The sequence below is a fragment of the Callithrix jacchus genome, chromosome 13 (assembly GCF_049354715.1).
Source record: "Callithrix jacchus isolate 240 chromosome 13, calJac240_pri, whole genome shotgun sequence".
Lineage (NCBI taxonomy): Eukaryota > Metazoa > Chordata > Mammalia > Primates > Cebidae > Callithrix > Callithrix jacchus.
Window position 1 is genome coordinate 121,001,127 of NC_133514.1, and position 71,614 is coordinate 121,072,740.

Consider the following 71,614-nt stretch of genomic DNA (forward strand, 5'->3'; position numbering starts at 1 on the left):
TAAAGCTATAATGCCTGGCTGAGAAGGAGGCATTAGGTCAACGGCTCGGACTATGTTTAATAAAATAGGAATTGGCCTGGCACGGTGGCTCAAGCCTGTAATCCCAGCACTTTGGGAGGCCGAGGCGGGTGGATCACAAGGTCAAAAGATGGAGACCATCCTGGTCAACATGGTGAAACCCCGTCTCTACTAAAAATACAAAAAATTAGCTGGGCACGGTGGCGCGTGCCTGTAGTCCCAGCTACTCAGGAGGCTGAGGCAGGAGAATTGCCTGAACCCAGGAGGCGGAGGTTGCGGTGAGCCGAGGTTGTGCCATTGCACTCCAGCCTGGGTAACAAGAGTGAAACTCCGTCTCAATAAATAAATAAATTAATTAATTAATTAATTAATTTAAAAAATAGGAATTAACAACATGTTTTTTAAAAATTATTTGTCTGAACAACCCAAATCAACAGAGCAAGTGTTTCACCTCAATCCCAGCTGCGCCTGCCGGCCCCAGCTCTAAACACCCTCACACACAAGGGACAGCATGAGGCTTCCTTATTTGGAATAACTTGTTCTGAACTTATCCTTTTATTATCCTTTTAAATTGCTTATTTAACTTTTAAAATAATAACTCACATACTTCAAAATTCAAGAGGCAGGAAAAGGCAACAGGTGAAGTCTCCCTCACACCTTCCTCTGGCCTCGCCCTTGCCCTCCCAGAGGCACCCAGGGTAAAGTCGTCTTGTGCACATGTCTAGAACATTCTAGGACTGCAGGAACAGACATGTGCGGGAGTCCTCGCTGAGTTTTCCTCAGGTTTCAGGTAAGGGCAGCAGCACTGTTCTGAACCTTGCTTTCCATCTGCATTGTTTATTCGTTTTGCTCGGGAGCATTTAAGGGGTCACCACGTGGCAATTATAAAGACCCTTCTCACGTGGATGAAGATGTGTACTGCTCCTTGTGTAGACCCTGAAATAATTAAATAAGAATGACAGACCACGGTTGGTACCAAAGAGTATTTATGGGTCTGCCGTGGAAAGGCGTCAATTTCTTTCCTACCCATTGCTTTAAAAAATACAAAAGTGTCTCTTCACCTACAAGTAGGTATGCCTACAGGATAAACTTCTAAAGGCAAGATTACTGAGCCAGAGGGCACAGGTGTGGTGTTGACACTTCCTGCCCAGAGTCTTCCTTAGAGATTTTGCCAAGTGACACTCCCATCAACTGTTTCAAAGACCTGTTGTCTCTTCAGCAGAGTGTCACCAAACTTTTAGACCTTTGCCCATCTCATGAGTACAAAGCGATAACTCAGTGTTGCTTGCATGTGACTTTCTCTTTTTTTTTTTTAATTTTTTATTGCATTTTAGGTTTTGGGGTACATGAGCTGAACATGCAAGAGAGTTGCGTAGGTACACACATGGCAGTATGTTTTGCTCCCTTTCTCCCCTTCACCCACATTTGGCATTTCTCCCCAGGCTATCCCTCCCCACCTCTCCTCCCACTGGCCCTCCCCTTTTCCCCCCAATAGACCCCAGTGTTTAGTGCTCCCCTCCCTGTGTCCATGTGCTCTCATTTTTCATCACCCACCTATGAGTGAGAATATGCGGTGTTTCATTTTCTGTTCTTGTGTCAGTTTGCTGAGGATGATGTTCTCCAGATTCATCCATGTCTCTTTTCATCTGTCGGAGAGCCATTTGTATATTTTTAAGACGGTTTATGCCTTATGTCCTTATTCCATTGCATTGTAGGTCTTTTCTTCTTATTTTGTAAGAGCACTTTATGTATTAAGGAAATTAGCTCTTTTCCTATGATATGAATTACAAACATTCTTGCCAGTCTGCCGTTTGTTTTTTGGCTAAGAAGAAAAGTTATGTAGCTGAATTTACCAATTAGGTTCTAAATTTGTGTGTGATAATTTAAGATCTTTCTGTATCTAAGAATATTTTTAAATATCCCCTATGGTCTCTTCTAGTACTTTCATTGTCCATTTTTTACACTTAATTTTTGTGTCCATCTGGAATTTATTTTGGTACAAATGTGAATTATGGATCCGTATTATTTTCTAGTTCCATACATAATTGGCCCAATCAACCTCAGCATTACATGTATTATGTTTAACCTATGAGAAGCAGATATCATCACTCCCCTTGCACATGGAGAACTGGCCGAGAGGAACGAAGACTCATTCCAGGCCAGGTATCGTGGCTCACATCTATGATTCCAACACTCTGGGAGACCAAGATGGGAGGATTCTTGAGCCCAGGAGCCTGGCAACATGGCGAGACAAAAAAATCAAAAAATTAGAGGGGTGTAACGACATGTGCCTGTGGTCCCATCTACTGGGGAGGCTGAGGATGGCTTGAGCCCTGGAAGTTAAGGCTGCTGTGAGCCGAGGTTGCATCACTGCACTCCAGAAAAAAAGAATCATTCCAAAGCCAGAATGCCAGGACTTGACTCATTAACTCCGAGCCATGCTTTAAACTTCACTGGTCACCCTCACCCTGTGCAGGTTGAGCTTCCTCACCAGAAGAGACTTTGAGCATATGCATGCAATATTTAAATGCATATCCAAAGGGACAGATCAGGAAATCAGTGGCAAATAGATAGATAGATAGATAGATAGATAGATAGATAGATAGATAGATAGACTGACAAGGGTGAAGGATCATTTGATCAGCAGACAGAGGAAAGGGGTCTTGAAAGGAGCATGAAGCCAATGGCTCCAGGGAAGACAGGTCCATTTGAACCAGGCATGGGAAGTAGGCACCCTCCAGAGCCAGGCACCAACCACTGAGCTTCATCAGGACCCACACCAAGCATGTCCACACCCCAGCACACCCCAGCACAAAGCCATGGGGAGAACCCCCATACGGAGCCCCCAGGGAGCCCCCAGTGACACTGGGTGACCGGACCAGCAAGCATTGTCCCCACATGAAACAGCCCACAGCAGTCACTGTGGATGCTTAAGAACAAGGCTGCTGGTCCCACCCGGGTCTCCTGAATTGATGCTAGGATGAGCCTGGGACTTAGTCTGATTTGTGTCACTGAGTTTTTGATATTCCACCGTGTGTTGATATTCCAGATACCCTAAAGCGTCTCCCTCAAGTTCAAAGTCCCACAAGTCTCTAGGTCAGAGGTAAAATGCCACCAGTCTCTTTGCTAAAACATAACAAGAGGCATCTTTATTCCAGTTCCCAGCAAGTTCCTCATCTCCACCTGAGACCCTTCAGCCTGGACCTCGTTTTCCACATCACTATCAGCATGTGGTCAAAGCCATCCACGAGGTCTCTAGGAAGTTGCAAACTTTCCCCCGTTTTCCTGTCTTCTTCCAAGCCCTCCAAACTATTCCAACCTCTGCCTGCTACCCAGTCCCGAAGTCACTTCCACATTTCCAGTCGTCTTTGCTGCACACCCCCTACCAGTACCCGTTTACTTTATCACGCTGCTGATAAAGACATACCCAGGACTGTGTAATTTATAAAGGAAAGAGGTTTCATGGACTCACAGCTTCACACGCCTGGGGAGGCCTCATAATCATAGCGGAAGGTGAAAGGCACATCTTACATGGCAGCAGACAAGAGAGAATGAGAGCCAAGTGGGAGGGAAATCCCCTCTTAAAACTCAGATCTCACAAGACTTAGTCACTACCACGAGAACAGTGTGGGGGAACCACCCCCATGATTCAATTACCTCCCATCAGGTCCCTCCCATGACACGTGGGGATTATGGGAGCTACAATTCAAGATGAGATTTGGCTCTGGCCACTCTTCCAGGACAGCTGCCCGTGGGGAACACGCCCAGCCACACACTGCAGGCAGCTCAGGAGCCCAGTCCTTCGTTGGCCTTGTCCGCCGTCCCCAGAGGGCTCAGCTTCACAATCGTCCTGCACACCCCAGAGCTGGCCCTCTGCAAGCTGTGTTTGTGCCCTATTCAGATCTGCAGGCTTGGGTGAAAAACCCCAAGTTGTGTGAATGTGGGCAAAGTATTTAACTTCAAGTCTCCATTTTCACACCTGAAAGATTAAGATAACATGATCTGTCTTAATTGTGTCACAAAGATGAAATGCTCTAGGGACAATCCTGGTCATTCTTTCACACACGCAGCGCTCGGCAATGCTGTTGGTGGTGGCTGTGGATGCTGTGCTCCCCCTGCCCGCCCGGACCTTAGCCGTCTGATTTCCAGGTTCTCCTTCCTCTCTCCTGTGTGGTGAGCTCGCCTGGGTCTGCGTCTGGGCCTTCACCCCTCGCTCTGAGTCTGACAGTGACAAAGCCTCTATCCTGAGCCCCTCCTGTCCAGCAGACACTTCTCCACCGATGTCCTTGATAGTCAAACTGGTTTCTCCCCATTTAAAAACTTTTTAACATCCATCGAGGCCTACCTGACCAGCCCTAACATCAGCCCCTTCGGTGCGCTCCTGCCCTCCAGGCTCTGGAGATTCCCTTCTGCCCCCAGCACAGCTTTGACCGTGAAGCCAGTGCTGTGGTTCTCTGGTTCCACTGGTTCCAGTTGTCCCAGTTTCTCCTCGCCTGGCAGACCCTGAGCTTGGAGAACAGGGGCTCTTCCCAGCCCTTGTCACCATCGCGGGCTGCTCTGCAGTCACGCTGCTGACCTCAGGTATCGGCAGACGCTGTGGCAATCACGCTTAGCCTGGTAAACTGCGCTGCTGGGAAATTTTCAGTGTACTTTTTCTTGCTAAAATTTAAGTCACATTTTTCCTATTCTGTCGTAGAGGGATATCTACAAAAATGTTCACAGTTGATGAGAGACTACCATTGAACCATGTTAGCTTCTTCAGCTTTCTCTTCTCTGGGGCGGATGATCCCGATTGTTTTATTTCTATCAATCAGCCCACCTGTGGTCGTGACTTCATCTTGCAGATATGGTCCTCATCCCAGCTACCTGGCTGGCCACAAGCAGGGTCAAAGCGTCACGATTCTCACAGTCGCTGAACAGACAACAACTTTGCCATCCAAATGCAGCTAATTTAATCTGAGCTGTGCTGCCCTTCTTGGAGGGGTTTGAGGGTGATGCTTGCCTCATACTGAATTTCTTTGAATACTTTGTGATGTCCACTGTGGCCAACCGGGTTTCCCTGTCCAGAGTCTCTTCTGACCACCCGGCACCCAGCCTCTGCCGGAGAAGGGAAGCTTTGTGAACAGTGATGCTACCGACAGCATCCCAGGAGCCCACCACGGTCCCGACTGGCACTGGCAGTGAACGGGTTTCCATTATCCTCAGGAATGAGTGCAGGTGACCCCATGCTCCCCACCTCCCATGACCATCCAGAAAACCCAAGCTCTTCCAGCCTCACCTCTCAACCCCTAGCTCGTGCGACTAAAAGCAGAACAACACCAGCTCATCTCTAAAGGAGTGCAGCGATTTGATCGCACTGTTTAAAAAGCCTTGTGAGGGGATACGGGTGTCATCGTCTGTGGGGATTGCTCCCGTGTGAGGCCCGTAGGAAATGGGCCTCGCCATACGGTGAGCTTGAGCCCAGACACAGATCCCCGGTTGGGGGAGTCGAGCTGAGGGAAAGCAGGAACTGAGAGAGGGACTATGTTATTCTAAATAATTAACAGACATTACTTTATGGATATGAGGACTTGGGAGGCATTGTGTCCACTTTTGGCTTGTTATGGTTTATTGCTTGATTGTGTTCATTTTGGACCCTTGTTACCTTCACTGTAAAATATTAACTTAAGTATTTACACTTGGTAACTTACTTACCGTAACTTACTGGGTGTAACTGTAACTTACTTACCGTAACTTACTGGGTGTAACTGTAACTTACTTACCATGGCTTACAGGGCGTGACTGTAATCTACTTACCTTGACCTATTGGGCGTAACCTACTTACTGGAAGTAACCTACTTACTGGGCGTAGCCTACTTACTGCGCTTAACTTACTTACTGGGTGTAACTTGCTTACTGTAACTTAAGTACATTAATCTGGTGTAAACAACTTTAACTTCAGAAAAGTATATAATGAAACACATTGCAGAAATAAAATTGCTGCATGAGCATAGCACATGTAGCCCTCCAGACCTCGCCTTTTCTATCTCCTTTTTTTCCAGCTCTTCCAGGTTTGGGACCCTCTCGCTGGACGAGATTCCCAGGCTTGTGTTCAGTTCACAACAATCTTCTACCTCGTTCTCTCTGAGAAGATGATGGACTGCTTGTTAGATCCTCCCAGGATGCTCCCCAAGACGGGCCTGTGTTCAGTCGTGCGTCTCAGCCAGTGGTAGCCTCTCCCGTCTTTGGCCATCTCTCCTAGAATGCGCTGAAAACATCTCCTTGTTTTTGAGACCCTCTCACGCAGCACCATCATCCCTGGGGTCCTGCATGCACAAGGCTGCCAATGCCCCATGAGGCTTTTGTTTTTGATGAAAATTAGAGTTTTGTGTTGTTGCTCTTTTTAATTTGGTCACCAGGGCGCTGTTTTTCATTAAGGAACTTTCACTTTGGGAAAACAAGCAGCCTTCCAAACTCTGAGGAGACTAGACGTGGATGAAATGAAGACACAGAGGCAGGAGAACGTGAGGATGCTCCTTGAATAACCACAGGTACAAAGAAAAAAAATAAAGAAGAAGGCCAGAATCCTTGTGACGTGTGCAGAGACATGCCTAAGGAGAAATCTGAGCATTACATGCAAGGACGATGTCTCTCTGATCTTGACCCTGAAACAGGGATCCACGGGGCCCCTGCACCCATCCAAGTCAGTATTTCTCTAATCATGATCCTGAAACAGGGATCCACGGGGCCCCTGCACCCATCCAAGTCAGTATTTCTCTAATCATGATCCTGAAACAGGGATCCACGGGGCCCCTGCACCCATCCAAGTCAGTATTTCTCTAATCATGATCCTGAAACGGGGATCCACGGGGCCCCTGCACCCATCCAAGTCAGTATTTCTCTAATCATGATCCTGAAATGGGATGGAGGTGGCCACAGTGTCCCACTGCCCATCTCCGTTCTTCGTTAGGGACACTCTGCAGGAAAACACAGTCCAATCCCCAGTGCCTGCTCGCTTCCCATTCCAACTCCCCGGGACTCCCATGCCGCTGTTGGCATCAGCCTCTGCTATAGCTCTCATCCAGGCCCCTGACGGTGCCACCATCTGAAACCGCATACCTCTGCTGACACCTGTGCCCATGGAACAACAAAGGCACCCCCATAAATGTCAGCTCCACCATGAACATTTTCATTAATAAAACAGAAGCAAGGAGAGAGTGTGTCTGCCTCCCAGTTCTGTAGAAAATTAATATTGAAGCAGTAATTCACTCTTGCAATTGGAGAGACAGTCCAAGAGACTCAGATACCTACCAAGAGTGAATAATCCACACGTGTTAATGTGTATGTGAGCCACGTGGAGAGCAGATAATCCACACGTGTTAATATGGACATGAGCCACGTGGAGAGCAGATGATCCACATGTGTTAATGTCTGAGTCATGTGGAGAACAGATGATCCACGTGTTAATGTGTATGTGAGCCACATGGAGAGCAGATGATCCACACGTGTTAATGTGTATGTGAGCCACATGGAGAGCAGATGATCTGCACATGTTAATGTGTATGTGAGCCATGTGGGGAGCAGATGATCCACATGTGTTAACATGTATGAAAGGCACCTGGACAGTAATGGAATTCAGACTTCTGTGGTCTGCCCTAAATTCTCTGATTCTGTAAACATGGTGAGGGATCCATGAAATTGAGCTTATTTACACTTATTTCTGTATTTAGAGAGAGAGTCTTGCTCTGTTGCCCAGGCTGGAGTGCAATGGCTTGAAGACAGCTCACTGCAGCCTTCAACACCTGGCCTCAAGTGACCCTCCTGCTGCAGCCTCCCAAAGCACTAGAATTACAAGAGTAAGCCACCACACCCGGCCAGAGAAACAGCATTTAAACAAATTTCGTTGGCAATCTGAATCCAGCTGGTGCTGGAACTCCGCTTTCAGAAACCCTCAGCAGACCCCAAGCCCTACCATGACCACCTTTGCTTTCCCCAGGACTCCAACCCCAGGATCAAGCATGGCGCCTTAGATACTGGACAATACCCACACTTTAAAAGAATGAGTGGGTGGGAGGGATGGAGGAAGGAATGAGTAGTGGGGTGGGGGGTGAAGGAATGAGTGGGTGGGAGTGAGGGAGTGAAGGAATGAGTGGGTGGGAGTGGAGGATGAAGAAATGAGTGGGGAGAGTGGGGGATGGAGGAATGAGTGGGGGGAATGGGGAGTGAAGGAATGAGTGGGTGAGAGTGGGGGGTGAAGGAATGAGTGGTGGGAGTGGGGGGTGAAGGAATGAGTGGTGGGAGTGGGGGGTGAAGGAATGAGTAGGGGGAGTGGGGGTGAAGGAATGAGTGGGGGGAGTGGAGGTGAAGGAATGAGGGGGGAGTGGGGAGTGAAGGAATGAGTGGGGGGAATGGGGAGTGAAGGAATGAGTGGGTGAAAGTGGGGGGTGAAGGAATGAGTGGGTGGGAATGGGGGTTGAAGGAATGAGTGGATGGGAGCGGGGGGTGAAGGAATGAGTGGGTGAGAGTGGGGGGGTGAAGGAATGAGTGGGTGGGAGTGGGGGTGAAGGAATGAGTGGGTGAGAGTGGGGGATGAAGGATTCAGTTGGTGGGAGTGGGGGATGAAGGAATGAGTGGGGGGGAGTGGGGGGTGAAGGAATGAGTGGGTGGGATGGAGGCTGATGGAATGAGTGGGTGGGAGTGGGGGGTGAAGGAATCAGTTGGTGGGAGTGGGGGTGAAGGAATGAGTGGGTGGGAGTGGGGGGTGAAGGAATCAGTTGGTGGGAGTGGGGGGTGAAGAAATGAGTTGGTGGGAGTAGGGGGGTGAAAGAAAGAGTGGGTGGGAGTTGGGGGGTTGAAGGAATGAGTGGGTTGGAGTGGGGGTGAAGGAATGAGTGGGTGGGAGTGGGGGGTGAAGGAATGAGTGGGTGGGAGTGGGGGGGTGAAGGAATGAGTGGGTGGGAGTGGGGGGTGAAGGAATGAGTGGGTGGGAGTGGGGGGTGAAGGAATGAGTGGGTTGGAGTGGGGGGTGAAGGAATGAGTGGGTTGGAGTGGGGGTGAAGGAATGAGTGGGTGGGAGTGGGGGGGTGAAGGAATGAGTGGGTGGGAGTGGGGGGGTGAAGGAATGAGTGGGTGGGAGTGGGTGTGAAGGAGAATGAGTGGGTGGGAGTGGGGGGTGAAGGAATGAGTGGGTGGGAGTGGGTGTGAAGGAATGAGTGGGTGGGAGTGGGGGGTGAAGGAATCAGTTGGTGGGAGTGGGGGGTGAAGGAATGAGTGTGTGGGAGTGGGGGGGTGAAGAAATGAGTGGGTGGGAGTGGGGGGTGAAGGAATGAGTGGGTGGGAGTGGGGGGTGAAGGAATCAGTTGGTGGGAGTGGGGGGTGAAGAAATGAGTTGGTGGGAGTAGGGGGGTGAAAGAAAGAGTGGGTGGGAGTTGGGGGGTTGAAGGAATGAGTGGGTTGGAGTGGGGGTGAAGGAATGAGTGGGTGGGAGTGGGGGGTGAAGGAATGAGTGGGCGGGAGTGGGAGGTGAAGGAATGAGTGGGCAGGAGTGGAGGTGAAGGAATGAGTGGGCGGAAGTGGGAGGTGAAGGAATGAGTGGGCGGGAAGTGGGAGGTGAAGGAATGAGTGGGTGGGAGTGGGTGTGAAGGAATGAGTGGGTGGGAGTGGGGGGTGAAGGAATCAGTTGGTGGGAGTGGGGGGTGAAGGAATGAGTGTGTGGGAGTGGGGGGTGAAGAAATGAGTGGGTGGGAGTGGGGGGTGAAGGAATGAGTGGGTGGAAGTGGGAGGTGAAGGAATGAGTGGGCGGGAGTGGAGGTGAAGGAATGAATGAAAGTTAAGGAAAGGGGATGGATGGATATGGCCGGGGTGCAGAAATCTAAGTTTTCAGGTGCACCGACTCCTCCTCCTCCTGGGCATTATACTAAATCCTTCCTCACAGCAGCGTGAGGGGTGGTGATCCCAATTGTCTCTTTAGAGATGAGAGAGGGGCTCACGGAACTGGAAACCTTGCCCGCCGTTCACAGATTGGCAAGAGTCCGAGGACTGAGGTGGGGACCAGGTCTCTGCTACACCAACACCAAGCAGGCCCACCCTGCAGAAGAAGAGTCAATAAGCTGCAGCCTAAACAGGCCATTATCCTGACGTCTAATGTGGAAAATACTCTCAACCCAGTTTGCCGGTCAGCCTGGACAAATGATCCATGCAGGCCGTATTTGGGGGGTTTGGTCTAAGGTGCTCTTCGAGTCTTCTGCAAATGCTCTTTAAGCCCACAGCATTTGATCCCGACGGAAGGGAAGAGAGAGGATCTGTGAAGGAGCCTTTGGTGTCGAGCAGATAGAACAGAGCAGCAGGTGAACAGGAGATGAAGCAAGAGAAGACCCGCGTTCTGTGCAGCCACGCCGGCGCCATTTTGGCCTTAATACTTGAGTTTCCGGCATTGAATTGCATCCTCTTGGAAGAACAGTTCGAGCCGCAGTCAAAGCCCCAGATTAATGGAGCTTCAACAACTTCAAAAGCCACGGAACAAGTTCCGAGTGTGCCTTATGAAGTTTCTTCTCTGCAGGCTGGGTAAACAGCACACTGTCTCTTTAACTGATTTATTTTATTTCCTTTCTTTTCTTTTTTTTTTTTAGTTTAAAGATTACATTTAATATCTATTTCCCAGCAGTGTACAAACTGACATCATCTACTCATAAAAGCGGAATGCTTTGCTTTCTCAAGCTTCAAGCTGAATAACAAATTACCACAGATGACAGCATAAAAGAATAACAGAATGGAATCAAAAGAAAATTCATTGTCAACAGAAACCCCCTGCTGAGGAATTTCAATTTCATATATCTAATTATCCCTGTCAGTTGGAAGAACTGACAAAAAGCATTCTTTGTTCTCTCCTTCTGCCTCCCGCATCTCACTCTCAATTAATTCCGGCATACAAATATGACTAATTGTCTTTGCAGTGCTCAAGAGCGCTGTATATAAATGTTCACGAACTGAAAATGATTTGGAGGGTATTCATGCACCGATTTATGATATTTGAACACAATAGACATGCATAATTCAGGTGACCACGTTAGCACCCTCCCTAGCCCGCATTACAGAGATTAGGCAAGATTCCCTTTCACGGCCTTTTTTCATATCTGCTTTGTGACAATAACTCACTTTGCACCTATTAAAAGAGGGAGCATTATATGTCTGCAGCGGCGCATCAAAATTACCGTGAACAAGATCATCAGCATTTAAATAACATGTGGGCAGTGAAGAGATGGGGTGGAGGGGGGCATAAAAATATCAGGGACTTTTTAAAAGCACAACAAGATCTCTCGGAAGATTAAAGTTTGAGCTTTGATTTGGGGTTGCTGGTGTTTGGGAGACTTGCTTTGTTTTGCTTATTCTGAATCTCTGTCTCTTTCTTTCTTTTTCTTCTTTTCCTTCTTTTTTTGCCCCTTGGGCTTGGTCAATATTTTCAAAATGCATTTCGATCAATATAACTCACCATCTCCTTCCTTCTTGTCATCAAAATAAGTAAAGGTTCGTCTCCATTTAACTTTAGCGACTTTCCTTTCGCTATTTGTAGCTGCATTTAAAGAAAATGTAAATAGGTTTCAACACACGATTAAGAGGAAATAGTGTTTAAAAGGACAAAAGCCTTTGTCACTAGAAAATAAATGTTTCTAAAAATCACATTTTCTCTATATTTTAACAAAATTTTTTTTATGATTATAAAGTTAACTCTAATCCAGAAAATGAAAGTTAAGAGTTCTGTCCAAATTATGGCATCCAAATGGTTTGTTAAAATAAATGTACATGACTGCCACATTGATTTAACTGGTACCAGGTAAGTTTAATTAACTGCTTGACCTAAACATATATTTTACTATCATCTGTGCTTTTCTGTTGCAAAAAATTAAAAACTGAAGCCTGAGTTGGTCATAGCTGAGTAGCCTCTTTAAAGTTTAGAGAATGAAAGCTATTCACTAACAAGTAGACATTTTTTGGAGCCTAATCATATTGTCAAGGTTACTAATAAAAGACCAATATGACATTCTGAAGGGCTTAGTATAAATTACCAAAAAAAAGTGCTTTTGAGCAGTGAAAGAGATTTTTTTTGTAAATTGTGGCTCCTGAATATTTTTAGTGTGGGAACTTTAAGAAGCGTGCTTTCGGGGTTGTTTTCACAGAGAAAGCAAAACTCGGGGTGCGTGATCTCTGCCGAGACGTGTGCCAGCAGCTGCCCACCTGCAGGAGACAGCCGGGTGACTGCCTAGGGGGCATCTCCTCCAAGGCCTGGGACCCGCAGTCCGCAGGGCGCTCTCAAGTCTCAGCCCTCCCCGGCCCTGACGAAGGCCCACACTGGTCCGAGGCTCCAGCCCATTGTCGTCTCTTTGTATCTGTTGTGTGTTCACAGAAGTACTCAGGCACTCGGGCAGCCTTCCGCATCCAGGGAATGAGGACAAAATTAATTCGTTAAAAACTGCACAGTGGCGGAGGTGAAACATGGCTTTGGTCACTGAGGCTTCATGCACTCACCCTTTGCTTGGACACTGCGGAGGCAGGACGGGGACATGGTGGCCACGAGTGTGTCGTGTGTGTATGTGTTGGGGGTATGTGGCGTGTGTGTGTTGGGAGTGTGTGGTGTGTGTGTGGGGATGTGGGGTGTGTGTGTTTTGGGGGTGTGTGATATGTGTGTCAGGGTGTGTGCTATGTAGTGTGTGGTGTGTGTGTTTGTGTTGGAGTGTGTGGTGTGTGTTGGGGGTGTGTGGTGTGTATGTGTGTTGGGAATGTGGGGTGTGTGTGTTTTGGGGGTGTGTGATGTGTGTGTTGGGGTGTGTGCTATGTAGCGTGTGGTGTGTGTGTTTGTGTTGGAGTGTGTGGTGTGTGTGTGTTGGGGATGTGTGGTATGTGTGTGTTGGGATGTGTGGTGTGTGCGTGTTGGGTATGTGAGGTGTGTGTGTTTTGGGGGTATGTGATGTGTGTGTTGGGGTGTGTGCTATGTAGTGTGTGGTGTGTGTGTTTGTGTTGGAGTGTGTGGTGTGTGTGTTGGGGGTGTGTGGTGTGTATGTGTGTTGGGGGTGTGTGATGTGTATGTGTGTTGGGTATGTGGTGTGTGTTTTTGTGTTGGGCTGTGTTGAGTGTGCGTGTTGGAGGTGTGTGATGTGTATGTGTGTTGGGTATGTGGTGTGTGTGTGTTTTGGGTGTACAATGTGTGTGTTGGGGTGTGTGCTATGTAGTGTGTGGTGTGTGTGTTCAGGGTGTGTAGTGTGTGTGTATGTTGGGTATGTGTGGTGTGTGTGCTGGGGTGTGTGCTGTGGGGTATGCACGTGTGTGTGCTGGGGTGTGTGATGGGGGTGTGTGATGGGGGTGTGTGTGCTGTGTGTGTGTTGGGGTGGTGTGTGTGCTGTGTGTGTGTTGAGGAGGTGTGCTGTGTGGTGTGTGTGGTATGTATGAGTGTGTGTTGGGCATGTGTGTGGTACGTGTGTTGGGTAAGTGTGTAGTGTGAGTGTTGGGTGTGTGCTGTGTATGTGTCTGAGTGGTGTGTGCTTCATTAACTGCAGAAGATCTGAGATACAATGAGAACTTTCTTCCAGTTCACCATTGAATCCAAAAAGCCCATCCCCATGAAGAAGAACTAGGTCCTGGCTGTAAAGGTGAAGCTCGGGCTGAGGACGGCTCCAGACAGGTCCACGCAGAAGCTGGGGCAGCTGCGTGACTGCACACCGGAGTTCGCGTGACATCTGATAGAATGTTCTCGCGGGAGACCTCAAGCGAAGAGGGACACCGCCAACCTTCCATGAGAGCATCATTCACACCTTGGTCGAGCTGACTCGTCTTCGAAATAATGACAAAAATCCATCAATTGCAGGAAAACGTTCTGCTATTCCTTGTAAACTATCAGAACCAACAATAAAACAACAGCATACATTAAAGTTCAATCAAGAGAAAATAGGTTTGTTTGTTCTCAAAAGATATTTAAAGTTACCAGACTGAGAAGGGAATTTGAGAGAGAGAACAAACATCTAAGGAAGCATCACAGAAGGACTTTTCCAGACGAGACCGAGCTCAGGGGAGAGCGTGCAGGTGGTGGAGCTGGGCATCTGTGGAATTCTGAGTCCATTGCATTCTGCCCCGAGCACGTCGCCATCTGCCACCTCCACACCTGAGCTGGCTGATGGCGCAGCATCCACGTGTCTCTGTGACCAGCCAGCAACGCGAGCTGGGCCAGGAAGGACTCGGGGCCTCATTCGGTCCTGTGGGTGAGGAACCAAGGATCCAGCAAAGCCAGGAAAGGTAAAGGGAAGCAGGGCAGTGGCCGTCAGCCGTGGGCAGGAAGGACCTCCCAGGGGGACTGCCACGGAGCCCACCAGGGAGGCCAGTGGACAGCCACAACTGCAGAGCCCGGGCCTCCCTGGAGGGAAACCGAAATTTCCAAGGCTGAGAAATGAGAGGAGGCTCAGAAGAAAGGCAGGGGGTGACGGGAAAGGGATCATCCTCAGCATTTACAAGACGCAGGTCCCATTGGGCTCTCTGTGGAGACCCGGGATTGCTGGGAGGCCCCAGCTGATGCCAGCACCTGGCGTGGCTCAGGAGCCCAGCAGGGCTGTGGGTGAAGTGAGCTGCTGAGGTCCCTCAGGAATTCTGCCTCCATTCACGTTCTCTGCTCATATTTCATCTACTGATACGCAGAATTTTCAAACTTGTACTTTGCCTAGCTCCAGAGTTTCGGGGAAACGGAAGTGTGTGGAGGGCTTGTGTGATTGGCAACCGCTTGCCTGGCCAGTCAAATGCCCCCTGTTTTGGTTCAGGTGTTTTCTAAAGACTACGCATTTTCAACTCGAAGCACCTAGAAGGAAAGCAGACTCTTAGAGACAGAGGCTACGGAGCCCACGGCATGAGGGCTGACCCACTGTGAAATGCAGGCACGTGGCCGGTTTCACGACATCCAAAAACACGATGATGCTGATGATTGGGCCCAAAGTGACTACACCTGGGCCGGCGTTTGCAATTCCTGGGAAGTGCCTGTTGTCCTTGGGTCAACAACAGGGCTTGGTAGAAGTGAGACTATATCCCTCAGAAAAACTCTCAAGGATTTTCAGAATCGTAGACCGCTTTCTTCTAAGGGGACTGAGGAGCTGGCTCCTGGGGTTCGGCTGTTTCCTTTACAGCCCAGAGAGGTGAGGGGTGTACCCAGGGGCACCCAGCCAGTGGCCGACCACAACTGGATCCCACGATTCTTCAGTTGTAGTAAAATCCCCACAGTGACATCCTGCCCCATAGTGGGCGGACAGGGGCTTTAAATCAAGCTACACCTACTGTCGAAGTGAAACCCTCTGCAGGCTTTGCACCGTGATGCTGCTTCCACACTTTCTCTACACAGGCGAGGCTGTGACTGAACAAGGGTTGCCGGACACCCCAGCACATCTGGTGCTGTGCTGTGGCAAATCCTAGCCACACAGCCCGCAGCCGGAGAGAGCCCAGGTTGGCGCTGGAAGCAGGGACGGGCCAGCGACTGTAACCACAGCAGTTTCTACAGCCCAGAAACTACAAAAATAAAAACTGTGCTCTTTTTATAGTTCTTCACATTTTTAATGTTAAGATTACTATAGATTCACAAGCAGTTGTAGAAGAGAACAGAGAGATTCTGAGTCATACCTTCGCCCGGTTTCTCCCAGTGACCCCCTCCAGCATCACCACACAACATTATCACACTAAATTAACGTCAACAAAACCCACTGACCTTTTTAAAGGTTTCACCCTTTTGCCTGCGCTCATGTCTGCGCGTGCTGTTTTATCTGAGGGGTACGTTCGTGTGATCACCAGCGCAGTGGTCTGAGTCCTACCAAGGTTTGTGTTTTTAGCAGGCTGGCCACACGCTGAGATGCAGCACAGGGACTGGGTGGGGCCGTGTGTCTGTCTCCCACATGGAGCCCCCGCACCCCTCACCTTGCTGTGGGTGAACAGGGAAGAAGTTCACTCCCCATCAGCATCACTGCCCCGACCCAGGAAAACCAGTGTGCTGAACCCATTGCTGGCTTGCTTTCAAGTGGAGCATGAGCCCAGCTGCCTGGTGGGTCCTGCTGAGCCAGGACTTGGGAAGTCCCTGTGCCTCGAAGGTGCTGCCTAGCACAACCAGAGCACTCAGCCACCTGCTGAACTCTCAAGGAGGAAAGAGGGGGTTCCGCCTTTCAATTTGTGTGTGGCCGGAGGCTGGAGGGTGATTTCCTGTTGCTAGATCCCCCCCATGCCACCCTTGACTTAGGGAAGCTGCTTTTCTTGGAGATTCCTTGTCTGTACCTGTCAGCAGTTCTGGGCTAAGGGGTGTCTGCAGCACCGTTCCCGGTCCCAGGTGTGAGGGAGGCAGCAGGGATGCCAGGGGACTCACTGCCGTGTCACTCCTCAAGTCCCAAGGCTCTGGCCTGGCCCCTCTGTGTTCAGGGCAATCCTCGGGGGCTCATGCTTGCCTGCGGTGTGACGGCTGGGATCGTTCACCTGTAAGAGGGGGAAGTGGGGTGAGTGGAACGATTCCATCTTAGCCAAGAGAAGAACACATCATTATCACTTGTAATTGACTAAATGAAAAGAAAAGGAAAAAAAGAGATGTCATTGATGAGTTAAAACGATATAGACAAGACCCTCTCTGTCTCAGTGCGGAGATGACTGATTCTCTGCTGTGGGGGCTCCCTGCGCCGTGGGGTGACCAGCAGAACCAGGCCGCCACCCACTCAATGCCAGTAGGGACCCTCTGACCCTCCCCAGGTGGAACCACCAAATGTCTCCAAGCACCACTACAGCTTCCAGGCGGCAAATCACTCTTTGTTGAGAACCCCGGGTCTAGAGCAACTGAAAACACTTCATCTACATCCAGACTTACAGGTATCTAGAGTATCTTATGGCTTACTTTTGGAAAAAATTAATGAATTATAGCAAGTTTCTCAATATTACTAAAAATACGTGACAAAAAAAAACTTGGCAGAGCACGACAGGCCAACATGGCATCCAAAAAAAAGATGATTTACTGATTTCAGTGACGTCACCAAAAGTACATTTTCAATTCAAATGCATACACGTTATGCCAAGAAACACACAGGTGTGAGGAGGCGGCGTTACTATCACACAAGAGACTGCTCACTGTTTTCAAGGAGTGTATCAGCGTTTGCTCGTGTCCTCAAACTGGTAATCACTGATCACTTATCAGTGACTACACCTTAGTTACACCTCTCAAGTGCTATCCTGGGGACGGGGATAGCAGTGATCAAGACCTGTCCTCCCTTCATAGAGTTCATAGTACAGTGGGGACTCAGGTGGAGCACAGCCCAGCACCAGGGAAAGGGCCATGCCCTCACCCCAGGCAGTCAGGGAGGGCTTCCTGTAAGAAGCAAGACTCCAGATAGAGTTTAACCAGGTAATTATAGGGGAGAGAGAACCTGGATAAGTGAAAAAACAATAAAATATGTAAACACAGAAGGCACTCAGCCAACATGCAGTCATTAACTAATTTGATTGATTAACTCATAATCAGATGAACTTTCTTTGCAGAAGCCAGAGGGGAGCAGGGTGAAGAGGGAATGTGACCAGTCCAGGGTCTCACCTGCTATTGAAAACAGAAAAGACCAGACAGATTATAATCTTCCATTCCTGGGCAATCAAAACATGGCACCGAGGATCACAGGGCTTGAGCACCTCCCCTAAAGAGAAACAGAGCTCGCTGAAGAGTCCTAATTTCCCTCTTTTTCCCATCCCCAGAGCAGAAGGTGAGAGTTAGCCTAGAGCAGACGGGCACTGGGTTTGGAGCTGAAGAAGACATTCTTCCCAGAGAAAACACAAGGTGTTAAAAGCCAGCAGAGACGGTGTTCTTAGAAGCCTGAAATAGAGTATCAGTGACACGGAATCCTGGTGGAAATTCTGGAGTCAGCGGCAGGAATTCAGCTAAGAGAAACGGGCCTAAGAATGCGGCACCAGAATGCAAGCGTAAAGAATCACTTGGAAGCTGAGCACAGTGGCTCGCACCTGTAGTTCCAGCCACTCGGGAGGCTGAGGCAAGAGGATCCCCTGAGCCCAGGAGGTTGAGGCTGCAGTGAGTGATGATCATGCCATTGCACTCCAGCCTCGGCAAAAGAGCAAGACCCTGTCTCTTAAAAAAGTTTTTTAATTAAAACTCATTTAAAAGAAGAAAGGGTTCAGAGTAATTGCCCTAACTCCCATGCAGTCTTCTTAGCTGCCTTTAGGGGTGACCAGGGCACCCTGTGCATATTAACAAGCCAGGGCCACTGTGACCCCTCAGACGTATGAGACCCTAAATGCCCTGCTGGACACAGTGGCTCAACCGTGGCTCCAGGAAGACCCTCAGCCTTACCAATTTGAAGCGTCAATCCTTCCAAGTTCACTTCTCTTCATTCTGTCGCATGCTGCTGGGATGGAGCTGAGTTGCGTTAACGGAATAAATGTTACCTGTTGAGTGCCCAAGGTCCTGGAAACTATCATGGTGTAGACTGCAACTCCTGAGTGGAAGCCCTAATCCCCACTCTGATGGAGTCTGGAGACAGGCACTTTGGGAGGTGATTAAGTCACAGGGGAGGAGCCCGTGCGAATGGGATCAGTGACCTTATGAGAACAGACAGGAGACCTCTTCCCACTGCCCACCCTTTACCATGTGAGACTCAGCGGGAGGACGGCAGCTGCCCCCAGGAGAAGTCCTCCCTAGACCCCGACCCGCTGGCACCTGTGCTTGGACTTCCAGCCTCCAGTGCGGTGAGAAAAGAGACTTCCACTGTGTAAGCCACAGGCTATGGTATTTTGTTATGGCGACCCAAGCTGACCAGCACATAGCAATTGATAGAATACCAGAAATTTTAAAACCTTTAAAACACTCTTTTTAAAAAATTCTCTCAAGGCTCTTGAAGAGACAAAATGTACATATTAAGCCAGTACTTAACGAAGCAATGATAGTATTTAAATACTCCTAATCTATTGGAAAGTGTTCGGGTTCTGAACACCTTTACAAATGCAGGTTTACTGGTCCTTTCTGAATGATACTACAAGAGTTGAGCCTTTTATTAGATCATATAACAAAAGTATGTGAACTCTGGCCCTGGGAATGGGAGAATGAGATGGAGAGTTGCTCTGAGCTCTTGTTCTGCATTTGTGCAGGCTGTGTTACTCCCCATGCAAAGGTGAAGACACAGGGTGCCTGCTCTCTGGCAGGGCAACTGAGTTCCGTGCTAATCCTTGTCCAGTAAGCGTCCTCATTCACAAATCAGTGGAGTGTCCTTGTATGCACATGGAACAGAGAAAGATCAACCATCATCTCAAAGAACCATATGCACCTAAAGGCCATGCTAAATGTGTGGTGGAACAAGACAGGAGCCAAAGCACACAAGACATGATCAGAATAGCAATCTATACTAATGGAGCACTTACTGTATACCAGGCACTTGTCAAAGTGTGTTCGTGAATCATCCCAGTGTCATCATACACTAATAGAATATTATTATTCTCATTTTACAGACCAAAAAGATAAATGTCAAGTCATTTTTCCAATTTCACAGAGAAGTGGTTGGTGGAGCAGGGACTTCTCTCCAAAAAATTGACATTTGTACATAAATTGAAACACAAAAACACATGTACGGGCACAGTAAGCACATATAAAGAGAAAAGAAAACCAAAACGTCCCAGCAGCCATAGCCAGGGGTGGGTAGACCTGAAGACGCAGAGTGATTGCTGTGGATGAGTTTGTGGCAGGGTCCTGACCCCAGCGGTGCTGCTGTCCGTGGTCCTGGAGAATTGTCGCATAACACGGCGTGGCTGTTTCTTCTCATGCCGGGAAACTGGGGACCCTTCCTGGCTCTCCACGGAGTGCTGAGCTGCGTATGAGAAGATTCCTCGGTGAGAAAAGTGGGAAGCAGAGAGAGAAAGTCCTGGACTCACAAACACTGTCAGATTCCAAAGGAGAAGGCAAGAATTTGTTTTCAAATAACTGCATGCAATATTTATTTCAGATAATTGGAAAGAATATGGTTTTGCTTTTCAATTTACTCTCAAAAAACAGTAATTCACCCAACACTGTCACAGCTGTGTTTGTGGGGGTTTTGCGGCTTCTCACTTGAGTCCTGGTTTCTGAACCACGTATTGCCTCGGATGCCGCGGCTTCTGGGTAAATAAACAGCCGCAATGCCCCGACACTGGATTTGTGCAAATGGCTGGTGGCAGCTTCTCTGCCTGCATCGCTGCTCCCACCCCATCTTTAGTCACTCGTAAGGTCAACGTTCCTTGTCTGCGTCCTTGAAACTTACACAGACTTCACATGGCTTCCGAGGCAGGGAACAGACAGGGAGACAGGGAGAGGGACTGGCCCAGACGCTCCACCATGGGGCAGATGTAAGGATAAAACTGTCAGTGGTGAAAATACAAAGAGAAATATTGCAATTTCCTATTCTCCACATTCTTCCCAGGGGCTGTTTGCCCAGTTTCCATGGCACGGGCGCTGAGATTTCATAATTTTCCTCCTGCCGGCCATGTGCCCATGCAACAATGTGAATTTAATCAGCCCAGACAGTTGGTTGGGTTTTGTCCATGTGAGTGGAATAAAACTTTTCTCACCAGCTAAACCCACAAAGTATCTAAAAGCCATAAATAATGGGTAATTCCTATAACTTGCACCTGCCTGCTTTATTTGATCAAGGCTGTGAGGACCCAGAGAGAAACTCCAGGGCCCCCCAAGTGCTGGTGGCTGCTCACGGGAGAAGCTGCCCAGACACATTTTCAGTGAAAACGTTTGTTTTCATAGAGGGGTTAGAAATAATTCTGATCCAAGTAATAATTTTAAATGGAACGGTCCTAACAACAATTCTTCCACCAGGCAGAGAAAGGAGAGAAGGTGTGGGGACACATCAGGAGGACTGCTGAGCGGCCCGAGGACGCAGGAGCAGGTGTAACCAGCCGATCACCTGGAACAGAAAGTGAGCGTGGAAATGCCATTCTTTCCTTTGGTCACGGTGAAAGGCAGAAACGTGTAAGACCAGCCACAGGTGTGTAAATACAGGGGACTCAAAACTGGGTGTATCTGTCACACCTAGAAAGATTTTTGAAGTGTTTGAAATTATTTTGATCCTTTTAGAGAATAACTTGCCCTTTTAGAAATATTACAACATGATCAAGAGTAATTTTTTCTGAAAATAGTTATCTGACATTTGCATATCATAAAAATATGACATTAGTTTAAGCTTACAGTGGGAGAGAGGCTTGCTTTTACCTCTGTATTCTATACAAAATTCCTAAATTTCCAAGACCCTGTTAAAAATATATGCAAGTTATTGTCAAATGATCATGAACTTCTTTGTAGTGTTTTTAATGTATTAAATGACCTAAAATAACACTTGAAAAATGCTTCTTTGATGCAAAGCTAGAAAATAGGACTATAATAAATGTATTTGCTGATACCATTATTCAAGCTAACAAATCTGTTTTCTGTAATATACTAGCAAGATTCATGCTCCTTCTCAGGGCCCATTCCAAAGGACAGACCACTGTTGAAGCCATTCCTTGATTCAGCAGGAATTAAAGAACAAGAATCTAACAATGGGATATTTGCAGAATTGCTTTCTGAGGTTGTATATAATGCCCACTAATCTAAAGAGACTCCTGTTTTGACAAAAGTTGCCAAGAAGCTAAAGATGCTAAAGATGATTCAAACAACTTCAGGCATTTGAAGCAGTGAAAGAAGATATCGGAAGAGAGTAGCTGAAATGCCGGTGAATGCAGAGTGCACCTGTCATTCTGATCGTGACCCACGATTCCTCCACAGGGCCACCATTTCCACCGGTCTCCCCGACCCTTTCTTTTCTTTTCTTTCCTTTTTTTTTTTAGATGGAATCTCATTCTATCACCCAGACTGGAGTTCAATGGCACCATCTCAGCTCACTGCAACCTCCATCTCCCAGGTTCAAGTGATTCTCCTGCCTCAGCCTCCCTAGCAGCTGGAATTACAGGAATGCACCACCACACACAGCTAATTTTTGTGTTTTTAGTAGAGATGGGGTTGTGTCATGTTGGCCAGGCTAGTCTCGAACTCTTGACCTCAGGTGTTGTGCACCCCTTGGCCTCCCAACGTGCTGGGATTACGGGCGTGAGCCACCACACCCGGCACCTCCACATTTTCTGATGTTCTTGTGACCCGTTCACCACAGGAGATACTAATTTTAAAAAGGCATTTGTTCTCATGGACACAGGGAGGGGAGCCCTACACACTGGGGTCTGTTGGGGGGAATAGGGGAGGGACAGTGGGGGGTGAGGAGTTGGGGAGAGATAGCATGGGGAGAAATGCCAGATATAGGTGAAGGGGAGAAAGACAGCAAATCACACTGCCACATGTGTACCTATGCAACTATCTTGCATGTTCTTCACATGTACCCCAAAACCTAAAATGCAATTAAAAAAAGGCATTTGTTTTCCAGTTGAGAGCCTGCCTGGTGAATCCCAACATGGCGTCTTGTAGCCACCTGTGGGTTGCGCTTTCAGGGCACAGACAGTGTGGACTAGAAGAAACACCTCCCATCTGGCCGGTTTTTAATCCAGATCGAATGTGGGCAAGTGGTTAAACAGCTCTGAGCAACGAGTCAAAATGAAAATGGAAAATTTAATCAAAACGTCTGAAACCACTGCACCCTTGAATTCTGGGTTTCTGGACCTCCACACCCAGAGGGGCCACAGTGGAGGTGGCCCACGGCGAGACTATACCCTGAGCCTTCCTTTGGGCGCAAAAAGCCACTCATCTGGGGAGACCCGGGTGGGAGGCGCATTTGGACCCAGGTGTTTGAGACCAGCCTGGGCAACAGCAAGACCTTGTGTCTTAAAAGAGAGAAAGAAAATAAAGAAAAAACAGGAAGCCACTCCCTGCCTTAGCGCACTCCGCCGCGCAGCTGGGCTGCTTTCCTTGCAGTCCTCCAGATGTGCTCTGTGCCTGATCTCACTGATATCTCATTCCAGAGACAGGAGGAATGCGGGGAGGTGCTCACAGCTGCCGGGATCTTAGGTGAGCCTGGAACTCTGTGACCTTACAAAAGGTTTCCCATGGTGTCCGCTCTCACCTCCTGTAACACTGAACAAGGCGGGGATTGGTGGGACCTCGCTTGTGGCCCCCGCTGGCCCTCGGGTGCTTGTGCATTTGCGCACGGTAGCTTTTGTCAGGACTCACGAGTGTACGGGTCTAGGTCCAGTCTGGACCTCCAAGGCCACGGTCCCGGCCACCTTTAGGTCTCCATCCCTGCCTCTCCCTCTGGGAACAGGGGGCAGATCTTAGGAGTCAAGTTTGCTGCATCTGTAAGGAGCACATGAGAGGAGTGGGGATGGAAGCTGCATTAAGGATGGGAACGGCAGAAGCTGAAGCATGAGGGTGCAGTGAAGACACTGCACCTGTACTACACAGTTAGCAGGGGCAGGGATTAAAGAGTGTGGCCTCTCAAGGCAGAGCGTCTGTCAAAAGGCAGAGTCCTCCCGCCAGGTAGAGGAACTCCCATGACTGACACTGTGGGTCTCCACCTCCCGACATGTGCCCAGGATGTCTGAGGGGGTGCAGGGTCGCACTGCGTGTCCTCCTGCTGTTTGTGGGAGACCTCAGACACAGCTTTCCATCAGCACGCTGGCTGCCTGGGCGTCACCGAGGGTGACTTGGGACGTGGCCCACACGTGGCACACTCTGCCGTGCTTCACTCCGGTGCCAGGTGAAGGTAGCTGCACTCAGTCCCAGCGCACGGCTGAGCTCAGCGGCAGCTTCACGGCCTCTTCAGGCACTGACTGTGATTACATTTAAGCATCCCTGCGCAGCAAAGACTGCTGGACTGGTCTCCCCCAGCAAGGTTCTGAGGAGGGTGGGACCCCACCACAAGCCCCATTCTGTGGGAACCTCAGTAGATCAAACACGGGACCAGCATGGCTGTGGTGTCCACGAGGTTGCTGCGGTTAAATGTGGGTTCTCAGGGCAGCACAGCTGTCTCCACTGTGAGCAGAATCTCAGCCCCACAGACACAAGAGGGGGCCCAGGGACCTGCCAAGCTGGCTACTGCTAAACTGGGGTGCACTAATCACTCATTTCACAGGAGTGTGAGGGCCTTATGTGAAGGGCAGTGGCATGTCCCACCTTGCTTTTAAGCAAACATGTTCAAAGAGAAAAGCACACTTTTGACTTGGTGAGGATGTGAGGGGGGGGTGAATTTTAATTACAGTCGATGGGTCACCAGGATCAAGTCACATCACGTTGCACTACACGGGAAAAGACGGGTAGAACAGAGTGAAGTCTAAGGAACAAGGATGACTCCGTGTGGAATAAAATGCACCTACGCAGAGCAAGGCGGTGCCTGTGCAGAGTATGGCGTGTCCAGACAAGGACGCCTCTATGCAAGCAAGGGTGTGTCCATGCGGGAGGATGCATCCAAGAAGAGCAAGGCTGTGTCCACGAAGAACAAGGCTCTTTCCACATAGAACAAGGCTGTGTCCACAAAGAACAAGGCTATGTCCACGTAGAACAAGGCTGTGTCCACGAAGAACAAGGCTCTGTCCACACAGAACAAGGCTGTGTTCCTGTAGAACAAGGCTGTGTCCACATACAACAAGGCTCTGTCCACATAGAACAAGGCTGTGTCCACAAAGAACAAGGCTCTGTCCACGTGGAACAAGGCTGTGTCCACATAGAACAAGGCTGTGTCCACAAAGAACAAGGCTGAGTCCACGTAGAACAAGGCTGTGTTCCTGTAGAACAAGGCTGTGTCCATGTAGAACAAGGCTCTGTCCACATAGAACAAGGCTGTGTCCACAAAGAACAAGGCGTGTCCACAAAGAACAAGGCTGTGTCCATGAAGAACAAGGCTCTGTCCACATAGAACAAGGCATGTCCACAAAGAACAAGGCTGTATCCACGAAGAACAAGGCTCTGTCCACACAGAACAAGGCTGTGTTCCTGTAGAACAAAGCTGTGTCCACATACAACAAGGCTCTGTCCACATAGAACAAGGCTGTGTCCACAAAGAACAAGGCTCTGTCCACGTGGAACAAGGCTGTGTCCACAAAGAACAAGGCTCTGTCCACGTGGAACAAGGCTGTGTCCACGAAGAACAAGGCTCTTTCCACATAGAACAAGGCTGTGTCCACAAAGAACAAGGCTATGTCCACGTAGAACAAGGCTGTGTCCACGAAGAACAAGGCTCTGTCCACACAGAACAAGGCTGTGTTCCTGTAGAACAAGGCTGTGTCCACATACAACAAGGCTCTGTCCACATAGAACAAGGCTGTGTCCACAAAGAACAAGGCTCTGTCCACGTGGAACAAGGCTGTGTCCACATAGAACAAGGCTGTGTCCACAAAGAACAAGGCTGAGTCCACGTAGAACAAGGCTGTGTTCCTGTAGAACAAGGCTGTGTCCATGTAGAACAAGGCTCTGTCCACATAGAACAAGGCTGTGTCCACAAAGAACAAGGCGTGTCCACAAAGAACAAGGCTGTGTCCATGAAGAACAAGGCTCTGTCCACATAGAACAAGGCATGTCCACAAAGAACAAGGCTGTATCCACGAAGAACAAGGCTCTGTCCACACAGAACAAGGCTGTGTTCCTGTAGAACAAAGCTGTGTCCACATACAACAAGGCTCTGTCCACATAGAACAAGGCTGTGTCCACAAAGAACAAGGCTCTGTCCACGTGGAACAAGGCTGTGTCCACAAAGAACAAGGCTCTGTCCACGTGGAACAAGGCTGTGTCCATGTAGAACAAGGCTCTGTCCACATAGAACAAGGCTGTGTCCACAAAGAACAAGGCTGAGTCCACGTAGAACAAGGCTGTGTTCCTGTAGAACAAGGCTGTGTCCAAGAAGAACAAGGCTCTGTCCACGTGGAACAAGGCTGTGTCCATGTAGAACAAGGCTCTGTCCACGTAGAACAAGGTGTGTCCACAAAGAACAAGGCTGTGTCCACGAAGAACAAGGCTGTGTCCATGTAGAACAAGGCTCTGTCCACATAGAACAAGGCTGTGTCCACAAAGAACAAGGCTGTGTCCACGTAGAACAAGGCTCTGTCCACATAGAACAAGGCTGTGTCCACAAAGAACAAGGCTGAGTCCACGAAGAACAAGGCTGTGTCCACGAAGAACAAGGCTGTGTCCACATAGAACAAGGCTGTGTCCACGTGGAACAAGGCTCTGTCCACATAGAACAAGGCTGTGTCCATGTGGAACAAGGCTGTGTCCACATAGAACAAGGCTCTGTCCACGTAGAACAAGGCTCTGTCCATGTGGAACAAGGCTGTGTCCACAAAGAACAAGGCTGAGTCCATGAAGAACAAGGCTGTGTCCACGAAGAACAAGGCTGTGTCCACATAGAACAAGGCTGTGTCCGTGTAGAACAAGGCTCTGTCCACGAAGAACAAGGCTGTGTCCACATAGAACAAGGCTGTGTTCCTGTAGAACAAGGCTGTATCCATGTGGAACAAGGCTCTGTCCGTGTAGAACAAGGCTGTGTCCACGTGGAACAAGGCTGTGTCCACGTGGAACAAGGCTGTGTCCACGTGGAACAAGGCTCTGTCCACGTGGAACAAGGCTCTGTCCGTGTAGAACAAGGCTGTGTCCACGTGGAACAAGGCTGTGTCCACAAAGAACAAGGCTCTGTCCGTGTAGAACAAGGCTGTGTCCACGTAGAGCCAGGATGTGTCTATGTGTATAAGGATATGTTCATGCAGATCAAGGCTCCGTCCACTAGAACAAGGTTCTGTCCGCTTACAGCCAGGATGTGTCATATCAAAGAGGGTTATTCACAGAGCACAGATGCATCTCTGCTGAACCAGGGTTTCTCTGGGATTTGAGCTCCGCTCCCCTAACACCTGTGCCTGTCGTGCCATGCAGACTTTCACACACACTTCCTTGAGCCGGGCCATTGAGCACTCAACATGTAGGAGATGGATCAGGTTTTCAGGGCTGCAACATCAGAGTCTCGCAGACTTGGGGGCTTCCCATGGAATGTATTTCCCTGCCACCTTGGAGCTTGCATATCTGAGATCTGGCTGTTGGCAGGGCTGGCATTTGGCCCCTGGGGAGGTGAATCTGTTTTACACGATGGGGTTCAGGGCTCACTACCCCAAAACGTGGCACTGTACATGTGGCATATAAGAATGTGGCAGAAGCAGGAAGGCCACTCCCCAACCTTCTCCTCCTCCTCCTCCGCAGAAGCAGGTCATAAAACCTAGCGGGTACTTTCTGGCCCTTCCCCGAGGCGGGTGTTGTAACCTGCTCACGGCCTCATGGCCTCTGCTGGAACCCCAGGAAGAGACATCCTTAGCTTGGAAGACACAGGGACAGAGAGGCACGTCTGCACACACAGGCTCTGCTGCAGCCCGCTCCGTGACCAGGTGGCCACACCTCTTCAGGACCACATGCGTCCCCATCCAAGCCGCTGACGACACCCAGGCTCCGTCCACTCTTCACGTCTTCCTCTCTTCATAGGCCTCCATCTCACTAAAACTTATTCACTAAATTTAGTGCTTTTCTCCTGTGAACCTGTCTTTGATTTTCAGACCCAGACAGGAACCTAGGTCATCTGGGATGGCCTTTCTGGCTTTCCCTGCTGTGGCTCCTGATGCCTGCAGGCCACCTGGCTCAGCCAGCAAGCGGCAGTTCAGCGATCCCGGAGTCTGACAAAGATCTGGGCGGCGGGGAGGATTCTCACCATGCCAGCCCCTCACATCTCTGTCTGTGGGGCTCATTCAAGGAAATGGGATGAGGGTTGTATTTTTTTTAATTTTCAGACCCAGCTGAGGCCCTTCAAATGACCGAGGAATACCTACCCTCCTACACAGGCCTCTCCCTGGCAACCACTGGCTTTCCTTGGCTGTCGGCACGTGGAAACGCCACCCCGATTCCAGCGTCAGAAGCCACGTTCTCCCTGCGCATGCACCCGTCCTGGCTCCAGCTTTCCTCTTTCTATGAGGATGTCAGTCACACTGGCCGAGGGCCCACCCTAATGAAGCCATCTCAATTCCATCATCTGCAAAGTCCCTATTTCAGATAAGGTCTGTTGACCTAAATGCAAAGACAGAGGCTAAGGGGAGAGATGTTGGTCTGAGAGCCGCGCACAGCCGTGGGCACCCACACCCATGGCAGACTCTGCGCGTTCGGGAGGGAGGGAAGACGGAGGTGTGAGGGAGCAACCAGGAGGATGAGGCAATTGTTTTGAAATAATGATCCTCGGAAAATGAGGATGTCACCCGCTAGGGCTGGCCAGGCCGGGCTGGGCCAGCATCCTTGCAGAAGGGCTTTTGGTGCCAGCCTTTTTCATGACAAGGCACACAAGCACAAGGAGCCTCTCTTCATGACCTTCCCTGCTCTGTTCATCAAATATTAAGTTTTCTTAATACTTATGGCTGCAGTGTGGTTCTGACAACATTCACAGTCACATTCTGGGGCTCTGGGTGTGGGGCTCCATCACAGGAATCTTAGGGGATCCAGCAAAGCCCAGTGGGGAAGGACATGGAGGGAGGAGTAGAGCAGAGTGGGGGGAGCCCCAGCAGAGGTGCCGGGTCAAGGCATTGGACAGGACAGGCCCCACGCAGGCTGTTCTGTCCTGGCAGGGACCCCTGGGCCTGGGAGGAGGAGTCCTGTCCACCTCTCACATCCTAGCTCTTTTTCTTAAAATGCCGCAGCCGCAATCCTGGTGAGACACATGCCCAGCACACAGCCGGGGAAAACAAGCTCCAGTGATGGGGTGAAACCCACCAGAGAGATCACAGGCCCCAGACTTCACACCAGAGGCCTGCCGGAGCCCGCCACGTGGGCCCCAGCCCACAGCAGGGCATTTACATCTTGACAGGGCTTTGTTACTTATGACATTCTAGTGCCAAATGTGCAGAGACCCTGCGAGCGAAGGGCCTTCCTGGGGAAGCCGTGGAAGCCACTTCCAGTCCATAGCTCTGCCTGCTCCTTGGATGTTGGTTCCTGTGCTGGATGCAGTCTGCAGGCTTCCAGAGGGGAAGGGGGAGGGAGGGAGGCCACCCTGGGCCCAGCCTGATGGTCATTGTCCCTTCCAGAGCTCACCAAGGGATCCAGGGTAGGGCCACACAGTCACGCACTTTCAGGGAGACCCATCTAACCCTCTGCAGTAGGACTCAAAGCAGAAAGCCACGTCCTGCCCAGTGGATTCTGAAGGGACGGATCTCCTGCCCTGAAACAGCAACCAGAAACAAACGTGCAGAAGGTGGCCAGGGCCTTGGAGAAGAGCCCCGGGTCCCTCGCAGAACTCCGGACAAGGCGGGAGGCTGGGAGGCCTCACCTCCCGGCCCACTCCAAGGCAGCCCCGCGCCAGCCAGGAAGACGCTATCCGTCCACCGCTGCAGACTGCTCCTGTATTAGCAATTCACTGTCAAACGCTCAAGAGTTTGCCAAAGCATAATAGATGCTTTACATTTTATGCATAACTAGTTCTGAGACCAGAGCTATAAAAGTTTTCTATTAACATGTAAGCACTAAGACAAGTTTTTTTTTAACTTGATAAATATACATAACTCCTCAACAATGAGCCTCTTGTGTTGCTAATGGGGACCCTTAATGGAGAGTTATATTTCCAGGATTATATCTTTATTCAGTTGCAAATGATTTTTGGGGGGAGTTTTAATGCTGTGCTCAGTCTATGAATAATAGTATCGTTTGAATGCCGCGGACACCTGGTGCCGGAGGACAGTGGGTCTCTGCAGTGACCTGGCGGCCCTGCCAAGTTCGCATTTTCCCAGCCTTTCCTACCCGTTCCATTCAGCATCTGATTTCATTCCCCCGCAGCAAAACGCGAGACACTTGTAACTTTATTCTCCCTCTGCAAAAACTTGCTCTCTTGTAAGGAAAAAATCCTGGAAGAGAAAAATTCCTCTTATCAATCTCTTCTTATATGGAGCCTAGTAATTTGAAGGCTGGCTAAAGTTTCAGGAAAAACCTTCCAATTAAATACTGTAAAAAGATAAAATAACAGTGGCCTTGCTGCTGCCCAATGGCTTTATTGAAGCCCTCTTTTGTTGATTTATTGTACGTTAGCCACTGAGCCGTGCAAAGAACATTACGTTTCAGAAAGAACTATTCGTATGCGGCCGGCATCCACTCCAGAAACAATCAGGCCTGTATTGCGTCTTGCAAATTTATACCAGGATGTTGGTTTAGAGTGTTTCCCTGAAAAGTTTTTCAAGTAAGTGTCTGCTTTCATGGGCGAGAGTGACTGAGGCACACAAACAAACCTTTGTTTCAAAACTCGCAGATGTATGGCCTGGCCGAGCTTTGTTTTCCGCTTTAAGAAGTATTCTCAGATTTTTGTTTTGAGCACAACACAGGATCGTACAAAAAAAAATCAGCTTGAGGATGAATGTCTCGTATGATCTTAGGCTCTTCCAGATTTTCCCAGGGTTGATTTTTCTACCCCGAACTTCGCGTGTGGGGTAGGTTAGGGTTTTTTTTTATTTAATTTATTTATTTGTTTGTTAGTTTTGTTTTTGTTTTTAAATTCAGGCACACAACGAAAAGGAATTCTGCCTACTTCAGCTTTGAATGTGGCTTCAGGAAACTTCATTTCAAAGCTATTAGGGAGTTTGCAAGCTCCATAAATATACTTTTGTTCGACTTGCGATCTGCCCTCCTCTCTCTCTGGGCGCCCCAGCATCGTGCTGCGGCATCCAGCAGCCCGGGCTGCGTGACATGGAGCCACGAGGACAGCCACCTGGGTCGGGGCTGAAGGGAATCCTAAGTGACAAAATATTTAGACTTCAAGGCAGGCATCTTTGGGGACACAAACACAACTCTCCCTCCCAAATGGCAGAGATGTTCTTAAGCTCCACATAGCCACGTGTGCACACACAAGATATCTGACCATCAGCGAGGCTCAGGAATTATTCGTTAATATTATTAGTGCTCTGTGTCCAAAGCAGCCCTCGGCTCACGAGGGAACGTGTGTCTGATGCCCAGGACCGAGTGGGGGTGTTGCAGCCACCAGCCAGCCCGAGCCTAAAGTCTGGAGCCGTGTACACACGGGAGGGCATTCAGAGAAGGTCAAATTAACAGGATAAGCCTTGCAGAAGCAAAGACGTGTGTATGTCAGCCTCAGAGTGCGGGAGCCTGTAAATAACGGCCCTGCTTGGTTCCACAATCAATTCTCACCGTGGAATTCTCACTTTGAAAGAAAAAATGACATCCCCACATCTAGTTAGAAAGTCATCTGTCATAGTGCAGAGTCAGGGAGGGTAGGGAGGGGTGAGGGCCTGCGGGGAGGGTTAGTTGTTCTTGAGCTGAGCTGAGTTATAATTGCTTTCAGGTTAGTTATAGTTTATGATTTTTTCAGCACTATGTCCCTTTCATATTGTAAACCAAAAAGTATCTGAGACAAGTCGCAGTCAACTTAGAAAGCTCCCTCGCCAAGGTTAAGTACCAGCCCAATGCACAGCCTCGGGGGTGGCCGACGTGCACAAGGTGGCTGGTGCACAGCTTGCTTTTATACATTTTTGGGAGACATGAGACATCAATCAATACATGGAAGATTTACATTGGTTCCATCTGGAAGGGTGGGCAACTCCAAGAGGGATGCCTACATATCATAGGTAGATTTTTAAATGTTCTGATTGGCAGTTGGTTGAAAAAGTTGCTATCTCCAGAAAAGAAGGTCTGGGTTAAGATAAGGGGTTGTGGAGACTTGGTTTTATCATGCAAGATGCAGGCTTCAGAGAGAAGGGCTGCAACAGGCTCCAGGTCTGTGTTGATGGCACCGCTGGAGGGTGCCTGAGGCACGTGCACCCCCACTTCCCAGCCTGAACAAGTCCTTCAGTTTGAATTTTAGGGTGCTCTGGCCGAGGAGGAAGTCCACGACCTGAGATGGTCGCAGGCTGGGTGGGGGCTGGTGCTTAGACTCCTACTTTTACAATATTATTTATAAAAAAAATTTTTATTTTATGTAACTGTTACATTTAACTCTCATAACAAGCTTGCTAATATGATTATTAATCCCAATTTAGAGATGAGAACCTACATAATTTGCCCAAGGTCCTCCCTCTGGTGCTTCGCAGGCTTGGTTCAAGCCCGAATTCTACTTCCACCAGGGCTCGAACCCCGTGGGGGCCAAGCTGCTCCCCACAGCACCCGGCAGGTGGAGAGCAACTCTAACCCCAGTCGAGGACGGCAGGGTGCCAGCTGTCACCTGAGCACTCCCTTCCTTTTGCCTCCTTTTTTTCCCCCAGAAAATGATATAATCTGCTCGGAGCTCTCACCGGGACTGGCTGACGCTGGCGTTCACTCAGCCCTCGCCTCTGTACTCCTTGTTTACAGAGCATGACTAAACTGGTCTGCGCCAAATTGTACCACAGTGTGGAGAGTTACTGCTGCCGTGTGGTTCCAGAGCTGTCTCCAGCAGCTCACATCAACGTCCTGATCTCTTGGGATGGCTTTGGAGATATGAGCTGTGACATAACATTTAATGTAGAAAGTGGCGTGCTGGGATGGTTTCTCAGGAGAAGACGGAGAACCACTCAGCACACAGATGCAGGAGTTGCCACCAGGCAGACACATGTGCTCAGGAGACACCAGCTGTGCCCCTTCCAAGTCAGCGGGAAGCTCTGGGGTTGAGCAAACGGCCTACAGTGGAGTTATTGTAAGTGTCCTAGTGTGTGTCCTCTCTCCAAGCGTCCTGAGCTGTAGCACTCCTCATCCTTCCACCAAGAGAATGGCCTTCATCACAAATCCACTGCTGCTATCAGAAGGAAGTCAATGAATCTAGAAAAATGTATCTCAAATTATGAATTAAAAGTCAGAAGAGACAAGGGCTTCTGGGAAGCATCTGCAAAATTAAAGGAAGTCACCCAGATAGGAGCTTGTTCAGGAACACTGGCTGTCAGGAACCATCAGTAGGATTTGCATTCTTTGTATCACCGTCACCGCCATCAAAGCCTTCATACTTTGGCGCCACCTCGCACCACAAGACCAGGCCACTGATGTCTCCCGCAGTACGGCGCTCCCAGGGGAGGAGGAGGAGGGCGCACGGAGCCCGGGAAAGGCGAGCCCGAGCTGGCGCACGTGCTGACTCGCGAGCCATGGTCTCTCCAAGGAATCGCGCCTGCTCCCGCAGGTCGTCCGGGACTTCTGGTCCCGCCTGCTGTGGCGCATCTGGCAGAGACTGACCAGACACAGCATTCCCTGCAAGACCGACCACCTCCCCTTCCAACCCCACCGCTGCCGGGTGGCCGAAACGCCTCCCCTGTCTATCCTTCATTTCTGACCGTTTTGGAGCCTAGACATAAACAATTCTCGGTCATTTAAAACATGTATTGTTTCAAATCAGATCTATGACTAACTATCTTTCTCTTCAAGGGACTGAAATTCTTGGTGTGGGAGGATTTTTTTTTTTAAGTTTGTTTTTCTTCCAGTTTGTCAATCTGCTCTTTGCAAAACCCCAGACCTCCCACCTGATGTCAGTGTCTCAGAATCCCGTCTGCATTTCTAAGATCTCCTAAGAACCAAAAGGAAGGTGAGGGAGATCTTAGAGCCCAAATCAGACCCGTGCTCATGTCCACACTTAGAATTTTAGGGTTATGCTTGAGAGACGGCGTGCTGGACATCACTTCTGCGTTAACTTTATTATTTCCAACAGGAAAGCAAGGAGTTTCTTATCAGCTGAAAGTCAATTTTCTAACCATGAGCCGTGTAATGGAAAACTCTTTTGAGTGCTGGGCAAGAATAAGGACTCATATCAGAAAACACAGAGATCCGTAATTACTTTTTTGTTTGTCCTTTTCAAGGAAGAGACGAGGGTCCGCTCTCAACATCATCACTGCTCATCTTAAGGACAGGGACTCAGGGCCAGCCATGGCTCAAAGCAGCCTGGCGAAGCCTCAGCGCTGGCCCGGCCTGGCCCGGCGCATCCTCGGTCTCCGGGGCCCGGGCTCATGCCCCCATGCCAGGCAGGCCTCACAGTGCCCACCCGGGCCCGCCGTGCCCTAAGCTCCGGGCTGCCTCCTGCAAAACCTTCTGGTCCCACCTCACCTCCCACCTGCGCTTTTCTTTCCCGGCCTGGCAAAGGCATCTCTGTGAGTGGGAAAGGCCAGAGGAAGCCCCCAGCGCACCACACACTTGCTCCTCCCGGGACTTAAATTTAAACTCCAGGAGCCTAATGTCACCTGGGTCTGGGGCCGTCATTCCCACCTCGCTTCTCCTCTCATTGCCACAAGACCAGGCCACGGATGCCTCCCGCAGTCCCCTCACGACGCTCCCAGGGGAGAGGAGGAGGGAGCATGGAGCCCCGGGGAAGGCGAGCCCCAGCCGGCACACGTGGAGACTCGCGTGCCATGGTCTCTCCAAGGTATCCCACCTGCCTCCGAAGGTTGTCCGGGGCCGCCGGCCTCCCCACACATGGACGAGAGAAGGGGGTCCCCTGTGCCGTGCACTGCCCACCTCCCAGGCCCATGGGCATGGAGCTCTCCGGCTTTCGCCCGGTTCCCCTGGAATTGCCAGCCTGACACCTGCCGCGTCCCTCAGAGGAAGGGCTAAGTGTTAGGAGGATGCCTCGTGTTTTCCCTTCTTAAAACCACAAGCCCAGGAGAATCGGGTACGAGGAAGGGAGCGGAGAGCTGGGCACGTTGCACTCATGGGCCTGAGCACTGCAGCAGTACCAGGGACTCAGGGGGCTTCTCAGAGATGCCTGTGCTGCCCTAACAGGTAAGCCAACAAGGAATCAAACTTTGCCTCTTTATGTGGTCGGTGGATGTGGCTGCCACACAGTCGCTGTCGAGAAGCATTTCTGCGGTTTGCAGTGACAGCCAGAAGGTACTTGCACTGTGGGCAGCTCCAGACATACAGCTCCTTACATGCAAACATGCCTGCACATGTATAGAGGTGGAACAGTGCAGACCCCAGGGCCCCCGGGTGCTGCACCTCCCCTCCGCAGGGACACTGCCACCCTCAGCTCAGCAGGGACTCCTGGGACAGCCATGAGCGTGCTTTCTGCACAGGCAGGAATGCAGCCATTTACCATTTGCCAGGCAGCAAGGAGCACGGGCGGTGGCCTGGCAGGGCTCCCCAGCATGCTGAGGATGACAGAGGCCATAAGCTCCTCACACAATGAGCACCACTTCTCCAAACAGGAAGACTCCATGTGGCTATCGACACCTTGCATTGAATTATTAGCCAACTGGAGTCCTGGAAAACCATTTTTACTCAGGTGACATCTGTGATAAAGAGCCCATCAATAAAGTCTTTCTGCCTGAGAAATGTGCTCCCCCAAACACTGGCACCAGAAGCGCCTGCTCTGAGCAGCTGTGGGGTCCGGGAAGGCAGAGCTCTGTGGAGACGGGCAGGGCTGCCGCTGTCCATGCTCCACATAGAGCCTGTGCTGGCGTCCTTGGGACTGTTCAGCCACCGGGATTCCACCCAGAGAATGCTCCTTGTCACTGAGGATGTGACAAAAGAGAATGGCCTAAGAGAGCCATGGGGGCAGTGGCAGGGCAGGTGGCATGAAGGGCACAGAGGGCTCCACCGGGGCCCCAGCTCCCACCTCCAGCAGCCTTTGCTATAATGCTGGAGCCCCGTGGGCCTCGGGAAACCAGTCTCTCTCTGACAAACCAATTGGCACAAGTGTTTCCTGGAGTTCTGTGAGCCACAGCAGCGAACTCATCAAACCCGGAGAAAGGGTCATGGGAGGCCCAATTTGAATTTCTGTCTCCTGTCCTTCTTTTGCCTGCCCCAAGGCAGGACTCTAACTGGATCGTGGGTCAGAAGACCCTCATTCCAGAGAGGGTCCCTCCCCGAACTCAGCAGGAAGGAGCCTGCGCAGAGAGGCCAGGAAGAGTCCCAGCAGACAGGCCCTTCCGGGTCAGTTCCATCTGGGATTTGTTCCTTCCCGGGTTAGTTCCCTCCAGGGTCAGTTCCCTCCAGGGTCAGTTCCCTTCGGGGTCAGTTCCCTCCTGGGTTAGTTCCTTCTGGGGTTAGTTCCGTCTAGGATTTGTTCCCTCCAGGGTCAGTTCCCTTCGGGGTCAGTTCCCTCCTGGGTTAGTTCCTTCTGGGGTTAGTTCCGTCTAGGATTTGTTCCCTTCTGGGTTAATTCCCTGCAGGGTCAGCTACTTCCGGGGTGAGTTCCTGCACTTTTTGTCCATTCCCGTTTCTGCATGGTTGTCAATCATGCCTATGTAATGAAACCTCCATGAGAACCCAAGAGGACAGGGTCCCTGAGCTTCCAGAGAGCTGAGCATGCCAAGACCCCAGGAGAATGCAGCCCCCATGAGGGCACAGAAGCTCCACGCCCCTTCCCCTCCCTCACCCCACACCTCACTTTTTCTGTGTCCTTTACACTATCACTTATAACAAACCAATTGGCACAAGTGTTTCCTGGAGTTCTGTGAGCCACACCAGCGAACTCATCAAACCCGGAGAAAGGGTCATGGGAGGCCCAATTTGAAGCTGGTTGGTCAGAAGTTCTGGAGCCCAGACTTGCAGTTGGTGTGGTGGGGCCATCTCAAGAGCCAAGCCCTCACCTGCGGATCTGACACTGTCTCCAGGTGGTTGAGCCCTCACCTGCGGATCTGACGGTCTCCAGGTGGACCGTGTCAGGGCTCAGCCAGAGACCCCAGCTGGTGTCCACTGCTGAGTGGGCGGGAAAAGCCCCATGCGTTTGGTCACAGACATTGTCTTCTGTGGTGACGTAGTAGCAGGGGGAACGCACGGCTGGAGTTTCCCGAAACGGGCGGCATCCGCGTCCCCTGTGCGCAGGAGCTCCAGGAGCCAGGCAGGGATGCGTTCACCTGCCAGAGAATTTCCCAAGTCAGATTCGACCAATCACAGGGTCCCTCCTTCTGCAGCGTGAAGGCTCCATGCTTCCAAGGTCTCTTCCATGCTTACACATTCGGCTTCTGAAGAAGAAACGGGGGCCCTTCTGTGCATGAACTGGGGCCACCACAGTCTCCCAGCCTTGGGTCACTGACCTCAGTCTTCTTTCGCACACAGAGCCATAAGCCCCCGAGGGTAAAACAGACGGGGCCCACCCAGCTTCCAAGGTGTGCAGGCAGCTGACCCATCCCCTTGAGGGCTCCGTGGTGATGACACAGGCCCGGAGGTTTACACGGGCTGCCTGGTTTGTTAATTCATTCTTTGCAAATTTGCTCCCAAAACTGAACAACCCCTGGTGGCCTCCTGTGCTGACCCTCCTTATCTTCCCAATCTTGACACAGTGCTTTGCCCAGGTCTGGCCCAAATCCCCAACGTTGCCTTCACTCACCCACCAGTGGCCTCCTGGGGCCGGCGATGTCCTTGCCACCTGTGTGCTGCTGACCCACACCTGTCACCTGCCCTCCAGGTGCACCTCAGAGTCTACATAGAGGCCTGATGGGCGTCCGAAACTGAACACATCCAAGCTTGGACCTCCCAGCACCCGAGCTCCTCACTCCGGGTCTCACCTACCTCAGTGCAGGGCAACTCACTTCCCACTGCTCAGCTCCAAAACCCCACAGTCATGCTGGGTTCCCCCTTCCTCCTCACTACGCATGAAGGCCTACGGTGTCCCCCTCAAAGCATATCTACACTTTGACCACGCTCAGCAACCCCACCAATGCCATCCTCCCTCTCCTGAAATATTCCAGATGCTCCCTGATCTTGCTCGTAAGACACCCACAGTTAAGCCATTGCGTTAGCCATCAGCTCACAGGCTTCTCTATTCAAAACTCTCCAGGGCCAGCCCAATCCTAGAGCATTGAGTCCTCACACATGGCCTCTGCAGCATGCCCAAAGCTGCCTTCTGGACCCCTCCCCCACCCCTGTCCCACTCTGCAGCCCCCTGAGACTTCCTGCTCCACAAACCCACCACACAGGCTCCCACTTCCAGGGCCAGGGTCTCACTCTTCCCCTTGGCTCACAGCTGTGTCCTCAAAAGTCTCCACCACTCACCCCTCACTTCCTCAAATATCACAGAGAGCTTCCCCGAACGCCTGTCTAAAGTGACACACGCGGGCACCCACCCTCACTCCCCGACGCCTGTCTAAAGTGATACACGCGGGCACCACCCTCGTTCCCCGAATGCCTGTCTAAAGTGACACATGCGGGCACCCACCCTCGTTCCTTGAACACCTGTGTAAAGTGACACATGCGGGTACCCACCCCCACTCCCCGACACCTGTGTAAAGTGACACATGTGGTCACCCACCCTCACTCCCCGACGCCCGTCTAAAGTGATACACGCAGGCACCCACCCTCGTTCCCCAAACGCCTGTCTAAAGTGACACACGTGGGCACCCACCCTCGTTCCCCAAACGCCTGTCTAAAGTGACACATGCGGGCACCCACCCTCGTTCCTTGAACACCTGTGTAAAGTGACACATGCGGGTACCCACCCCCACTCCCCGACACCTGTGTAAAGTGACACATGTGGTCACCCACCCTCACTCCCCGACGCCCGTCTAAAGTGATACACGCAGGCACCCACCCTCGTTCCCCAAACGCCTGTCTAAAGTGACACACGTGGGCACCCACCCTCGTTCCCTGAACACCTGTCTAAAGTGACACATGCGGGCACCCACCCTCGCTCCCCGACGCCTGTCTAAAGTGACACACGCAGGCACCCACCCTCGTTTCCCGACACCTGTCTAAAGAGACACATGCGGGCACCCACCCTCGTTCCCTGAACACCTGTGTAAAGTGACACACGCGGGCACCCACCCTCATTACCCACAGCCACTTCTTTCGTCTCCCTCTGCCATGTCATAACACCCTGTGTCCGTCGCTTACTCTGTCTCTCCTGTGTCCGCTCTATCTTCCCTGCTGGAATAGAAGTTCCCAGAAGACAGGGACATACCCTGTGCACTGCACACAGTCCTCGACATCTAGATCAGTACCCGGCTTATAGAAGAAACTCAATCTGCATTTCCAGGATGGAAGGAAGGAAGAAAAGAAGGAAGGAAGGAAGGAAGGAAGGAAGGAAGGAAGGAAGGAAGGAAGGAAGGAAGGAAGGAAGGAAGGAAGGAAAAATGGAAGGAAGAATGGGTGGATAGATGGGGGAGGCAGCCCTGTCCAGTGATAAAGTCAAGGGCCCTGAGTGTGAGGGGTGAAGGGAAAACAAGGTTCGAGGTGTTGAAGGGATGGAATATCTGGGCTCAGGTCCATGAGAAGCAGTTCAGGTTGAGTCTGAGATCAGACCCGGATGTGGAGGCCACCATTGCTCCGTGTACACCATGGGCCTGGCCTGGCAGCCTATGGGCTGGGCTCCAGGGACTCAGGACGTCTTTCATCCATTACTTGTACATTTCAGGTGAAGGTTTGTAACCAGCTTCGTGCTCATACTGGGGCAGGTGTGAACTGCGGACACTTTGCTGATGTCCCATGGAACTTCAATGAAAGGCCTAGGGCACTTCCTAATCAACTCGACCCCGGACAACCCCACGTCAGCTGAGAAGCTGAGCAAAGGCTGTAGGTAGCCACCTGTACTTCCCTAGGAGCTCTGAGAAACAGGAGCCCACACAGGGCCACACCATGCAGATACCTTCCAGCTGACCTCAGGACTCAATGGGAAAAAGGCATGAAGGCTTCCAACAGAGCCATTTTTAAGAAACCGTGTTAATGTATCAAAACACGAACCTTTGTTCCTACATCTCAGCAACCCCACACGGTGTTTTGTCGTCTTGAATAACACGAAGGTCCGGGAAACAGCTGCTGCTATGGGCACTGGGAGATGTTGGTGGTCTCATGAGGAGCAGTGACCACTCCTGTTAACCTCAGACTTGCAAGAATGAATTTTACTATTCCTTAAATTTCTTGGAGTCCAGTTGGGGGTGTGAAAAGAAAAGATGCTTCGTAATCAGGAGAAGCAACTCAAAAGCTGCACTCCACACCTCCACGTCTGTCCTGGGAATGAAGGCAGCTGTTTTCAGAGCCAGGCTGTTCACAAGGGTTCTTCGAGGCAACGCTCTCCAGCTTCCATGGAGTGTCTGAAGTCGACTTAGGAAGACATCCAGTCAGGTTGGAGGCGCGCGTGCACCGTGGTCCCACAACGCCACTTCTCGCAGACCTGGAGGGAGGGTCACATGCATGGACAGGAAGTCCATGAAAAATGCTCAGTGCAAAAATGTTAGAAAGAGCGAAACACCAGAACCAACCCAAATGCCCCTTGGGAGGAGCCCAGGGCAGTGTGTGAGTCCACTTATAAGCTGGAATACGATGTGGCAGCTCCAATGAATGAAGCAAGTGGGTGACGGGGGAGAGGCCCCAGTGGTGACAGCTCTTCAAATCGTAATACTGGAACAGTGCCACAGCTTGCGGAGGCTACGCAGGTACCAGCAAGTCTCACTTGTGGGCAATGAAGCCGTGACAGTGGCTGGCTTTGGGGAGGGAGGAGAGAACGTAAAGGCGCTTCTGTCTGTTGGTCATGTTTTTCCTTCTCTGTAATTGCTGGCATTAGGGAGCACTATGTTTTGCTGTAATTTTCAATTGATCAGAAAGGTGGATTTTAACAACCGGAGCCTGGTCTGTCAGCTTAAGGGCTGGGCTCCAGGGGACGGAAGGACTGGCTTGTGTGATGTGTGCTGCTGGAGGGTGGATTTGCTAAAGCTTGTTCGATGAACACACTTCCTGGTTTGACCCGTCTGAGGACTTTTCGGAGGTATTAACAGAGGGAAACATCTCTGCCTTGGAAACTCTTACTGGTGATTTTTTTTATTTAATTAGCTTTGGCATAACAATCGTACCCCCAAAATCCTTTGCACACTGACCGTGCACGATCACACGTGCTGCAGGTGCATCTGGCGGATGCAGGTTCAAGCTCACAGACACACATGCTGCAGGTGCATCTGGCGGATGCAGGTTCAAGCTCGCAGACAGGCTGGACCACTGCTTTAGGAGCGGAGAGGCAGCTGCAGCGGTGATCATTTCACCCTCAGCTCGCATTTCACCCACCACATCCCCTTTTCCTTCTGTATTCAGATTGATTCTCGGTGTTGGTGCCTTTGAGCTACGCCAGCCTATGGAATTATGTTTCTTAACACAAGGCCAAACTGGCAATGATTCCCTGGCCACTGAAGGTGGAAAGGTCCCAGTAAACCAGGTCACATTTTCCCTGGGTGCAGCATGTCAGATGCAGCCGCTCTGGTGCTTCCTCAGTGCGGTTGACCACGGGTATTATGGTTATCACATTTCAGCCTCAGTCAGCCCTTGGAGATGAGCCTGCTTGTTCCCTGATATGGCTTGATGAGGACACATATATATTAACACATATCTAGTGCAGTATCATAGCTCCCCGGAGAATCGCTGGAAAATGAGCTTTGTATTTACTTTCCTTACTTAAACCCCGAAGACTCAAATGTCCCCCGGGCTCCTGTCTCCTGTGGGCTGCCACTCCCTTGATCAGGACGCCTCGGGTGGGAGGGACTGGCTGGCGCCTCTCAGGGACGCTCTGCGGACATTCTGCAGGAAGCCACGCACATTCACCTTGAGAGCAGGCTCCTGCCCTGTGGTCACAAAAATGACTTCCCGATCCCGTCTCCAGTGCAGCGGCTCCTGAACGCCCCATAAATCCAGCCAAATACTTTGACCTTCTTATACCTTGTCATTGTGCTTCCTGGAATTGTCCAGTCCAGCAAAGCGCCCGCAAGAGGTCTTCAGTGCAGCTTTCTGACAAATGCCGCGAAGAAGCCAGCCACGTTCCCAGCAGCTTTCGGGACGCCCGGGAGCCCATGAGCTGAACACACAGACGCCCCCACCCCCGACACCCACACGCCCCACACTGTAATTCTTCGGAAGTGCGACTCACGATTCAGTTATTTTTAGGACTGCCCCAGGATGTAGTTTTGTTTGTTCTATTTTCTTTTTTTAAAGTGTGGGGAAAGGTACACAGAGTAAAATTCACCATTTAACCATTTTTAAGCGCACATTCCAGCAGATTAGGTACACACTGTTGTGCGGCCATCGGCACCATCCATCTGCAGAAGCTTTTCACCTTTCACAGCTGCAGCCCGTGCCCATCCCACCCCCCCGCACCCATGCCCATCCCGCCCCCCCCGCCCCGGTGCCCATCCCGCCCCCCTGCATCCATGCCCATCCCACCCCCCCACATCCGTGCCCATCCCGCCCCCCGCATCTGTGCCCATCCCGTCCCCCCGCCCCAGTGCCCATCCCGCCCCCCTGCATCCGTGCCCATCCCACCCCCCCACACCCGTGCCCATCCCGCCCCCCCGCCCCCGTGCCCATCCCACCCCCCCACACTCGTGCCCATCCCGCCCCCCCGCACTCGTGCACATCCCGCCCCCCCACATACGTGCCCATCCCACCCCCCCGGCCCGTGCCCATCCCGCCCCCCCGCACCCGTGCCCATCCCGCCCCCGCCCTGGCACCCGTGCTCCCGCTGCCCACCTGTGAAGTGGAGCCTGGTGCCTCCTGCATAGAATCCTGCTGCGCTCGAGTCTCACACTGTGTGTTCCGCGGACAGGGCCTGTGCTGGACCCGTCTTGATCTTCTCCGGGCTTCTCACACTGGACTCATGAGAGCCAGACACTGCTCAGCCCCTGGGTGCCTGGACAGCACTTCAGCCTAGCCCCACAATCAGAGGGCACCGCCATGACATCAGGCCATTTGCTGAGAATCCCCCTTGTGACAGGCGCCCAGCGAATGCTAACGGCAGCAGCAAAGGAGTCAGCCCAGTGCCCGTGGGTTTGGTCATCACCTGGAGCCACAGCTGGGCCAGCTGCCACTGGATGCAGAGGGCCCCACTCCTCCCACAGGCTGCCCCAGCTTTCAGGGCTTCCTCTGCTGGGTGCCTGGCAGGTCGCCTGGCTCACTCTCTCCAGCAGCTTCCAGCTCGGCAAGCAGGTCTCCGGGAGCCCACCCTCCACCCCGGCTGCACACCACACTCTGCCTCTCAGCACAAGTCACTTTCTGCCCCTCCCATTGGAGGTGGGATCTGTGTCCCTGCCCCGAATCCAGCAGGCGTGTGCCTGCAGGCACAACGAGGACAATGGCAGCAATGCTGTGTGACCTCCAGGGCCAGGCCGGAAAAGTCCTTGCAGTTGCTGTTCGGTCTTCCTGGGATGCCCCCACCAGCTGCCGCAAGAGATGCCAGCCACGCTGGAGGCCGCTTGTTCACCCTGCAGCCCCCAGGGCTCCTGTGCCAGCATACAGGGACACCAGCCTGCTCCAGAAAGACACTGCAGCCCAGCGACACCCATGAGACCACGAGCAAGACCTGCTTGGGGGAGCCTCCCCTGGGTCCTCACCCACGAGACCCAAAGCCAAGTGACAGTTCAAGCACAGCTGGGCAACCTAAACAGACCGACTCTAAAAACGACTTCCGATTAATTTTTAAAAAGTATGTTTTAAAGCCAAATAAAATGGCCATTTTAAGCTAAGTTTTGGGGTAATTGATTATGCCACAGTAGTAACCAAACTCACATCCTTGAACTTCCCCTGGAGAAGAACTGATCTTCCCAAGACAGGTACTGCCTGGCTTCCCCTCCATCCCCTCCCTCTGCCTCCTTTTGGCTTTGGCTTTGGACTGAGCAGAGAGGAGCAGCCCCACGGGTCCTGCACGGAGTCCCTTCCTCCACGTGGAGCCTCAGCCTGGCTTCCTACATCCCTGCCTGCCTCATCTGCACCAACTCCAGGGGTCCACTATCACATGTGAGTGCATCAAATCCTGGAACACAAGGCAGTCAAGCCCGGCCCCTTCTCACAGGGCCTCGGAGTACAGTGGGGAAAAGACAGAAATTAACATCTCCAAGCCCAGACCACGCTCTGAGCTCTCAACCATCCCATGGCCTGAAAGCACCCACACGCACATGTCCTGACTCCCAGCACACGAAGCCAAGCCCTGACGAGCTCACACCCTGCCCCGGTCTCCCATGAGGGGCTCTGGCCCCCACCCTAGAACCCCCTGTTTTCCTGGCCTTCCACTACACCCCACAGCTGATCCATCTGTGAGCCACTGGCCCCTGCCCATGGTTAATGCTGTCTGTCAGCTCCACGGGGCCACAGGGTGCCAGCTGTTTGCTGCACTGCTGTTCTGGGTGTTTCTGGAGATGAGGATTTGCATTGATCAACTGCACACAACAGTCTCCTCCCCAGGGTGGTGGGCCTCGTGTGATCAGGTGAAGATCTAGAGAGAACAGGCGCTGCACCTGCCTGGCTCTTCTGGCCAGGATGCTGGCCTTGTCCTAGACTCAGACCAGAACTCACGCCATCGGCCCTGCTTCGTCTCCAGCTTGCAAGTCCTAGGACTTCTCAGCCACCAAATTCACACGAGCCAATTCCTTTAATAAGCCTGTTGGCTGTTTCTCTGGAGAATGCTAACACCATCTTCAAATCATACTCAGACACTGGCATGTTGGCATTGGCCTCCTGACTGGCCTCCGCACTGACTGGCCCCTGTCCCTAACGGACCACAGAGCCACCAAATCGGTTTTTCTACACTGTGAATCAGGCTGCAGCTCTAAACCTACCGCCTTCTCCACTTCACCCAGAGGGAAGCCAAAGCCCTTTTCATGACCTAAACCCTCGGCCCCTCCTAGCACTGGCTGGCCTCTAGATTCTTCACCTCCGCCCTCCCTTTGCTCAGGACGAGCTTTCAGACACGTTGGCTGCAAACTGTTGACCCCTGCGGAACTCAGCGTTCTACACATGTGCAGATGGGAGAACCGGAACCTGCCGCCTCTCCCGGGATGCTGTGGCATGCCACGTGCAATCACAGCTCACAGAGAGTGCTCAAAAAGTAACTCCCCGTGGCCACGTAGCCCCCTGTCCACGAGACGTGTCTGGGCACCTAGAGACCTCCTTGACCTACAAGATGAGCTACACATTTTGCTTCTGCTATTTACGTTCACGTGAACATTTACGTGACATGTCAGCAAAGGTATGTAGCCACGTGTTGAAACGATGCAGGTTTGAAGAGAGCTCCACGCGGTGTTCTCAGTTTCGCCAGATTTCAGCCAGGGAAACACGGATTCTTAATCCATCGTCACAGCAGCTGCTGCTTATTGATGGCTGCCTGTGCCAGGCTGAGTGCTCGGCATACCCCGTGTTCCGAATGGCAATGAGGTGCTTCTCAGAGTGGACAGCTGGGCTCCAAGAGGCAGCTCCCCAAGGCCTCGGTGCCAGGGCGTGGTGGCTGCAGGTAGTGGTCTTCCTAAGCACCTGCGTGTCACACGCCTTTAACCGGGACCTGCACCGAGTCTGGCCCAGGCAGGAAATCCGATTCCATTCAAGACCCAGCAACATTTGCACCCATCTAGGTTCCAAATCCTCGCTTCCATTTTCCAGGCTCATTTCAGCTGATCGTGGCGAAACAAGAGTCACATTTTTATGGCACATTTCTACTTCCTCCTGAGGCTGCACGCACCCGCTGATAGAAGCTGTTGGGTAAAAGCCCGTCTTTGAGAACACATGGTGGCTCGGGTTCCCACAGAGCCTCCCACAAAGCTTCCCTCACAGCCTCAGGATCTCCTGGCCTGGCTGCCCGGCCCCGACTTGCCACACTGCCCAGCACGGTCACGCAAGCCAGGGGTGGGTGGGGGCCTCGTGTTTGACAGGACTCCAACTGCCCGAACACACTGTGTTTCAGAATCATCTGAGGACAGGGTGGAGGGGGCTGTGCGCCAAGGACCGGCAGAAAGGCAGCACAAGGGAAAGGCCCTGGGGAGTGTGGTCCAGCTTCTCTTTCACAGATGAGCAAACGGAGCTGTCTGAGGTTTGCCCTACACACCAGGCTGCCACCAAACAGACCATGTGTGGCCAGGATCCTGAGCATGAGCGGCAGTCGTTGGCACCGCCCAAGAACTTCTCATCAATGGGCAGAAAGTATATAAATATAAATATATATTATATATATGCAGTTTATGTATACATAACCCCATTGCAGACATGTAAATTAGCATGCTACATGTTACATGGAAGTTGAATACATGTATGCCTGTAAGACGGTGCCCCCACAGCAGGGAGTCTGTCCCGAGAGCCACAGACTTCGGGGAGCACTCGCCACCGCAGCCCCACGCTCTGCCAGGCTCCCGGGGGTGTCTTGTAAGAAAACTGCCTGGAGTGAGAAAGCCACAGCTTTAAGGAAACATTTCATCTCTCAGTGTGAGCCCAGCCTTGCCTCCCTCTTCACAAGCAAAGCAAGAGGGGAGCAGTGAATATTTGCGGAACACCTGCTCTGCACCAGGCAACCCGCGTGAGCACGTGAGCTCAGATCCACTCAGCGAGCCGTCGTGGGTGAATATCCGACCCCAGCTCTGAGTCCTGATATGCGAGTGTTTCCAGTCTCCATGGAGTCCCCGCCACGGCCAATTCCAAGGTAGCAGCCGACATCACCAACGGGGTTAGGAAGAGAGGCAGAGCAGGGACAATGTGGAGGCTTCTCCTCCCCGTGGGCAAGAAGTGCAGTCGGATGCCTTGCAGTGGGGCGGGGTGGATGGCTTCTGTGTTTGTTACCTTCATGTTTAATACAGGTTATTGCTGATTATAAGTTCACATAATGTTATGCATACATAGCACATGTAATATATATGTAGTTGTAAGTTTAAATGATTTGATTTTTAGTGGTGATGGTGTTTAATAACTGGATCAGGACATTTGAAGATGCATCCCTCAGCCCCATGTGTCCTCAGGAGTGCAGTCAAGCCTCACGTAACAAGTGAGGAAGCAGAGACCCACAGAAACAAAGTGACTTGGAAAGTCACAGAGTCGCTCAGAACAGAGCCAGGCCTGGCTGTCCCTCCCTCCTAGGCCTGTCGCCGCGTGACCAAGATTGGAGATAAAAGGCAGCCAGGGAAGAAAGTTGGGGTAAGGGTACCCTAGGTGACGCCCCTGGCTTCAGGGGGAGTGGGGTTTCCAATTGCGCAAGCGGCAATAAGTATCTAAAAGGATGTGGGCAAAATAATTGCAATAACAACAAAATAATAATTCCACTTTGCAATTCAGCAAAGATTGATTTCAGGGTCACAGAGCTGTCTTATCTCACTGGTTCCTCCAAACTCTGAGAGGTCTGTCCCAACCCCACACAAAAACCAGACCAGAGGCAGAGAAACCAGCTGATTCACTCAAAGTGGCGGATTTGGAGTTTGACCTCGAGTTTATAAGACCTCATTACCATGCATTCTGGGACTCCCCCTGAACCCCAAGAGGAATGGACACTGGGAGCCTCTGATCTATTTGCAATCCCAGAATCTCCACAGCTCCCAGGAGTGCATGGTCTGATAATACTGAGCAGGAGTGCGCGTCAGATAAGCTGGGAAAAGCAGGCTCTTCTGTGGGCTTCTGCTCAAGACGGGGCCTCCCCAGAAAATGACCAACTGGAACAGAGCCAAATCCTGCCCTGGAAGGAAGGCATCCCAGTGTCTGGTTACCAGCCCTGGAAAGGCAGAGACAGCAGCAAGTGATTTGTGACAGGGCCTTGTGGGACGGCCTTGGGGCCCCCACAGCCGAGAATAATGTCACCTCGTGCCTACCAAGGGTGCAAGGGGGATCCTGAACTGTGGGAAGCAGAAAAGTTCCTCTTCAAAGTTTCCCTGCTTGTTAAAGAATAATGACAATAATAGTAAACCTTAGACATAATTGTCTCTTTTGAAGACTTTCTTCAAACCCTCTTGCCTTTTTGTTAGTAACTCTTTGTTAAGCCCTGTCCTGCGCACATTCTATGTCCTCGTGCTTTAACCAAGATATTTATGTTATTACTTCTCTAAGTCTTTTCACAAGCAACTTCCTGTCCCTTCCTTATTTGGACTTCCGCTTTTCCTTTCGTTCTCCATTGCCTTTCCCTAGTCAAGAAAGTTTTAAGTTATTAGCCAATCAGGTTCAGTTTTGGATTGTGAGGTCTGGCTCCAGCCAGTGGAAATCAGACACAGCAGTAAGGACGGCCCCAAGGGCGTAAGGGATAAATATGTCTGCTTTTCCTTTCTTCACTGTGCTCCCATGGCAGGATGGCTAACAGGAGGCACTATTCTGCAGAAAGTAATGATTGCCTTGGGGAGAGATCCTTTGTCTCAGGGCTGATTTTTCTCTGTGACATCCAGCATCTGCTTCCAACATAAACACTAGAGAGTAAAATTGCCTTAGGTAGGACAGAAGAGGAGCTGAGCGAAAGTCAGCATAAAGTGAGGTGGGGCTGCCATGGCCCCGAGCTCAGATATCACACACCTCTGGCACCGAGGCCAGGCCAGCATTGTTCTCTGAGGATGTTAGGTCAGAAATAAATCGTATCTGTAAACTCCCTCCTCCCAAAGATAGGGCTTTTCACCCTGTGGCTAGGATGCTAGACTCAAGCCCTTCCCAAGAGCTGGGACTGCAGAAATTGCACCTGAGCCAGGCACATGAGCAGCTCACTGAAGAAAGGGCGCTGGGGTCTGTGTGCCATGGAGAGGGCAAGAGAGCTTCCTAAGGTGACCCACACACAAATTCTCCCCCACACCTGAGAAAGCCTTCTCATCACCAGGCTGCGGCAACCCTTTCTACAGAAAGAACTGGCTTATGGTTTGGACACCATGGATCGCTTGAGCTGTTTCTTAACCAGAGCTAACAAACTGGTAATCCTGCTTAGAGTTTAGTGTCCTGGCAAGCACGTTGTCTTGAACTGTGTTTGCTTCAGTCATTTCCCAGTTTCCTCAAGTACATGAGAAGCACCAGTGAGGTGCTGCCCTGGCCACAAGACCCATCCAGATGCCTTTTAAACACAGAGGCTCACATTCCAGGCCCTTCCTGACACCCAAGGCAGTATCACCATCCTTGATGAAGAATTCACCCAATCAACAGGTGTCCTAGAAGCAAGAGACTCTAGGACGGGGTCAGCGTGGACTGTGAGAAAGACCCACACAACCCACACACAGTCCACACTCAGTCCCCACACACACAGCACACACAGCCACACAAACCCGCATAGCCACACACAACCCACACCCAGTCCCCACACACACAGCACACACAGCCACACACAACCCACACAGCCACACACAACCCATACACAGTCCACACTCAGTCCCCACACACACAGCACACACAGCCACACAAACCCACATAGCCACACACAACCCACACCCAGTCTCCACACACACAGCACACACACAGCACACACACAACCCACACAGCCACATACAACCCATACACAGTCCCCACACAGCACACACACAGTCCCCACACAGCACACACACAACCCACACACAACCCGCACACAATCCACACAGCACACAAACAGGCCCACAGAGCCCAAGCACAGCCCCTCTGCTGCTGTGGCCAGGCGGGGCTCCACACTGTGGAGCCACCTTCCATGCAGGGCAGAACAGGGTGCAGAATCCCACTCCTGTCTTCCCGGAAGTGTGATTGTAAGCAAATGACTTTTTCATAGTTATCTCAATTTCTACATCCCATAAAGTGAGGATAATATAAGGCCCCCACTAGAGAGTTGAATGGGCCGACGGTACCCATCACACACCCACCCCTTGCTTGATCACGTGGTATAAGGCACCCACCCCACCATTGCTGGATTCCCCCTTCCATGCCCATAATACGAGGATTCTGAAGCCACCCCCTAAAGACACCTTGTTGGTCTGCGTCAGAGCAGAAACATTGCTGACTGCTGCTATAAGCAGAACTCGGTTCTAGAGGCTGAAGAGAGACCCCAATGTCAGCATCAAACGTGCCAATAAGTACATGGGGAGGCCACGGCTGGGGGTTCCTCCCCAAATTACAGAACGTGGAGGCTCAGAATGAAAGATGGCCAGAAGGAAAGGAAAATTAGCAGAACATTTAATAAATCGGACCACATAAGAGGAAATGAAAAAGGCTGGAACGCCTGAACGCCCAGGTGTGTCTGCAGCGCTCTCTGCGCCCGACCCTCCTGCTGCAGCCAGCCCCTCACTCAGCAGACCTCGCTGCTGTCAACGGAAAGCTGCAAACCCAGACTCAGCCACAGAGACACGCGCAGGCCCCACTTGTTCCCAGCTGCGTTCATGCCATACGTCCCCGAACTCAGGTGTGCCCCACACCCCGTACTCCTCCCCTGCAGAGCCCCAAACTTGGGGTGCGCCCCACACCATGTACTCCTCCCCTGCAGAGCCCCAAACTCAGTGTGTGCCCCACACCCGGTACTCCTCCCCTGCAGAGCCCCAAACTCAGTGTGTGCCCCACACCCGGTACTCCTCCCCTGCAGAGACCCAAACTTGGTGTGTGCCCCACACCCGGTACTCCTCTCCTGCAGAGCCCCAAACTCAGTGTGTGCCCCACACCCGGTACTCCTCCCCTGCAGAGCCACAAACTCAGCATGTGCCCCACACCCGGTACTCCCCCCCCTGCAGAGCCCCAAACTTGGGGTGCGCCCCACACCGTGTACTCCTCCCCTGCAGAGCCACAAACTCAGCATGTGCCCCACACCCGGTACTCCCCCCCCCTGCAGAGCCCCAAACTTGGGGTGCGCCCCACACCGTGTACTCCTCCCCTGCAGAGCCCCAAACTTAGCGTGTGCCCCACACTCGGTACTCCTCCCCTGCAGAGCCCCAAACTCAGTGTGCGCCCAACAGACTGTCATCTGACCTCAGAATTGCACCTGGAGGCTCCAAGGGACCCACAGCTGTGCTTGCCCACACCAAGGTGGCTGAGAGGGCAGGAAGGCAGAGGCCATGCAAATAGACATCGGTATTTTGATTCTCCCTGAGTTCTAAGGATTATTGGTTAAAGCGATTACAATTAGAGAAGGAAAGTTTAAAATAATTTTGCAAATGGCATAAAGATCTAAGATGCCAGTCAGTCAACAGAATCTATTTTTCCACCACACAGGTTGGATTCCGTAGGAAAAACCTTAATAATGGAAGGAAGTTCAAATCCACCTTCCAGGACTGCGTATCCCCATTCCACAGGATCAAATAGCGCCCGGCACCAAAGCCGGGGAGCTCGATGCCTGTGCTTCTGTACCAGGCCTCCCCGGCTGGGAGGATTTCGGTGCGTCTTAGCGGGACTCGTGTAGACGCACCACCCGGAGCCACAGTGGACAGGGAGAAAGAGATCGCTCCCCCGCCACAGGCTGCACAGGGCTGAAACACCGGGGGTGTCCCTGAAATCATTCTTTCTTCTGCAACCATCGGTTATTCCCAAAGGCAAAACTGTCACAAATAGAGTAAAAGACGGCATGAGGACAGTTTAACTTTCCTCCTGAGATGCTCCGTCAACTCGACAGGGGCTACAAACGTTACAAGACCCCAAGAAGTCCTCCCGCTGGTCCTGAGGAAAACCCCCTCATGGGTAAAATTACACCACTACGTATCTCCAAAATTAAAGACAATCCTTGTTTTTAATAACACATAAGTGCTGTCCTTAGAAAGCACAGTCCAGGTCGCTGTCCGCGCAGTCAGCAGAGCTCAGGAAGTGCGGCTCCCGGTCTGTGTATCCGCTGGACGCCGCATCTGCTGTTCTCAACTCACCAATGACAGTAAAATCAAAGCCTTGTATCATATTCAGAAGATTCAGCGGCAAGGCTGAGCGTGGGGTGGTGTCTTTTTCAAGACGCGGCAGTGCGGTGGGGAAGGCGGAGGGTGCCTCTGGCCGGAGAGTCGATGACCAGCGTTTCCAAGTCTCGTTGCCAAAGTCGCTGAGCACAGCCTAAGTGGAGCTGAGAACTGAGTTGGCCAGAAGCCTTCTTGCTATTAAGCAGTGCTGCTCCTGCCTCGAGGAGTCCCGGCTCGGGGTCCCACGTGGATGAATCCCGGGAAGGAAGGGGTCCCACCTCTGGGAATCCCTGTGTCCGCCGTGCTTTGCTCGGCCCTGGCAGCTGCACCCACTTTCGGCCGCCACTGTGACAAAGCAGCTCACACGTCAGGACTCAGCACAGCTAGAGCTTGTCATCCTCCAGCCTGGGGATCAGAGGCCCAAAGTCGGCTTCACTGGGCTGGAATCAGGGTGCCGGCAGGGCTTGGCACCTCCTCGGGGAGATGCTGGCACACCTGGCTTCCCCAGCTTCCAAAGGTGGCCCACGTTCCGTGGCGGGCGGCCCCTACCCTGCTGGCCTCTGCTTCCATCTCCACATTGACTGTGATGCTGCCCTCTCCTCACTCATTCCCCTCTCACCTGCCAGGAGCAGTGGGGCACCTTGTCCACCTGCACAACCCGGGGCACCCACCCCCACTCAAGATTCTCCACCACACCTGCAGGCCCCCTGCGGCCCTGCGAATTGACGTACTCACAGGTCAAGGATTAGAACATGGCATCCTGGGGACATGATTCTGCCCACCCTAACAGCAAGACCAGTGCCCCCCCTGCAGCAGAAGCGTCGGGGCCTCCTTCTCCAGCACCTGCCATCTCAGGCCTAGCCTCATGTCCAGGCTGTTCCACGAATGACCTTGTCAGGCAGTCTCTGGCCTGCACCTCTCCCAGAAACACCCAACGCCGTGACCCTGCTCACAGTCCGGGGCACGGCAGGACGTCAGAGACTCGCTCCCGGCGCCACGCTCAGCCATACACCTTCCCGTTGACCAGCTTTTTGCAGTCCCTTCCTGGAAACTGCCTCTTACCAATTTTCCCAAGTTCCTTCAGTAGGATCCAGGGCAGCCTGTTCATGAGAACTTAGTGCTCTCTCCAAAGCCATAGTTTTCAGTTATTTCAGTACAAGAGCCTGGACTGTCCCCCCAGTGCGGTGCCCCCTCCCGCCCGGCATCCCCACTCTGAGGTGGTCCTCAGCGCTGTCAGTGAGACCCAGACGCTGAGGAAGAGGATTCGAAACACCATCCTAAAGGATCCCGTCTTTGAAAGGAAGAGATGATGCTGGTTTCTCTTGGGAGTTAGAAATGTACCTGCCTGCTAAATGACAGCAGCATCTGATCCCAGGTGCCTCTGAGCCACTTCCACCCGGAGAAGTCTGCAGGAAGGCCTGGCTGAAATCCTCACTGTTACGTCAGCCTCGACCTCCCCGCTCTCCACATGCAGCGTTCAGTTCCCCGTCTGGGCATCAACCCGCAGGTGAGGGACACACGGGGCACACGTCTGCTGGGGACCAGGTCTGCGGCCTCTGCACCAGATGCCCTGAGGTCCTAACTATGACCTCTGCACACACTGCTCAGCCTTGCTGTGCCTCAGTTTCTTCATCTATTGTGAAAACGATGAGCTGTCCCCACAATCTTATTAGATACTGTGTGACACGTAGAGTAAACTCAATAAAGATAAACTTTTCTGTTCCATGGCAGGGGCCACTTGACATTAACACCAAATGCGGAGGCTGAGCCCCGCCTCTAACAGACCGAAGCGGCCAGCGCCACTGCAGGGCCGGGTGACCACCTTCCAAAGCCGGTCAAAGTCTACGATGAAACCTGTCCTCAAACGTGGATGCAACTGTTTCTCAGCCAAGCCAGCTGTAAGACGTCAGCACCTTCTCTGCCCCTTAACGATGCCGTTATGGGAAACTTGCTCTTCGCTTTCGGGGAGAAGTCATGAGATTATCGTGGCCACAGCACCCTGTGGCTGTCACCATGAAGATGTGAATTAGAATGATGGATGTGGCCTGGAAGTGACGCTCAGAGAATGCGAAGGGGTGCTGTAAGTGACAAGCTGCTCCGCAGAGCAAGCCAGATGAACAGCTTTCTTTAAATGTAAGCAAGCCTTGGGCTAAAAGTCCTTTGCAGACCACTCCAGGAAAATAATTTGTTAATAGCAGATTCCTCAGAGACCTCACGGCTGTGATTCAAATCTCCACAAAAATAGCCACAGCTACAAATCAGTTCTTAGCAACATAGCGATGGTCAGAAACCATCATTCCTGACAGGTGGTCTCCCTTCTTCCCAGCGGATTTAAGGAATTTTTAATGAAGGCTGTTATTTGAGCTGTAATTGTCTGCCTGAACCTCTGTAAACAACAGTCCTAGAGAAAGTACAATGTTCAACTACTAGTACCTCCAAAGTGAGCAGAAAACTTGTCATCAGAGCTCCCCAAGTGTTTCAGGGTTCACACCGTGGTGAAGGAGGATGACGGTGTCTGAGCAGGAATCCTAAAGCATTGTTCACTCTCAGTCTCTCTCAGTCTCTCTCTCTCTCTCAGTCCCTCTCTCTCTCTCTTTCAGTCTCTCTGTCTCTCAGTCTCTCTCTCTCTCTCTCAGTCTCTCTCTCTCAGTCTCTCTCTCTCTCTCAGTCTCTCTCTCAGTCTCTCTTTCTCTCAGTCTCCTCTCAGTCTGTCTCTCTCAGTCTCTCTCTGTCTCTCTCTGTCTCTTCTCTCTCTCTCAGTCTCTCTCTCTCTCAGTCTCTCTCTCTGTCTCTCTCTCTCAGTCTCTTCTCTCTCTCAGTCTCTCTCTCTCTCTCAGTCTCTCTCTCTCAGTCTCTCTCTCTCAGTCTCCTTCTCTCAGTCTCTCTCTCAGTCTCTCTCTCTGTCTCTCTCTCAGTCTCTTCTCTCTCTCTCAGTCTCTCTCTCTCTCAGTCTCTCTCTCTGTCTCTCTCTCTCAGTCTCTTATCTCTCTCAGCCTCTCTCTCAGCCTCTCTCTCTCCCAGTCTCTCTCTGTCTCTCTCTCCCAGTCTCTCTCTGTCTCTCTCTCTGTCTCTCTCTCAGTCTCTCTCTCCCAGTCTCTCTCTGTCTCTCAGTCTCTCTCTCTCCCAGTCTCTCTCTCTCAGTCTCTCTCTCTCTCTGTCTCTCTCTCTCAGTCTCTCTCTCTCTCTCTGTCTCTCTCTCTCAGTCTCTCTCTCCCAGTCTCTCTCTCTCAGTCTCTCTCTCTCTCAGTCTCTCTCTCTCAGTCTCTCTCTCTCTCTCTGTCTCTCTCTCTCAGTCTCTCTCTCCCAGTCTCTCTCTCTCAGTCTCTCTCTCTCCCAGTCTCTCTCTCTCAGTCTCTCTCTCTCTGTCTGTCTCTCTCTCTCAGTCTCTCTCTCCCAGTCTCTCTCTCTCAGTCTCTCTCTCTCTCTCAGTCTCTCTCTCTCAGTCTCTCTCTCTCAGTCTCTCTCTCTCTGTCTCTCTCTCTGTCTCTCTCTCTCTGTCTGTCTCTCTCTCTCTCTCTCTCTCTCTCTCTCTCTCTCTCTCTCTCTGTCTCTCCCTCACCACCCCCACCCCACCACCACCAGAAGTTATCATATCTTTTTATTTAGGTCATACACACACAAGATATCAAATGGTACCCACAAATACAAGTAAAATGTGTTCTTCTCACCACCGGAACCCCACTCACCCAGAGCCCCTCCGGAAGTAACCATCACTGCCAGCTTACCAGAAACATGCCTAAGTGTTTTCTCAAACCAAAATGGTTTTCTTTATCCTTTGGAAAGTATTCCCACATGAATGCCTGTAGGAACTTCATGAGTGCAGCAGCTGCGCAGCGCAGGCGTTCCGGGGAAGATGCACTCTGAATTCCACACCTAGTCCCCTCTCATGCTTTAATCTTTCACTCCTAAAGGGAAGACACGTGAATATCTACGTGCACCATTTCACACGGTCGTAAATGTGTGGATGTGATAAATTGCAAATGTGTGATTTCGTCAGACATAAGCCAATTGCTCTCCACAGGCATTGTACCGGCTTATGCCACTACCAGCAATGAACACGCCTGTCTCCCGCCTCTTAACAAACCATCATGTCAGCACATTTTTGGCTTTTGCCTATCTGATAGAATAAAAAATCTCAGTACAATTTGAATGCATTTCTCCATGTATGAGTGAGGTTAAGTATCTTTTAACATGTTTAAGATACATTTGTATTTCCCTTCTTATAAAGCATTCGGAAATATTTTTCTATTGAGTTGCTAAAAGTTTTTAATTTATCGGTGGACTTTCGCATATTAAGAAAGCCCGATGTCTGGAATATAAATAGCAAATATTCTCCCCGACTTGTCATTTGCCTTTCAATTCTGTTTTTTACTAAGAATTATTTGGTTTTAATCTTATTTTCTATCTTCTAGGTTTGATTTCAGATTTAGAAAGACCATCTCTAGCCCAAGATTCAGCAGGAAATATACACCTTTTATGGTGAGTATTTTTACAGTTTTATATTACGCCATTCAAATCCTCAGTCCATTTGATATTTAATTTGGTGAAAGGTAGGAGGTGGGACCCTATTTTGTTTATTTGTTTTTAAAAGGGTTCTATTCAGTATCCCAGCATCATTTATTGAGTGGTCCACGTTTTTCTGGTTTGAAATCCCATCCTTATCATCTAACAGAATGCCTTTCAGGCTATCCCTGGACTCTTGTGTGCGCCATTGATAGTGCCTGTCTGCCCACGTAATAGTACCACACACGCACCACGTGACATTAGCATCCAAGCTCGGCCAGTGCTAGATCACACTTACTGTCCCATAGTTTTCTAGCTACTTTTGCTAATTTTTCAATACAACTTCAGAATCTCCTAATATATTCTGGGGGGTTGTAGCTCAGATTGCTACTGAATTTAGCTTAGTTTAGGGAAAATGATTCCTTTATGATAATTAATCTTCCCAACCAGGTATTCTTTTCCATTTTTTCAATTCTTTTTTTATATCCCCTAAGGTTTTACCTTTTTCAACAGGCCGTTAGTATTTTATCCTCTGGCATTGCTACCTTTAACTGCTGAAATTACAAATGGGGTCTTTAGTCACCCTAACTGGATATTCAAATACCTCCCATTAGAATAATTAAATATATATATATGAATGGTATTAATTTCTGTGTATTTTGTGTCCAGCCAGCTCACAAAATTCTCATATTTGCAATCGCTCCCCAGTTGTTTCTCTTGGATTAATTAAATAACTATATTTATAAAAACGGTGACAATTTTAACTCTTTCCAGTCTCCAGGGTCCCTTTCCCTCTCTCCTCTGTTGGATCAGCTGGTGCTTGAACGTCATGACCACAGGCACGCAGTGAGTACTTTCCCACCTTTAGCGGAAATGCGTCCGTGTCTCCCACTGCACGTGATGCCACCTTTGAGCTGGAGCATCTGTGTCCAGTACTAGACACAGCTGGTCCTATAATCCAAGTGACAAGGAATCACCAAAGAGTTTCTAAACCATGTACAGATATTGATTTATCTATGTATGTATGTATGTATTTATATGAGACAGAGTCTCACTCTGTCACCCAGACTGGTAAACCATGTACAGATATTGATTTATTTATCTATGTATGTATGTATGTATGCATGTGTGCATGTAGATAATTGATTTATCTATGTATGTATGTATGTATGTATGTATGCATGTATGTATGTATTTATATGAGACAGAGTCTCACTCTGTCACCCAGGCTGGTAAACCATGTACAGATATTGATTTATTTATCTATGTATGTATGTATGTATGTGTGCATGTAGATAATTGACTTATTTATCTATGTATGTATGTATGTATGTATGCATGTATGTATGTATTTATATGAGACAGAGTCTCACTCTGTCACCCAGGCTGGTAAACCATGTACAGATACTGATTTATTTATCCATGAATGTATGTATTTATGTATGCATGTATTTATGAGACAGGGTCTCGCTCTGTTACCCAGGCTGGAGTGCAGGAGCATGATCTCAGCTCACTGCAACCTCCGCCTCCCTGGCTCAAGCGATTCTCCTGCCTCGGCCCCCCTGAGTAACTGGGATTACAGGCACCCACCACCATGCCTGGCTAATTTTTGTATTTGTAGTAGAGAAGGGGTTTCCCTATGTTGGCCAGGCTGGTCTTGAACTCCTGACCTCAGGTGATTTGCTGCCTCGGCCTCCCAAAGTGCTGGGATTGCAGGTGTGAATCACTGTGCCCAGCCTAAATGTTGATATCAATAAGTGCCATTTCAAGGTCTATGGCAATTTTTATTAATATGGTGAACAATGTTAACAAACGCCTTAATGTGAAACTCCTCATACTGAATTTGGATTCCTGAAATAAATCCCACTGTAAGTTACATTGCCCTTTGAATATGTCACCACATTCCGTTTTCTAATGTTTTGCTTATGTGCTATTTTTGCAGTTTTGCTGTCAATGTTCGATCCATCGAAAGAATTCTAACGTCTTTCTTCCGCTCCCACAGGACAAGGCAAGGTCAGCAGCATGCCTGTGTCTGTCCCCTGAAGTGTTCACGGCATTCGCCGGGAAAGCAAGCCTGGTGTTCGGTTTCTCTATTTCGCCGTTTGACGGGACCGTTTATAAGTTCTGTGTCTTCTGGAGTCGGCATTGGCAATTCATACTTTCCAGAAAACTTAACTGTGTCACTCAGGCCATCAAAGACACGCTGAGCAGGAATCTCTGCTGAGCCTTCAAATGTTTTGTCTTTGATTTGCTCACACGCCCTTCTCCTTTGGGGCAGGGGTTGGTGGAGGGAAGATATTATAATGGGCCGTTGTTCCCCCTTTTAAATTTTCCTCCAAAGAGCTACGTTTAAATGCAGCTGTTTTACTTACTTTGTGTTTAAAATCCCTGATTTACACTATTGTCTTTAATACTTTCCTTTTGCTTTCCTAAGATGAATTTTCTTAACTTTTTATTAAGTTTTTAAACTTTTTTTGTTGACTCTGTAGTGCATTTTGTGCATTCTTATTTATTGGTATAATATAACTAAAGTTAGAATTTCCTCTGAGGACAACTGCAGCTACATCTCATTAGTTGCAACAGCTAATTTTTTCATTATTTTTTTATTTCTGAGAAATTCTGATATTTTAGATTTTATTCCTTTTTTTACTCAAGTTGCTTTATTTTAAAATTACCCAGTAGTGAGGTTCTGTTTATTTGTTTTATGATTTTGTGATTAATAATTGTTTGATTCTATGGTCCATTTCCAGCTTTACTGCATCATGATGAGAGAATATATTCTGAGCTGTGTTTTTTAATGAGCTTTTTTTTGTCTGCGGTCAATCTTTGCTTTAACAGTTTAGTTATGACCCACGTCAAGAAGTTGCATTTCCAGTTTTCAGGTCAAAGTGTCACGTGGATATCAGTGATACTCATCTCAATGCACCTATTTAAACTATCTTTGCCCATACTTCATTTCCATGAGCTCGGTTTGTCCAGACTGAGAAACTAGAAATCATGTCTCCTGTTATTCATGAGTTTCTATGAATTTCTCCTTTCATTTTCTGAATGTTAGTGGACATTATATGATGCATAGATACTCATAAATTATGAGATCTTTTCATTACAATGTTTATCATTATAAAATATCTTTCTCTGTCTCCTTGCAAACATTTTGTCTGAAGTCAGCCTTGTCTGAAAATGGGGTGAAAATATTACTCCTTGTGCTCTCTTCGTATCTGTTTGCTTGAAGACCTTTGCCTGTCTTCTTCTTTTATTATTATTTTTAATGAAAAAAATTTTTTGAGACAGTCTCACAATTGCCCAGGCTGATCTCAAACTCCTGGGCTCAAGTGATCCTCCTGCCTCAGTCTCCCAAGTTGCTGGTTTCACAGTGTGTACCACTGTACCTGGCTACTGTCTTAATTTCAGTGTTTCCAAGTCACCTTGTTTCAGGTGTAGATTCCACATGACTGGGTTTTGCTTTGTGATTTTCTTTAAAAGGATGGCTTTTTTCCTTTTAATTGTTATTTAGCCCATTTACAAATATAGGTGCAATAGTCTTATTTCCATCATGATTTGTGACATGCTTTCTGTTTTATTGCAGTTTTTCCTGTACTATATATTCTGTTTATGATTTCTGTTGATGTATCACCACCTTCTCCTAGTTGCTGACACTGTTTTTCTCATTTAGCTCGTGGCTTTGACATACAGCCTCCATGTACACGTGTGCACATTGGACACTGTGCAAATCGAGGGAAGCTGAGCCCATGCCACTGACCCTGACATATTTAAACCTGCTATGCTTCTCTTGCCTGTTTGCTTTTATACTCCGGGTTATACAACTCATGGTATCCACATACCAACTTTCATCTTCCATTGTCAAATCTGGCTACATAAGTTCTGCTGTTGCAGAGTCTGTAACATGCACCAGCATCCCACTTCCCTCCTCACCCTCCAGTCAAGGGGATTCACCACTGGACTCACCATAGTTTCTTCACTGGTCTCTTCAGGCTAGAATTCATCACAGCTATCTTTAAAACCGTCCATGAGAACCAGATTAACTGAGGTCTTGCAAGTTCAGAATATTTGTCTATGGCCTTTGTATAATATTTGCCTGGGCACAGTGGTTTTCCAGTGTAGACGTTTGCTTTGGAGAGGCCTGACACTAGTCAGGCATTTTTTTCTGAGAAGTATTCTGAGGGGTCTCGGCTGGATTTCTTATTATTATGTTTTGGCCTGGAGGCCCAACCATCATTTCTTCGTGTTTGAAGTCCAATAACGTTATTAAAGCACCTTCCTGTTTTGATTGTTGCTGTGGTTTGAACGTGTTCCCCAGAAGTTCATGTGTTGAGACCCTGGTTGCCCTCGTGATAGTGGTGCTTAGAGAGGCCTTTGGGAAGCACATGGGTCATGATGGCTCTGCCCTCCTGAATGGATTAATGCTGTGTCACGGAACTGGGCTCCTAATAACGGATGAGTTCAGCCCCCATCTCCTCTGTCTCACGCATTCTCATCATGCAAAGCCTTCAGCCATGGGAATATCCTCCCCAGATGCTGCGCCGTGCTCTTGAACTTCTCAGCCTCTAGGATCCTGAGCCTAATGAACTTCTATTAGTTATAAATTAACCAGTCTGTAGCACTCAGTCATTGCAGCAGAAAATGGACTAAGGCAATGGTTATGCCATTTTATACTGGGATAATCTGAAGTCTCAAGGGTTCTTTTAATTCTTGGAAAGAGTTTTTGGAATTCTATTTTAAAATGTATTTTATTATCTTTTTCTTTGAAAATGCATCTGTGCATATTTTATACCTATTTCCCATCTTCCACATCTACAGTTTCTAAGTACTCCTTTTTAAGTCCTTATCTACCCACTTTTATTTAATGTTGGTCACTTAGTCCCCAGCTCCATGTCCCCCCTGACTTCAGGAGTGCTCAGTCTTGTTTATGCTCCTTCTGGTGTGGCCTCAACTCCTGTGGTGACTTCACTTCCCCCATCTCTCCCCTGAGCTCTATCCGTATATCGCTTTCTTTCCCTGACCGTACGGGCCGCTAGACCTCCTGTCTCTGCTTCAATCCCTTGTTTTACGGAAATGGTTACAGCAGAACATTGAGCATCTGTGTGTTTTGAGCCGTGAAAATCTATGTGGTCACAATTTCCAGCAGCTCTCGGACAGCATTTTCTGATGAACGTTCTGTCTTCATTTACCATTTTAAACGTCCTTTTTCTTGCTGAGTGCTGTTTGGAGCACAAGACTACCTTCTCCTTTCTCAACCAAGCATTTGCAGAAAATGCATGTGCATGAAAGACCAGGACTATGTTACAGACTAACAGAAATTCTTATGGACGGGGGTGTGTGCGTGTGTTTGTGCGTGTGCGTGTGTGTGTGAGAAAGACACAGAGAGAGTTCTTTTAGCTCTTACTTCTCAGAGCTCAGCCACTGCAGGGCTGCTGGTAATCTGAAGCAACCTCCCTGCTCTGGTGCATCAACAGACCCTTTCTGCCAGCACGGCTTATCCATGAGAACTCCCCTCCCACCTCCCATGCGTTTTCCAGCCCGGCACCAGCTCCTACACTTGCTTCCCTTGCTCCTGAGCTTCTCGCAAGGTGACTGAACCCTGCTGGGCGTGTCTGAGGTCTTTGTCTGCGCGTGTCTCCTTGTGGTGTCTGTGGAGCCCTGGTTTTACCTTCATAGCATGGACAGTCCTTCCTCACATATTGCACAAGGTTCTAGGTGTCTCCTGACTTCACAGAAGGAGACATTTGTATTTCTGCCTCCCCATATGGCAGGTGTTTTGTGTATTTTCTGAGAGGATTAAGCTGTCCTTATACCATCCTCACAGAATCCAGGAGTCTTTAACATGTCTGAGGGCTGTAGCCAAACCCCTCGAATTCCTCATGGGACCTGGACTAAGCCTCACCTGGAACCATCTAGGTCAGCCACGAGCCAGGTGAGAGAGCTTTCTCAAGACGCTTTTCTTCCAGCTCTTAATTCTCACTCATTTATTCCTGCTGAAGATAATGTAGAGGAAAAAGAAAGTGTGAAAACTTGGAGTGGGAGAGAAAATAGAGGAAGGAGAAAAAGCTTCAGCGAAACACCTTGAAAAAGATAGAGAAATTACAGTTTTGTCAGGAAGACAGCAGCTGAGATGTGAAGAGGGGAACTGATGGGCCCCCTGGGCAAAGCTAAACACCTCAGGCTAAACGGCCTGCCAGGGACGACCGGCCCAGGACGCAGCTCCCAGCGTGTGCAGTTCGCTCATTACCCACCCTGACCTAAGAATGCTAACAAGGTTTACTCATGCTCCAGTTAAATACCTGGACTCCCCTGCAATCCTACTACAGGGGTGTTGCGAGGAGGCAGCGTGTACCATACAAGTTGACCTTCAGACAATGACCTCAGAAGGCATGGGCTCCCGTGACGCTGGGCCACGTGGCCTCTGTCACACACATTCCTCATCACTGGTGGCCTTCCCATAAGGTGTGGACTCTCGTGATGCTGGGCCACGTGGCCTCTGTCACGCACGTTCCTCATCACTGGCGGCCCTGTCATCACTGTGCGGTCTTCAGAAGCACCCTCTCTCCAAACGCCTGGCATCAGATCCACAGCCATCCCTGCTTTGCAGAGCAAGGCAAGCTACATCAGACCACTCGCACCTGCTGAATTCTAGCTCCTGCTTGCTTATACCCAGTAGTAGGTCTGTAAACCACAGCCTCCAAAGATGCCATCTGGGTCGTCCTGAGCCTCCATCAAGAGCGGGATTGCATGGAGGACCGCTGGCCTCATTAAGGGCCTACTTGCTACATGGGGTTTTTGGTATATGGCTGTTGCTTTCACTGCTCCTCGACACCATAGTTCACAAGCAGAAGAAGGCTAATTGGTTTATTTAAAGCTGTGGTCAGAAGAGTCTGCCGTCCACTCTGCTTCCACACATGAGACACAGACTCTGCTAACTATTTTAGACAAGAGATTAAGATCTGGGCTCCGGAGGGCTGAGATTTCATCAGGTCACATATAGTCTGGCTGGAGATCAAATTGAAAAATCAATTTAAGCTGAACAGAAAAGCATGTCCATAATGCCCAGGAAAAAACACAGAAACAAATTACTCCATCTCTTTGTAAGCCATCTTGGGCTGGCGAGCCTCGTTCCCCCACAGAGTTCTCCCCACCATCTTGGCAACTTGGTTGTGAAATTTGGCAGCCATAGATTTCCCTTTGTTTTTTTGCTGTGATTAGTCTTTCCTGTGCAGCAGTCGTGTGCTCTCACTGTGCTCTGCAGCGAGCCTCAGTGCTCGTGCTAACAACACCGACATTAGCCATGCTCCTCGAGTGTTACACTGCAGCCTCCGCCCACTCCACCTGGTGTTTACAATAAAGGACCCAGACCCAATCAACACGGGGCTATGGTGGCCCAAGGCAAGAGTGCAAAGGTGTGTTTCTTATCCCCGACACCCGACTGCCTCTGAGACTCAGTTAAACAAAACTTTACTATTTCGAATACTATCGGATAGATTATATTTTTCTCCTCTTGAGAAATTTGCAAAACCTACTTGGGTCTTTAACAGACAGGATATAAATCTCATAAATACTACCTGGAATTGATTATGCTATGAATCCACTGGGAGGAACAAGAGAATAATTGTTAATGCATTATTAGCTACTGGCAAAATACTATCTTTTACATTTTACTGCACAGATGATACTTCCTAGGGCACGTGGTTACGCTGTATTGGTTTCGGACAGCTTGGTAGCTGTTTTCAGAGGCTTTCAACTGATATGACCCCAGATTGCAATGCAAAATGAGTAAGACAAGTGAAGATCATAGGAGGGTGCCCCCTTGGCCAGCGAACACCATCACTGTGCAATGTCTGTCTACCAGCTGCCCACCGGTTACTACTTCAGACTATGCCAGGTAATGACTGCTGGGTACCAACAGTGTAACCATTACCTGGTACCCAGCAGTCATTAGCTGGCCTAGTCTGTCTTTAAATATTTATTCTCAGAAAATCATGATTTAAATAGGATTTCTGACACATCCTAATCTTTCTCATGTGTTTCTTCACAGGGAATTTCATTTTCTCGGGGGTCCTGCCTGTCCGGGTCCCGGCCCCTGCCCTCTGCCCTCTGCCCTCTTCCATTGGCAGCACTGAACCCGAGCCCGCCCACCCTCAGCGGAAGGGGCCTGAGCAGCTCTCGCTCCACGTGCTGGCCTCCTGGAGGCCGGCCCAGGTACGGAGCTGAGTGTCTGCTGTGTTTACTGTGTCCTGCCCTAGGTCACTCCACGTGCTGGCCTCCTGGAGGCCGGCCCAGGTACGGAGCTGAGTGTCTGCTGTGTTTACTGTGTCCTGCCCTAGGTCACTCCACGTGCTGGCCTCCTGGAGGCCGGCCCAGGTACGGAGCTGAGTGTCTGCTGTGTTTACTGTGTCCTGCCCTAGGTCACTCCACGTGCTGGCCTCCTGGAGGCCGGCCCAGGTACGGAGCTGAGTGGCCACTGTGTTTACTGTGTCCTGCCCTAGGTGAGCCACTTCCAGCACCCAGACCAGGCCTCACTTCTCAGACCAAAGCTTTGCAGAAAAGGATCCCCGAGCCCAGTCACATGCAAGGCCCTGCTGCAGCTGACCACCTCCCCTCCGGCACCTCTCTGGCTCCACGACAGGAGGCCTGGCCTTCATCCAGGGCCAGGAGGCCTCCTGCTGAGCTGACCGCGCTTGTCTGCCGGGGTGGACTTCCAGGCCTCTCCCATCACAGCACCCTCACCCCCAGCCTGTAAGCGGCTGCCTTCAGGGCCTGATCTGGAAAGAACCAACAGTTAAAATCTGCTGCGGGCCAGCTTTCACCTATGAAGACCCTCTAGACACACTGCAAAGGTTAGTCTGACTTTTCAAACAAGGAAATGGGTGTGAAGAGGACTGGCCAACCACTGCCCACCACACTGGTCAGTAAAGGGAAACCATCTTCTGAGACGTGACTCTGCAGACACAGCACCAGCCCTGCCCTACCCAGGGTCACACAGGACAAGAAACTGGGCCAGTGCCAGGCCCTTGGGTGTGGCCAGCACCAAAGCCAGGCTGCTGCAGCCTCTGCTTCATGGTTGGTCTGGGTCCCTGGTGGTCAGCACCTGGTGGTCAGTACTTGGTGTGCAATGACCATTACCTGGTGCCCAGAAATCAGCACCTACCTAGTGCTAAGTGGTGAGCAGCCATTACCTCGAACCCAGAATCATTACCTGGTACCCAGCAGCCATTACCTGGTACCCAGCAGTCATTACCTAGTACCCAGCAGTCACTACCTGGAACCCAGCAGCCATTACCTGGAACCCAGAATCATTACCTGGTACCCAGCAGTCATTACCTGGAACCCAGCAGTCATTACCTAGTACCCAGAAGTCATTACCCAGTACCCAGCAGTCACTACCTGGAACCCAGCAGTCACTACCTGGAACCCAGCAGCCATTACCTGGAACCCAAAATCATTACCTGGTACCCAGCAGTCACTACCTGGAACCCAGCAGTCATTACCTAGTACCCAGAAGTCATTACCTAGTACCCAGCAGTCACTACCTGGTACCCAGCAGTCACTACCTGGAACCCAGCAGCCATTACCTGGAACCCAAAATCATTACCTGGTACCCAGCAGTCACTACCTGGAACCCAGCAGTCATTACCTAGTACCCAGCAGTCACTACCTGGTACCCAGCAGTCACTACCTGGTACCCAGCAGTCACTACCTGGTATCTAGCAGTCACTACCTGGTACCCAGCAGTCATTACATGGAACCCAGCAGTCATTACCTGGCATCTAGCAGTAATTACCTGGTGTCCAGCAGTCATTACCTGGTTCCCAGTGGTCATTATCTGGTCCCCAGTGGCCATTACCTGATACTCAGCGATAACCTGGTGCGCAGCAGTCACTACCTGGAACCCAGCAGTCACTACCTGGTATCTAGCAGTCACTACCTGGTACCCAGCAGCCATTACATGGAACCCAGCAGTCAATACCTGGCATCTAGCGGTCATTACCTTGTGTCCAGCGGCCATTACCTGGTGCCCAGTGGTCATTACCTGGTCCCCACCGGCCATTACCTGGTACCCAGCAGCCATCACCTGGTGCCCAGCGGTCATTACCTGGTCCCCAGTGGTCATTACCTGGTACCCAGCGGCCATCACCTGGTGCCCAGCGGTCATTACCTGGTCCCCAGTGGTCATTACCTGGTACCCAGTGGTCATCACCTTGTGCCCATGGTCAGCCCCTGGTGCCTGGCTGTCATCTCCTGGTGCTGTGCAGTCATCACTTGGTGTCCAGCGGTCATCACCTTGCACCCGTGGTCAGCCCCTGCTGCCTGCCTGTCAGCCCCTGGTGCCCAGTGGCCATGAGTGGCCCTCAGAGGCTTCACAGCCGTGGAGACTTTTGCCTGGTAATATTCTTCAGCGTGGAGTTCAGTTAGCATATACTAAAAAATTCAAAACCGAAAAGCCCAGCTTGCTGTGAGCACCTTTTGTGAGCATTTCATTTGAGCAGAGTCCAAATATATTTAAAAACCCCAAATGCCATGCATTTTACAAATGACTTTTGTTGTTGTTGATGTGTGTGCTTTTTAAATTCTCGGTAATGCCCAAGCATGTGGTTCCCTCTAGATGGTTTTTCTAAATCTTGATCCCTTCAGCTGCCAGAAATTAAAACAAGAAGGCTGTGTGGCTCCCTTGTTCTGACTCCCAAGGGTCCAGAAGGAAGCCATTGTTAACTGCGAATGACATTGAATACCTCACTTGGTACGGGTGTTCCGCTCAATTCTAATTATTAATAATTATCCTAAAGTTTTGGAGCTGGGTGTAAAAAGCAATATTCTTGTTCCTACACTAAAGGATCCTGTCCCTTCCCATTTACCCCTGGTGAGGCTTCCTGAGAAAAGGGAAGGGGCGGGAACACTTGTGCCTGGGGACATTGTTTTAGGAAATAAATACATTCACCGAATATTGTGCCAACTAGAACTTATTTTTAATGAATCTTGAGAATTTACCAGACCCCAAATAATAAACCCTTCGATATATCAATCACTCTTTGTAAATAATCATCCATTTTCTGATCTGGAGATTTTTAATCATATTTTTATACATTTTACTTTAGTTACATAGGACGATTTCATAATTAAACAGGAATACAATTTTCTTCAGGTCATCTTGGGAACAATCTCATGCAGAGATTTGAAATAAAGCCTGATGCTTTGACCAGCCTCCTATGTGGGGGCCCTGTGAACACCAAGCTCTGGCATTACGCAGAAAGGCCAGGGAACCCGCCTTCCCAGGCCTGGGGTCAGACTCGGCCACACAATGCGGTGCCGGAGCACCCGTGACAGATGGCCAGCCCCTGACACTCCTGATCCACCTGAAAACCTCACCCGAGACTGGGAGACCAGCACGTTCCAGCATCACTGTTGGTAAACTGAGGCGCAAAAGCTGCTGTGGTCCCTAACCCTTCTCAGCTCCCAACAGCCAAATCTGCAGAAAAATGCGCTCATCTAATTTCAGGTTTTGATTCTATAAACTAGAAAAACAATATAGAAATTAAGCTTGGTGCAGAATGTGCTACATTTTCAAAACTGCTTTTCCAAAAGAGAAAGAGATCGGTTTGCGTTGTTCAAGTTTTACAGACGGTTTTTTGCTTCACAATGGTTTGTTTTCCTTCTTCTCCTTTTCTTTTCCTTCTTTGCTTCCTTCCTCCCTTCTTTCCTTCCCTCCCTCCCTCTTCTTTCATTCTTTCTTTCTCTCTTCCTTTCTTTCCCTCTCTCTTTTTGAGTCAATCGATTTGAAACAGTAACATCCCAACTAGTCAACGCACAGCTCAATCAGTCAGGCCACCGCAAAAGAAACAGTGAAGCCAAGAGCAGCCACTGTTATCAAAACAATGGTGAAACCCCACAAAGAGCAGCCACGTTTTGGATCTTGATGGGGACACTGGCAGAGTACGCATCTCAAGGGCTTGGTCCTTGAGGAAATGCTGTCCTCCAAGCCATGCACCTCTTGAGGCTGTTTCAGGGACATATGACGACCATCAATCACTGCCTCTGATTGGCAGAATCTGAATTTATGAAATCAGTGGTGGAGTGAAATTGGCAGAATTGTTCTGCGATAAACCCTGCCAAAATGGAGAAGAGGGAATGGATACTTCCTTCATTTTCCCTCCCACTGCTACAGCACTGTATTTAATTGACTTACAATTTTTTCCTAATATACTTCTTTATGAAACCTGCCTTAAGCAAAGGACCCACGATTGTTCACCGAGGGTCGTGCCTCATTTGTTCCTGTAGATTGTGCCTAATTAACGTTAACTTGTCTGTACATAAAAAGTACAATCGGCTGTCCTTTCCAATTTAATTCCGACAGTTTAATCGAATCTGTATTCTTTCAAAAATAATTAGATCATTTACACTTCATTAACATGTAATGTAATGTTGGGACATTCATCATAATGATTTCTTATTTTTCTTGTGCAGTATTATCTCCTCTAATGAAACTGTTAACACCATGTATGCCCTAATTAGCTGTATCATATCACTGACAATTTCTGAATAAAGCCATTTTTACAGATGAAACTCAATAACCTTGGTAGGTATATTTTCAGCAAAATCTGTTCTTTTCTTGTTGAAAAATTCCTTCCCATGGTCCAACCTCACAGTGCTGTGGGCATGTCATAGTGACCTAATACCAGCCCCATGGGCAGGAAGGGCCCATGTCTCCTCAGTGCCAGAACACGGAAGAGCCATGTGGAGGGTTGCCTCCTGAGCTGCCACGTACCCCAGGAGGAAAAGGGCATAGGTATGTGATGTGGTCATCTAGCTTAGAGAGACTAAGAAGTAAATCCACAGAAGGCTAAACACATGGTGCCCTTGGAACAAAACAGGGAAGCAGCAGACCCACCTGGCTCAGATATGCAGGTAAGATGAAGCTGCAGACACACTTGGTAGTCAGGGGAGACACTGAAGATATACCTGGCTCAGGCAGGTGAGACGAAGCTGCAGACAAACCTGTTAGGTAGGTAAGGTAAAGCTGTAGACACACCTGGCTCAGGTAGGCAGGTGAGATGCTGCAGACCTACCTGGCTCAGGTAGGCAGGTGAGATGCTGCAGACCTACCTGGCTCAGGTAGGGCAGGTGAGATGAAGTTGGAGATATGCTGGTAGGCAGGTGAGATGCTACAGACCTACCTGGCTCAGGTAGGCAGGTGAGATGCTGCAGACCTACCTGGCTCAGGTAGGCAGGTGAGATGCTGTAGACACACCTGGCTTAGGTAGGCAGGTGAGATGAAGTTGGAGATATGCCTGATAGGCAGGTGAGATGCTACAGACCTACCTGGCTCAGGTAGGCAGGTAAGATGCTGCAGACCTACCTGGCTCAGGTAGGCAGGTGAGATGCTGTAGACACACCTGGCTTAGGTAGGCAGGTGAGATGAAGTTGGAGATATGCCTGGTAGGCAAGTGAGATGAAACTGCAGTCTCACCTGGCTCAGGTGTGCAGGAAAAAGGCCGCTTACAGGCTGTGGGCCACCCTTAGCCACAGGTTATGGTTATGCCATGCACAGCAGTATATTCAGACAAAAACGACTCACTGTAGGAAGGGCGGCATCTGATCCCGAGCTGAGCTCGTGCAGGGGACTCTTGCGGTCCCACTCCCACAGGAGTCCCCTGCATCCGCCAAGCTGCTCAGGAGGAAGCTCCGAAAGTGAGGAGGGGAGAACAGGCTGGGCTCGCTCTTCCTGTGCAGGAACTGCTGGTGGGATGCCCACACCAAGGCTCCACCTCCAGGGCCTGTGGACACCCTTTCCCGCACTCACCCCTCCTCTCATCTCTAACCATTGTGCCTCCTTCTGCACCTGTACCACTCACCTCTCCCTCAGCTTTATTAAAGTATAGTTGGCCGAGCGCAGGGGCTCACGCCTGTAATCCTAACACTTTGGGAGGCCGAGGTGGGTGGATCACCTGAGGTCAGGAGTTCAAGATTAAAGTATAGTTGACAAATAAAACTGTATCTATGTGTCACGTGCCACATGATGTTTTCATATATGTACACATAGTGAAAGGATTAAATCCAGCTAATTCTCATATCCGTCACCTCACATATTTATCATTTTTTGTGGTGAGAACATTTAAGATCTACTGTCTTAGCAATGCTCAAGTATAGAGTACATTGTCATCTCCCCAGCCCCTTCCCCAGAATCTCAGTAACCACCATTCTGTTCTCTGTTTCTGAATCTACCTCTTTCAGATACGAACATATAAGTGAGGTCATACAGTATTTGTCTTTTGAGTCTGGCTTATTTCACCTGCCATAATGTTCTCCAGGCTCATCTATGTTGTCACAAATGACAGGATTTCCTTCTTTTTCATGGCTGAAGAGAATAAGAGCTCCACCAGAAAACAGCTGTTAGAACTAATGAATTAATTCAATAAAGTTGTAGGAGACAAAATCAACAGCAAAAATCAGTAGCATTCTATGTACTAATGATGAACCATATGAAAAAATCAAGAAAACAATCTCATTTATAAGTATTAAAAAAAGGAATAATTTAGCCAAAGAGGTAAACGATCTGTATAGTGAAAACAAGATACTGATGGAAAAAATCGAAGACCTCCTGTGTTAATGGATTGAGAGAATTAATATTGTTTAAATTACCATATTAGCCAAAGTAATATGCAGATTCAATACAATCCCTACCAAAATACCTAATGGCATTTTTACAGAAATAGAAAAAAAATCTAAAATTCATCTAGAACCCACAAAAATATCCCCAAATAGTCAAAGCAATCTTGAGCAAGAAAAACAAAGTGGGAGGCATCTTATTTTCTGATTTCAAAATATACCACACCATAGTGATCAAACAGCATGAAACTGGTATAAAGGCAGACACATGGGCCAATGGAACAGACAGAAAGGCCACACCTAAATCTGCACACTGAAGGTCAATTCATCTTCCACAAAGTCGCCAAGAACACACAATAAGGAAAGTCTCTTCAATAAATGTGTCAGGAAAACTGAATATGCACACACTTATGGCACACTATGTAAAAAAATTGACTCAATGGATTAAAGACTTAAACATAAAATGTGAAACCAGAAAACTACCAGAAGAAAACAGAAGGAAAGCTCTATGACATTGGTCTGGGCATAATTCTTTAAATATGACCCCAAAGCACAAGCAGCAAAAGCAAAAATAGACAAAATGGGATTGCATGAAACCGAAGAGCTTCTGCACAGCACAGGAACAGCCAGCAGTGAAGAGAATATTTCCTGCAGAATGGGAGAAATATTTGCAAACCATGCATCGGTAAGGGATTCGTATCCAAAAGCTAGAAGGCACTCAAACAACTTAACAGCAAGAAAACAAACAACCTGATTTTAAAATGGGCAAAGGACCTGAACAGACACTTACCAAAAGAAGACATGCAAATGGCCAACAAGAATGTGAAACAAAATTCACCATCACTAATCATGAGGGAAATGCAAACCAAAACACAAGGTATCACCTTGCATCTGCTAGAATGGCTACTACCAAAGAGCAAAAGACAAGTGAAGGTGAGGATGCAGAGGAAAGGGGCCCCTTGCACACTGTTATTAGAAATGTATGCTAATGCAGCTGTCATGGAAAACACTATGGAGCTTCCTCAAAAAACTAAAACTAGAACTACCCTATGATCCAGTAGTTGCACAACTCGGTATGTATCCAAAA

At 49.9% G+C, this 71,614-nt stretch overlaps 1 protein-coding gene across 1 annotated transcript; it reads right to left on the reverse strand.

The window, feature by feature from the left end:
* Nucleotides 1–6,898: 6,898 nt before the first annotated feature.
* On the reverse strand, nt 6,899–42,849 carry LOC144578847 (uncharacterized). The gene is made up of 6 exons (XM_078346887.1): nt 42,350–42,849; nt 17,576–19,847; nt 12,520–16,476; nt 12,229–12,420; nt 9,987–10,084; nt 6,899–7,128 (listed from the first exon to the last, which is right to left on the reverse strand). The coding sequence occupies exons 3-6, from the start codon at nt 13,791–13,793 to the stop codon at nt 6,899–6,901; spliced, it is 1,794 nt and encodes a 597-aa protein (XP_078203013.1). The 5' UTR covers nt 13,794–16,476; nt 17,576–19,847; nt 42,350–42,849.
* Nucleotides 42,850–71,614: the final 28,765 nt, after the last annotated feature.

Coding starts and splice junctions, on each gene's coding strand:
- LOC144578847 (XM_078346887.1), bottom strand. CDS start 13,793: ATGATGCTCTCATGGAAGGTTGGCGGTGTCCCTCTTCGCTTGAGGTCT. Junction 12,421..12,519: donor CCGCAGTGTCCAAGCAAAGG/GTGAGTGCATGA, acceptor TGGATGCGGAAG/GCTGCCCGAGTGCCTGAGTA. Junction 7,129..9,986: donor CGGGCAAGGTTTCCAGTTCC/GTGAGCCCCTCT, acceptor CCATGGGCACAG/GTGTCAGCAGAGGTATGCGG.